General features: G+C 38.7%; 1 protein-coding gene and 1 long non-coding RNA gene across 2 annotated transcripts; both read left to right on the top strand.

Annotated features, from left to right (window-relative positions):
* Nucleotides 1–14,706: 14,706 nt before the first annotated feature.
* Nucleotides 14,707–24,763, top strand: LOC137490011 (uncharacterized). The gene is made up of 6 exons (XM_073951919.1): nucleotides 14,707–14,724; nucleotides 14,937–15,052; nucleotides 15,505–15,612; nucleotides 15,808–15,898; nucleotides 15,995–16,108; nucleotides 22,855–24,763. The coding sequence occupies exons 1-6, from the start codon at nucleotides 14,707–14,709 to the stop codon at nucleotides 23,320–23,322; spliced, it is 915 nt and encodes a 304-aa protein (XP_073808020.1). The 3' UTR covers nucleotides 23,323–24,763.
* Nucleotides 24,764–35,373: 10,610 nt separating this feature from the next.
* On the top strand, nucleotides 35,374–39,755 carry LOC141375520 (uncharacterized). The gene is made up of 2 exons (XR_012383652.1): nucleotides 35,374–35,611; nucleotides 36,673–39,755. It is a non-coding gene; the product is annotated as an uncharacterized lncRNA (long non-coding RNA).
* Nucleotides 39,756–72,089: the final 32,334 nt, after the last annotated feature.

Raw genomic sequence — 72,089 nt, forward strand, 5'->3', positions numbered from 1 at the left:
AAGCAGAAACAAAAAGTATTCAAACAAGTATTTCCATTGTTGCCTTGTCCAACCTCAGTGTGTTTGAGCCACATTTTTGTAGATGTACATCAAGACCTTTTAACCAATTCTTTGAGTTTACATATACATTTAGCATGTCAATGTACTGAAAGTATGTTGTGTTTACATTTTTATTTATTTTTTTGCTGTTTAACAAATGTTTTGGGTATCTGCTTTAGGAGTCAGATTTAATATGCTTGTTCCAAAACTGACAGTTGAACCGGGTCTCAGTCGGATTTGGGCTAGATAAACTTCTAGTTAGAATTGTGGCAATGTATGGTTTGATGTTGCATCTCATTCTTTTTTTTATGACGGTGCTCCTTTCCTGACTATCTGGATTCTTCCAGTCTGTGAGTGTAAGCAATTGGGATTCTGGTTGGGGGTGTAATGGGTAAGCAAATTTGTAATGAAAGAATGCCAGTAAATAGTTTTTTGTTTCTTTTTTTTTTTTTTTTTGTAAGAATATAAGTATAAAAGGAAACTGTGATTTTTAAGCATACCTCAACATATCGCACGTCACTATATTAAGGCGCTTTTGTCAATCCGCTTCAAAAAAACTGTTTTACTTTAGATTGTTGTTCAAAACGAAATTCAGCACCATTTTCTTCAAGTGCTTTTCTCACTTCAGTAGAAACATCATGCCCAGTTTTTATGACAAACTTTAATTTCAGGAAAAAATCTATTAATTTATTACTGAACATTTTCCTCAAAAATGTGTTAAAAATGCTTTATGCGTCACGATCAACTGAACTGTAGGTAATTGGTACAATAGTGTTAGGTTTTTTCACCTACTTCTGTATGTGTAAATATTTGGGCTAAAAACCTCACATGGGATTTTACATGCCTACAAATATATGCCACACCCATGTTCTATACACACTTAAACCCATATCTAACGGCGATATTCTTGTCCACAAAACACTGATGTAAATTTTAAAGATGTGTAATTTACAGTAAAAATCTTTTTGTATTCATTTGAAAATACTTTTGTAAAATCTTAATTTTAGAAACTATGTTTACAGCACTAGATTAATTCTAGATTTGTATCAAGATCATGGACAACACTGTGCACGTTTTTGTTTGACAGTGTTTTTAGGTGAAGACTCGTTTCTGATAGCTGTCAGCATTGTATTTACAGAAAAGATACAAGAATAATTTCAATATATTTGTGAAAAATTAACAAGTTTCATCATGAAAATGTTTTTTTTTTTTTTTAACATGTATGAACGGAATGCTTATTTTAGAGTAACTTGTTTCAAATTATTTACTTGCATTTTTGTTTTAGAATTAAACAGGTATAGCTCATGCGACCACGGCACAATCATGGTGTACTATTACATTTCTGAGGGTACACTCAGAACATCAAAGCTTTGTTTGAGGAATTTTAAAAAAAAATTGTTCACACCAAAACATAGAAAAGAACAGCTGTAAGATATGTCTGTTTCGAACAGTGAGCACACTTCAACATACGCTATACAAAACCTTTAATCAAGAACTAATCTTTTCAACATCTACCATAAAGTGAAAGAGCTGATAAAAGATGTTTTATCTTTACTACCAACTTCTAGAGTGAACGACCACAAAACATTTTTTTTTTTTCCCAATTGAACGCAGCACAAATAAATGTGTTACATTTTTAATGTCTTACCACCTCTAACTAGTATTGTTTGTGATGCGAAAATCCATGTGTGGTTTTTTAAACTGCAAACAAATTTATGCTATGCCTTAGTAAAACATTTTCATTCTAAAATCTCCCATGTTATGTATAAAACATACATATCTAACTAAAATATAGTCATGCACAAAATCACTTATGTAAATTAGAAAAATGTGCAATTTACTATGAAAACCCCCCCCCCCCAAAAAACATTTGTAATTATTTTACAATGTGCTGATTTGTAAATGATGTTTTCTTCTCTTAAGATACAATCTTGATATCCATCAAGATCATGGACAACATTGCACACATGGTTTTGTTGGGCGATATGTTCGTAGGTGAGGACAATGAAACGAAACGAAACACAACTAAATTCTAAATCCAACTAAATTTAGAATGTTTTCATTATCGAAAAAAACTTTCCAATGTGTAACATTATTCTTTAGAGTAACATGTTTCAATAATTTACCAGCAGGGACTACATTTTGTTTTATACGTAAGCAACAGGTGTACACACGACTACGACTATAGTACGACGCTATGATACGATTATTGTGTTTCTAAGGGAATCACTCAGAAAACAAAACATTTGTTTTAGGAATCCGGATACGTCAAACATGCATCTATCATGCTAAACAAGAAAGAAATACATAAATGTATGTGAATATTCACAGAACAAACTGATTATACTTTAAAATGTATTATAAAAAATCATTAACCAGCATTTAATTTTTCAACAACTAGCACAAATTAAAAGAGCCAGGGATGACTCAACTACTTTTCTGCTAACATCTACACTGTAAGAAATGCAGGGTTCCACACAATTCATACATGTTGTCCCAACAAAAATTGATTAAGTTAACTTAACACTCTCAACAAAATTTATGTGCGTTGAACATAAAAAAATTAAGGTTGTCCCAATGAAATCTCAAGAATTGTTTTTGAGTGTAAAGTGAAAGTCCAACAAACAGTTAACAGATTTTAGCATATGAAAGGGGTAGTGCTAAAAAAAAAATAAAAAATGTTTATCTCTTACCATCTTGTTAGCAGTGTTAAAGCACACCATTACAATACAAGCAGATTCAACAACTATGATGTTAGAAGGGCTTGCAAAAGTGTGCAAAAACCGTGTGAAACTCAGGAGGCCGGATCTGAGATTCTAAAACAGGAAAAATAAAGTAATGTTTAGGATGCAAGTACAGGTCCTAAATGGTCTAGTGTTTGACTCCCGGTATGGGAAGCCCACCCCTTATTGCCCTCCTGAACAATAACTTGGTAGGACAAGACACTATTAATCCTAAAATAAAAAAATAAAAAAAAACAAACAAACATTTTTCACCACTAGATTAGTTATCTGCATCAGAGAATAATTCACAGTTGTTATTGTTTGGCTTCATATGTTTTTAACAGTGTTGACATTGTCAACAAAACCATGTTAAAACCAAAAGTGTACAATGAACACCTTTAAGAAATTCAACTTTAGACTTTTTTTTTAAAACATGTATTTCAAATCATTCAGCATCAGGTGTTTAACAAAATTTTCTTTCTTTTTTTTCACCCTCAAATCCATATTCTCCATCTCAAATAAAGCAAAAGCTCTGGTGCACATAAGGTTCTACAACTCGTGTCAAAGTCTTTTTTACCACTGTCAGTGGGATTATGTTATACTACTGATGCAAACACGTTTGGAAAAACTACATGGGTCAATGCTTTTTTAAAGCAAAAATGTTAACAATTATGCATGAGTAAGTAATAAAAAAAAAAAAGTTATTTCACAAAGATGTATTTTTTAATAAAGGTGTGTGCTGTGTATTAGAAAAGAATATAATTAACATGTCTTTTTTGAAAATCCACTCTTCTGAACTGTAATGGTAGGTTGGATTGCAAAACACCATGTTTGGTGAACGGTATTGCAGTCAAACAAGAAGTGTGTGTTCAAAGAAATTTCTACAAATTAAAACCCACCTAGATAAGATTCTTTAAAACTAAAAGTATCATTTTTCTTTTTAGTTTATCTTTTTGGCCCGTCTACTCTATGGTTACAAGACATAGGATGAAAAGTAGTCAACATGAAAAGTAAATCTCACTGTTTCTCATGCATAACATAAACTTTTACACTTAAACCATATCTATATACTACACTTACAGCTACACATTTATGTCTTAGTCAAAAAATGTCATACATTTATTTTTCTATAGTAAAAAAGCAGTCAATTAATTGAAAAAGTATATATTTTCATCCAGACCCAACACATTAAAACATAATAAAGACATCGTTCTGACCTACATGTCTGATCCAGGAAAAGGGTATAACCGCTCGCTGTAGTGCTTTTGTCTACTTGAATAAAATAAAAATCATGTAGTCGATCATTTTAAGGCATGTAGTTAACAGAACAATAACATGTTGTAACATATCTACATTGTTCTACTTTTTATTTTGCATAAATATTGGTTTTACCAAGTTGTCATACAGCAATGTGCTTTAAAGAAGTGTGATTATTATTTTTTTGACATTTCACCATGATTAAAGGACATTTGACTATGCCTAAAAGAGGTAACACATTAGAAAAAGCTATTAGAATTCTCTTAGATGGTCTATGCCATATGCTATAATCTATATACCAAACAATATTGGTTACTGTTTATCACAGTGAGCATACACCATTGTGGATGTATGTATAAAGCATTTCATAGTTGCAGATTTGATCCTTTGCTCTTCTTTTGCACAGCAGTGTTTTAATATTGCTGTAATTTTGGTCACACTGTTCTGACACGGCATACCCCATTTACTTTTTTATCTTTACTTTTTCAGAAAATATCTCAGACGTACGACAGTATTCCTTTAAATGTACTCGTTTTAACTACGTATTCAATTAAATATTTTAGGTAATACATGTCAAAACATAACGCAGCAAATGGATCTTCGAAATATTTAGTACCGTTTAGACATTGACGTATGTAATGGTATCATCAGTTTTATAGGTAGTTGTGCTTTAAAAAATACAATTAATAAATAAATAAAACATAAAAAAGAACAGTAAGCACTTGTTAGTTTTACCTATCTCTGTAATTAATTTTGTTCTTAGATTAGATTTGCTTTTAATTTTGTTTTGAACCATTTATCACAAAAGAATAATGTGTGTTTAAAAGTTTTATTTTAAAACACAAATATTGTAGAATGTACATTTATACATTAAAATAGTGAAGAAAAAATGGATTACATCAGAACATATAATCATTGTTTTGTGTATAGTTTTTATATTCTTTAGACTGTTATATCATTATTAATGGTATGCTGTTAATTTGCGATTATTTTCTTTTTCATCTTTTAGTCATTATTTCAATGTGTATTCAAATATGTGTTTGACATAAAAAATTATGATTATCGTTCTGATGTTATCCATTTTTTCTTCACTATTTTAATGTATAAATGTACATTCTACAATATTTGTATTGAATGATTTTTATTTTATTCAAGTAGACAAAAGCACTACAGCGAGCGGTTATACCCTTTTCCTGGATCAGACATGTAGGTCAGAACGATGTCTTTATTATGTTTTAATGTGTTGGGTCTGGATGAAAATATATACTTTTTCAATTAATTGACTGCTTTTTTACTATAGAAAAATAAATGTATGACATTTTTTGACTAAGACATAAATGTGTAGCTGTAAGTGTAGTATATAGATATGGTTTAAGTGTAAAAGTTTATGTTATGCATGAGAAACAGTGAGATTTACTTTTCATGTTGACTACTTTTCATCCTATGTCTTGTAACCATAGAGTAGACGGGCCAAAAAGATAAACTAAAAAGAAAAATGATACTTTTAGTTTTAAAGAATCTTATCTAGGTGGGTTTTAATTTGTAGAAATTTCTTTGAACACACACTTCTTGTTTGACTGCAATACCGTTCACCAAACATGGTGTTTTGCAATCCAACCTACCATTACAGTTCAGAAGAGTGGATTTTCAAAAAAGACATGTTAATTATATTCTTTTCTAATACACAGCACACACCTTTATTAAAAAATACATCTTTGTGAAATAACTTTTTTTTTTTTATTACTTACTCATGCATAATTGTTAACATTTTTGCTTTAAAAAAGCATTGACCCATGTAGTTTTTCCAAACGTGTTTGCATCAGTAGTATAACATAATCCCACTGACAGTGGTAAAAAAGACTTTGACACGAGTTGTAGAACCTTATGTGCACCAGAGCTTTTGCTTTATTTGAGATGGAGAATATGGATTTGAGGGTGAAAAAAAAGAAAGAAAATTTTGTTAAACACCTGATGCTGAATGATTTGAAATACATGTTTTAAAAAAAAAGTCTAAAGTTGAATTTCTTAAAGGTGTTCATTGTACACTTTTGGTTTTAACATGGTTTTGTTGACAATGTCAACACTGTTAAAAACATATGAAGCCAAACAATAACAACTGTGAATTATTCTCTGATGCAGATAACTAATCTAGTGGTGAAAAATGTTTGTTTGTTTTTTTTTTATTTTTTTATTTTAGGATTAATAGTGTCTTGTCCTACCAAGTTATTGTTCAGGAGGGCAATAAGGGGTGGGCTTCCCATACCGGGAGTCAAACACTAGACCATTTAGGACCTGTACTTGCATCCTAAACATTACTTTATTTTTCCTGTTTTAGAATCTCAGATCCGGCCTCCTGAGTTTCACACGGTTTTTGCACACTTTTGCAAGCCCTTCTAACATCATAGTTGTTGAATCTGCTTGTATTGTAATGGTGTGCTTTAACACTGCTAACAAGATGGTAAGAGATAAACATTTTTTATTTTTTTTTTAGCACTACCCCTTTCATATGCTAAAATCTGTTAACTGTTTGTTGGACTTTCACTTTACACTCAAAAACAATTCTTGAGATTTCATTGGGACAACCTTAATTTTTTTATGTTCAACGCACATAAATTTTGTTGAGAGTGTTAAGTTAACTTAATCAATTTTTGTTGGGACAACATGTATGAATTGTGTGGAACCCTGCATTTCTTACAGTGTAGATGTTAGCAGAAAAGTAGTTGAGTCATCCCTGGCTCTTTTAATTTGTGCTAGTTGTTGAAAAATTAAATGCTGGTTAATGATTTTTTATAATACATTTTAAAGTATAATCAGTTTGTTCTGTGAATATTCACATACATTTATGTATTTCTTTCTTGTTTAGCATGATAGATGCATGTTTGACGTATCCGGATTCCTAAAACAAATGTTTTGTTTTCTGAGTGATTCCCTTAGAAACACAATAATCGTATCATAGCGTCGTACTATAGTCGTAGTCGTGTGTACACCTGTTGCTTACGTATAAAACAAAATGTAGTCCCTGCTGGTAAATTATTGAAACATGTTACTCTAAAGAATAATGTTACACATTGGAAAGTTTTTTTCGATAATGAAAACATTCTAAATTTAGTTGGATTTAGAATTTAGTTGTGTTTCGTTTCGTTTCATTGTCCTCACCTACGAACATATCGCCCAACAAAACCATGTGTGCAATGTTGTCCATGATCTTGATGGATATCAAGATTGTATCTTAAGAGAAGAAAACATCATTTACAAATCAGCACATTGTAAAATAATTACAAATGTTTTTTGGGGGGGGGGGGTTTTCATAGTAAATTGCACATTTTTCTAATTTACATAAGTGATTTTGTGCATGACTATATTTTAGTTAGATATGTATGTTTTATACATAACATGGGAGATTTTAGAATGAAAATGTTTTACTAAGGCATAGCATAAATTTGTTTGCAGTTTAAAAAACCACACATGGATTTTCGCATCACAAACAATACTAGTTAGAGGTGGTAAGACATTAAAAATGTAACACATTTATTTGTGCTGCGTTCAATTGGGAAAAAAAAAAAATGTTTTGTGGTCGTTCACTCTAGAAGTTGGTAGTAAAGATAAAACATCTTTTATCAGCTCTTTCACTTTATGGTAGATGTTGAAAAGATTAGTTCTTGATTAAAGGTTTTGTATAGCGTATGTTGAAGTGTGCTCACTGTTCGAAACAGACATATCTTACAGCTGTTCTTTTCTATGTTTTGGTGTGAACAATTTTTTTTTAAAATTCCTCAAACAAAGCTTTGATGTTCTGAGTGTACCCTCAGAAATGTAATAGTACACCATGATTGTGCCGTGGTCGCATGAGCTATACCTGTTTAATTCTAAAACAAAAATGCAAGTAAATAATTTGAAACAAGTTACTCTAAAATAAGCATTCCGTTCATACATGTTAAAAAAAAAAAAAAACATTTTCATGATGAAACTTGTTAATTTTTCACAAATATATTGAAATTATTCTTGTATCTTTTCTGTAAATACAATGCTGACAGCTATCAGAAACGAGTCTTCACCTAAAAACACTGTCAAACAAAAACGTGCACAGTGTTGTCCATGATCTTGATACAAATCTAGAATTAATCTAGTGCTGTAAACATAGTTTCTAAAATTAAGATTTTACAAAAGTATTTTCAAATGAATACAAAAAGATTTTTACTGTAAATTACACATCTTTAAAATTTACATCAGTGTTTTGTGGACAAGAATATCGCCGTTAGATATGGGTTTAAGTGTGTATAGAACATGGGTGTGGCATATATTTGTAGGCATGTAAAATCCCATGTGAGGTTTTTAGCCCAAATATTTACACATACAGAAGTAGGTGAAAAAACCTAACACTATTGTACCAATTACCTACAGTTCAGTTGATCGTGACGCATAAAGCATTTTTAACACATTTTTGAGGAAAATGTTCAGTAATAAATTAATAGATTTTTTCCTGAAATTAAAGTTTGTCATAAAAACTGGGCATGATGTTTCTACTGAAGTGAGAAAAGCACTTGAAGAAAATGGTGCTGAATTTCGTTTTGAACAACAATCTAAAGTAAAACAGTTTTTTTGAAGCGGATTGACAAAAGCGCCTTAATATAGTGACGTGCGATATGTTGAGGTATGCTTAAAAATCACAGTTTCCTTTTATACTTATATTCTTACAAAAAAAAAAAAAAAAAAAAAAAAGAAACAAAAAACTATTTACTGGCATTCTTTCATTACAAATTTGCTTACCCATTACACCCCCAACCAGAATCCCAATTGCTTACACTCACAGACTGGAAGAATCCAGATAGTCAGGAAAGGAGCACCGTCATAAAAAAAAGAATGAGATGCAACATCAAACCATACATTGCCACAATTCTAACTAGAAGTTTATCTAGCCCAAATCCGACTGAGACCCGGTTCAACTGTCAGTTTTGGAACAAGCATATTAAATCTGACTCCTAAAGCAGATACCCAAAACATTTGTTAAACAGCAAAAAAATAAATAAAAATGTAAACACAACATACTTTCAGTACATTGACATGCTAAATGTATATGTAAACTCAAAGAATTGGTTAAAAGGTCTTGATGTACATCTACAAAAATGTGGCTCAAACACACTGAGGTTGGACAAGGCAACAATGGAAATACTTGTTTGAATACTTTTTGTTTCTGCTTAATGTTTTAGTTTTTACATTAGCCTCTAGATCGTGTTGTACTGATAGTACTGAGATAAACACATGCTGATGTTCTGAGAAGGGCACACAAAACATGACACCTTTTCTTCTCCCCCACAGAAAATGGCCACAGATAGGACAGAGGCTTGAGAATCATGGTTAAACAAAACAAAACAAAAAAAAAAGTCAAACGACTTTTTAGGAAATGAAAAAAAAATGTAAAAACATCGCAAACACACCGGATAGCCAGCTTTGCATGTGTATGGACCAAATTACAAAAAACTATTTACTGCCATTCTTTCATTCTAAATTTGCTTACCCATTACACCCCCAACCTGAAACCCCACTGCTTACACTCACAGATTGAAAGGAGCAGGAATGCCAGAAGAGCTGCATAGGTTGTAAAAATGACAAACCATACACATTGCCGCAAATCTAACTATACTGTAAATCTTTGCCAAAATCAGCCCGACACTTGGTTCAACTGTCAATTTGGGACAAACCGTCATAAATCCTACCACTAAGCAGGGACCCTAAGCCCTGTGACCTGGGGAAAGCAGCCTGTCATTGGTCACCAGTCTTACATTCATGAAACACATTGGACAAACCATGCCATAAATTATTACCATACCGTCCAAAACATACTCATAAATTATTGACATAAGGCAATAAATCATCTTGACACTGTGTGTATTATAAGACTACTAACATACTTTAATAATATTTAAGTATGATGATGATAGTAGTTAATATTATTAATAAGTAGGATGTTGTTTATTCATTTTTATTTTTTTTAAAGTCTACTTTTACAATTTGAGAAATGTTCTAACCAGCAGGCCCATGTCATATAGAGTACAGACATTTAATAAATAACCCACTATAAATGAAAAGAATTAACGTATGCTTTTTGTTTTCACAAGCTTTGGAGACATAACATAAATTCTGCTTTTAAATAATAGGTCACCTATAGCTTTTGCCATGAGGCTGTGTTTAAAATAACATCAATGTCTTAAAAATGCACTGCGAAGAGAGCATGATTGTTAACATTAAGATCGCTAAAACTGAACTGTAAAAAATAGTTTGAAAGCAAACTACACTTAAGAGCGATGACCTTTATGCTTTTTTATTTTTAATAATTCCAACTTTTAATGTTAGAATGTTCTAAATGAATAGGCCAGGGTGATAAGTGGGAATAGAACACAGAGCGCAAGCATTATTGATTATTAAAACTGATATTCAGCGAAAGAGATGGTATGTTTCGTATTTTCAATGAAAATGAAAGGAGGTAGTTATGTTAAAGGCTCCGTTTTGTTATAAATTTGCATACGGTGAAGATAACAGTCATATAAATAAGTAGCTACACGACACCACAACATTTTTGGGGTCTGTTATGTTGTTAATATCAAAATTAAAATAGGCAGTTCCTTATATCATGTTTTCATTTTATTGTTAACATAGTAAAACAATGTAGCCAGGGTATGTGAATGAGGTTATAAAGTACACTGTTTCCTTTAAATATTTACCCGACGTGACCATGGGAGTTTGTTCTCCATATCAAACTTGCGAAGTCTGACAAGGAGAGCAAGAAGACTGAACTTTGTGTAGGCTACTTAATATTGAGGAAAAAGCCCCTATCAGATAGGCGATTGTCTGCAGCCCTGCCTCCATTTTCAGATGTCTCCGTTTTCCCCCATCCACACTGAGACAGAGCAGCAGCATTTTAGAATAAAAACGTATGCGTTTTAAAACTAAAACGTGTTAGTGTAAACGGGGCCCAAGGCAATACCGAAGGCAAAAGGCAGTCCAACCTGGTACTAGTAAGGTGTACCCAATAAAGTGGCCAATGAGTAAGTGTGTGTGTATATATACATATAAGTATATATGTATATATGCATACGAATACAATTTTTAAAGTAGATTTATTTAATTACAAATTTATAAATTTTTATTTGCACAAATTTGTACTATTTAAAGCAGAATTATTTTTAACTGAAAATGTTTAACTTAACTAATATATAGATTTAGCTGACTTTTGACTTTAAAGGTGCAGTAGGTGATTGTCTTCAGAAACGTTTTTCGTTGTGCTGATTAAAAGTCTCTTCACAGTCCAATAGTAATGATTAAAGTAAATGATCTAAATGTGTTTATATGTATTTTTATATTCTGAGTAAGGCATAAGACTAAAAAATGTTTATTAAATTAAATATTGTCAGGCCGACATTTCCCATAATTCTGATAAGTAGCCCAAACTGTCAACAAATGTAGTTTTGGGCTTCTGCGCATCTCTGTTCACGCGCATCCGTCATTATTGTGTGCCCGCCTGCATGATTGCCGTGCATTCACGACACGTGCACACAAGACATTCACTGTCGCGGTAAAATCAAATTCTGAATTTAAACTTTTTAAAATCCTGAATCAATATTGGAGTTACTTTTGAACGCTGAAGGAAGGACGACACGATGGCTGAAGTGTTTCTGTTAGACAGGTAATGTTCTTCCACAAAGATGATATAGAGTGTGTTTAAAATGGATTATATACACAGAGGTGTTGTTCAGCCACTAAAATCTCCCAGTGAAAGATTGATGTAACTATTTTCAGTTTTATAAGGACCTTTTACAGCATCTTGTAATGTAGATTTTTATTTAGTTTTGTTAAGTTCAATTCATGGTGATGACAACCGTAAATGTGTATGCTGCACATAGAAAGAAAGTAGGACTTTTATGTTATGTTAAAAGGTCACTGCCGGTGTGAGCGAGAGTTTTTTGTTGTTGTTAGTGAATGGCCATGGTGGTCATGCAATAAAGGAGACGAGCTCTAAACTGTTGTTTTCATTTAGTAACAAGTTTAACAACAAAACTTCAGTAAATAGCGCTATTAATAAGTAAAATTCCTGCACGCCGCCAGCCAGACACTAACTACATTTCTAACTGGCAAATGTCATGAACTGGTGAGTTGTCTGCTGTCGTGTCGCGGTGCGCACACTTGCGATTTTAAGAGGCGTGACTTTGAATCACAGTCCCTCCCCGCCATCCAAAGATAATGTGCTAAGCATTTTGGCAGATCACCTACTGCACCTTTAAGTAAAAGTTTAGCCAAGTAAAACTTTGATATAATTTATAATTTATGTCAACACATTCAATCCAAATAAGTTAACATAACTCAACATTTTTAGTTGTCATAACTAATTGCCGCAATATTTTTTTACTGTGTAGGTTAGACCCCTCACCCCACCCCCGATTTCATTTTATTACACAAAACTACATTTCTAAACTAATAACTTCTGTTTATTTGTATGTGGATTAATTTTGGATGCTAAGCTCTGGTGAAACTTTTTAAATAAGCAACACCTTAACCAGAAGCTTTCTAAGAAATAATGTGACGTGTTAAGTACCTATTTTTCTTGCTTTATATAAAAAGTAATGTTACATATAAAGCCTATGATTATCTTATTGCCAGGGCCAGACGGAATCTGCGGACGTTTTTTGCTATTTCTGCAGAGAATTTTGGTAAAAATCTGCGGATTTCTGCGGAATTATTTTGGGAGTATCCAGCGGAGTATCATAACTTACACTTTAATATATTAAATAAAAAGTAATAAATTACTGAATAAAAACTGAATAAATTCAGATTTACACATTTGCTCAAGTAAATAAACAGAATTTATAATGGCCTAAAAATCTGCGGAATTCTGCGCGCAGATTCCGTGTGGACCTACTTATAGCTTAGCATTACTCACCACAAACAGATCCAAGTGTGCGTCTTAGAAAGTCACGCTCTTCCTCTAGAGATTTTATCTTTTCCAAAAGAATTTCCACAGTTGGACCTTCTGAAGCTGCCTGGAGTCCTTAACACAGACATTCAAATTTACTGTATGTTCTGCCACTCGTTATATAGGCTCTATCAAAGGTCAGGTTTGAAATAACTGTCTTTTAATTTTGTAGCCATACAGTTATTTGATCTCACCCTTCTCACTTTCATCCAAAGAATAGCTGGCAACTGGGCTTGAGTCTTCTGTGAAACAGAATTAACATAGTTACAGTGAGTGCAGCAAATTGTATGATAACATTACAAATAACTATTAAACTTGATATATACTAAAATATACTTACTAATTACTCACCCTCAAGTGGTTAAAATAACAAAAGATATTTTGAAGAAAGCTAAAACCTTGTAACCATTAAACTTCATAGTAAAAAAAACTAATTGTATGTAAGTGGATGGTTACAGATTTTCTTTAAAGTGTCTTTCTTTGTTTAAAATAGGAAAGAAACTCAAACAGGTTTGGAACCACTTAAAGATGAGTAAATGATGACAATTTTTAGTTTTGGTTGAACTATCCTTTTAATCATCACCTATTTGTTAAAACCTTACACTTATATAGACAAACTACAGTGAGCAGCATTAATGAGTACACCAATTTCTCACTTAGGAAGCAACACTGATTGACAATCAGTTTCACATGCGGTTGTGCAAACAAACAAACAACTTTTTTTTTATTATTTCATATTTTTCCACAACAAATTAATTTGGGTGTACAGTACACATATTTGGACTGTTATATTAAGATATTTTGTTAAACTAGTTCCAGTTTTGGAACTGATAAAGTATAGTATATGCACAAATATATTATTGCACAGCGTCCTATAGATAATATTAATTTAAAGAGAGATTTGTGAGGGTGTACTCATTTATGCCGAGCACAGTAAATAAAATGGATAATTTATAAATGGAAACACAAAAAGTAACGTTAGGCTTAGAATAACATTAGAATTTAGAAATGTCCCAAAATATCATATGTACCTGGTTTGTTTTCACAGTCCACTGACTGCTTGGAGAATGTTACCTCTCTGTCCTCATCTGTGACAACGGCATTTATATCTGTAGATAAGCCAGTAAATGATGAAAGACTATGGCAACAATGAATCTTTTTACAGTCCTATTTGCTGAAATAATACACTAAATACTCCACAATGGTGTTATCAAGACTTTCAGATAAAGAGAAAACAATTTACTTTCAACCTCATAGACACTGCATTAGAAAAACCTTGCATTTAATTGTAATTTGACACAAATATGACACGTTTCTTTTTAGAAATCAAAGTATTAAAAACTTTCAAGGATTTCAGCTTATGACGACCGTTAGCGCGTCATAACAGTCTTGTGAAAAGGGTCAATTTATGTGCTAACGTTACAATCAAGGAAACATTAATGTTACAGTACGATAATAGTGTTGTTGTAAGTTACCTAATGCATGTACTGCAAGAGTGCGAAGTCTTTTTGTCTTCCTCTTCCGAAACATAACTGAAAGTGTTCAGAATTAAAATTCTGTTTCTAGAATCAGTGTTATGAAGTCTTTTTTTTCACTATTTCCGTATACTGTGGAAACAAAGTACATCATTTGACAATAATACATATACGTATATTAAAGACGTAATTATTTATCTGCCATTCCTCCAATGTGTCGTCGCCAGCCGTTGAAATTCGAATAATTATGACCCCCAGGCGCCAGGTAAGTCACGCATGCGCGCAACACGTCTCTGAAAGTATATACGTCATCAAATGCAGACCTCTGATTGGATGTTTCGCTCCCGCATTTCACTCCTGCATTTCAAATATATTTAGAAAAGTAGATGTATGCAGTTTTACGATGCGATTAAAATGAATTTATCTGAGCAAATACACCACCTTTTACATCGCTGTAGAAGAGGATCTCATCATCAGAAAAGTTTAATAAAATGGTTTATCAAGAAGAGACTGCTCCATGGTGCACCAACCTGCCGCGTTTGCAGAAAGGAAATGAAGCTGACCAGTTACAAGAGTAGCGACGGTTATATATGGTAAGTAGAGTACTAAGTTACTGTACATTGTGCCATGTTACTATATATAGTATATATTTATACAAATCTTATAATAGGTCTTTAATTTGTATTTATTGTGGCAATGCTTCATACAAAACACACACATAATATACATACAAATAAATAAAAAAAACACAGATAAAAATCAGATGACAAACTTTTTTTGAGACGTATTACAAGCACATGAATAAATATGCAGTAACGTTAACGTTACAGTATTACAAAGGGATGAATAAAAATAAATAATATATTTTATTTACAGACAAATATATTGGTTGTGTTATTTTTATATTTATCTTAGCCTTTTGGTCATGAACCTTACATATTACAAAATGATTGTATAATATTTAGGAAATATTGCCTTAAAATAGGAAATACATGATTGGCTGTTAGTATGTTTTTATGATTTACTGGTTTTTTTTTTTTTATAGGTTGTGCAGAAGAAAGGGTCATCGCAAAGTTTCATCATCAGTGAGAAAAGGTTCACTTTTTAGCCAAAGCAGAGTACATCTCATTAAGTGGTTGGAATTTATTTACCGGTGAGTGGTAAAAAAATAAAATTAAAATTATATATTATTATAAATAAATTATATATATATATATATATATATATATATATATATATATATATATATATATATATATATATCTGTACAGTGATGTAATATGTCTGTAATAATTGTACAACCTAGAGCAGACAGAGGCAGTACTTGTGATGTGCTCTTTATTCTCAGATTTGCACAAGGACTCCAACTCCTTGTGGATAAGGATAAGATAGCTAGCAGTTCAAGAACACTTTCCCGGATGACAAATGCCATTAGGAAGGTTTGATACTTTAGAATAATGCATTTGGAAACAAAGCAATTAAACATGTCAGTTCATAAATGTCAATAATTAATATTTCTCTTATATGTTGTTCAGATATGCGTAGCTGCACTACAGAGACTGAGAAGAAGAACTGGGCTTAGAATGGGTGGAAAATCAAGATGCAAGTTTATTTCTATTGATGAGTCTAAGTTTGCGCATAAAAGAAAGGTAAATGGAGCATGGACAAATGAGGTTAATTAAAACAGGGAGAGATTTTTTATTTTATTTTAGTTTTTTTTTTTACTTAAGTCAATATACAGTTGAAGTCAGATTTATAGGCAGTGCGATATGGCTGTATATCAGCACTGGTGGGAGGCGTGCTTTAGTGTCCCACCAGTGCTGATATACAGCCTTATCGCACTGCTATGAGTGTGATATTGTGTTTATACAACAGTTCGACGGCACAATTGTCTATATAAAAAAAAGAAAATCAAACACAGAAAGTCTAAAAACCCTTTTGTATTAGGAACTACTTTCTTCCGCCATTCATTCACATCTGCAGCTGACGTCAAAACAGCAGAAGCCATTACTAAGTCACCAACCTCACTTTAGAGCTAGTGTTTGAATGATTCTCATGCGTAATGTATAAAGTGATGACAAAACAGGTGATTTTGCTGACATTTTAAGATTATAAGGCTGAACTTAACATGAAATGCCCTCTGTCTACAGAGATATTTTATTACAGTGTTACAGTCTACAGTATTTTTCTGTTGCAATCGAGATATCACAATAATTAACCCCAAAAAAAGCAGCACAATCACTACCAGACTGCTGTTTTGTTTGCGATAAGGAGGGGGTGTTCGGGGGTGAGGTCTCTGAATAACACTTTTGAAAAAGGGAATAGGAAAGTAACTGTATTAAAATAGACACTGTCCTTATAAATAAACTGCATAGTTGTAATCTATTCAAAAGAGAGAGATCGACTTAGAATATCACTTACCTGTTTAATAATGATTTGATCAGCTGTAGTTATCACTCTATTAATCTTCTAAGCAAGGGCTTATGTGCTCCTGGCGCCATCTTGTGGATAGACAACGTCAACCGTCTTTGGCTAATGATGCCAACGCACTTAGAATCTCTTATATTATAAATTATAAATATTTTGAAATAGGCACTATCCTTATAAATAAACTGCATGGGTGCAATCTAAATAACTACATCCTTGACTAAAAAAACCATAAAAGTACAAAATGTTGTCTAATAGCTGCAATATTTGTCAAACTGTAAAGTGTCCTTGTCGATGTACGTGGGCAGAGAATTTCAGAAGAGTAAGGAGTACAAATGCTGTTATTGCAGAATATCACATGGCTATCAGTCGATCAGATTTAAGAACCAGACAGACCTGTTGTATAAATATATATTAAACAAATTATTTAATTGTTTTATAAGTTAATTAAATACTTGATATTTGGCTTAATCCATTTTAAATGATTAAGTCATCTTAATTCAGGATGTCTGCGAATTCTTAAAAAATATTAAAATCATTTTAGAGAAAATTAAAGCCCTTAAAAAGTATTAATAGGTTTTGATTGTTGAGTTCCAAGGCCATATGTTTTTATTATACATGTATTTTTTATATTATTTTTATTACTTAATATTTAAATTTGCAAAGGGGTAGTATCTCAAATAATTATCTTGTGCTTCGTTTCCTAACCTTTTAAAATATGTTTAATTGATAAGGAGCTGTCACAAGATTTGTTAGATGGGCTTTTAAAAAGTTAGTATTCAGTAAATATACTTCAACATAAAATTTCACCAATGTTACTGGTTAAAATCTAAAGTGGCGACGAGGTCTTAAAATGTATGAAAAGAGTCTTAAAAAGGTCTTACAACGTATTCAAATTATATTAATAAAAACATGATTCCTGTATACCCTACACTGTTAACCCTTACTGTAGATTATGCAGTAAATAACTGTAAAATAGCCAGTGTTTTGCTGTAATAAAAGGAAACAGTATTTTACTGTAAAAGGAGCAGGATTTGTATGAAATTTTGTAGTGCAAAGAATAAATTACAGTAATTTACTTTATGTATCCATTACAGATAGTTACTGTGATAATAAATGGTAAATTACTGCTCAACCATTATTACCCCATGTACTCTGATGCTTTATGTTGCTATATATATATATATATATATATATATATATATATATATATATATATATATATATATATATATATATATATATTGTTCAGTTTTGGTATGTGTATGGTCAGTATTGAGGAGAAAGTGAGACAATGCATTGATGATAAGCTAAATTTCTCTGCAGACATCTTTGTGTTTTCTTTGGTTCCTTTTATGTTTTTAACATTGAGTATCATGTGTCAATGTCACAGAGCTAATTAAAAGGTAAAGATATCGACGAGATGCATTTAAAGGCAAAAATATTCACACAGAGCAACCAAATTATCACAATCATTTTATAACTTTATTTACTTTAATATAATTAATCTAATTTGCCTAGTTTAGCATATAGTTAAGCGTTAAAATGGCACTTTAAGCTGAATATTAGTATTTTGCTAAATAACTAGTAAAAATGTGTTATTTAAAAAATATCTTAAACAGCACGTACATACATTTTTGCAGAGACTCAATTAATTTGTCTGGAAAACTTCAAATGAAGTAGGTAAAAGTGGCATTAACAGTATAGTATAAAGGCTTTCCTAAATAAATGTATTAATCAGGTTATTTTATTTATTTATTTATTTTTATTACTACAGGTTTGGAACAACGTGTGGATCAGATTATTTATTATTATTATTATTTATTTATTTATTTATTTTTTGCTTTGGATGAAGTTTTTTTTTTATTGTTTTTTTCAATGATATGTGCATGATTGTGATAAATGTAGGCAGTTCCTTTGAAAATATGCTATGTACCAGGGATGTCAAACTCCTGAAGGGCCGCAGCCCAGCAGAATTTAGTTCCAGCCCTGCTTCAACACACTACCTTTAGATTTAGTTTGATCAGGGGCCTGTTTCAGTAAGGAGGTTCAAACAACTCAAAGTTTAAACTTGAACTCTGAGTTGATTTACCGAGAGATTAAAAACTCAGAGTTTTCGGTTTCAGAACAGCTGATCTGAGTTGGGTCAATCAACTTCGAGTAGACCAACTTAGAGTTAAGCGCGCACACCGTGACTTTAAAAAGGCATTATCAATGGAGCGCAGACATTACGAGTGACTATGGCAATATCTTATAAAAGAGATTACCATTTCTTTCTCCAGCTGAACTTGATGTTCTCATGCAAAGTTATAGCAAATATGAGCGTATATATTTGAAAAGAAGCAACCATCATTGAAGAAGAGACAGTTAGCGTGGGAAAACAGCTGCTCAAGTTAATGCCTAATTTCACTTTTTAAGTATTTAAATATTTAAGTATAATAAAATAAGTAATGTAATTTGTGACGTTAATATTTTTTTTCTAAACTTTTTTATACATTTATTAGTTTTAAATGATTTAACAGTGCACTTGTGTGTCTGCCTTTTTTATTGATCAAGTGATAGGTTAATATAACATTTAGAAGGTAAGCAGGACTAAAAATAATTTTTAGAAAGAATAATAATCCCATTAATCTAGTTACAGTGCATGTCGAAGGTGAATTTAATTTAATTATTTATTAAAAACGGATAAGCCATTCTAGTACAGTTCTTCTGTGTGTGACTAAAATGTAGGCAATAGCTATGTTTTCATCCAAAAATATTACATAAATTTATGTGCAAAACTGGAATATTGCATAAAAGATTTAAATTCCATCCAACGAGTCAAAGAGAAAAAAATCGTCACTTCCTGATTAAACTGGCACCAAATATCAACAGTAAAAACAGAATTTACTGTGGTAGAAGAAGCTGCGTCAATTAATTCTTTATTTAGCCTAATTAATGTACTTGCGCCTCGATGTCAGAAGAAAATGCTGAAACACAATGAACACGTGGGGGCGTCTGAAGCCATGAGATGCGGAGACTCTTGACACGCACCAGACATTCGGAGGTAACTAATAATATACACTAATACTGAAACAGTTAAGGCATTTTAGAATGACTAAAACAATATTTAAGACATGTTACAGTGTTCTCAGCCTCCATTTACACACATTTTCATTATCATATGATCATGATCTTTTTTTTAATGTACATACTGTAATTTGTTCAGTAAAAGTGTTTCCATCGTAGTTTATGCGCACATTTTCTATCGAATAAAAGTTTATCCTACTCAGTTATGCGCGTTTTTTATGCACATTTTAAAAAGTTATGTGCATCATGACGTTTCTATCAATCGTTTTTATGCACGTATCCAAAATGAGCATTAAAATAGGTGGGTGGAAACGTAAGGCTAAGGCGAGAAATACCGCTTCATCTTTAAAAAAGGGGAGGAGACAGAAAGAAACTCAGAGTTTAGAGAATAAACCTGCTTCTGACCAGGTTAGATTCACAGATTAAGTTACCACAGTAACTGACTCTGAGTTAAAGTTACCTTTCTTTCAGAAACAGGCTTGACTTACCCTGCTTTCTCGAGTTTAACAAACCTGCCATTTTGAAACGGAAAACCCAGAGTTTCTCTCATTTCAGGGTTAAAATACTCTGAGTTTTCAGTTAACCTCCTTTCTGAAACAGGCCCCAGGTGTGTTTAATTAGTATAACTGCACTGTTACTCTGTAGATTGTGTAGTAAATAACTGTAAAAAACAATGATTTAGGCATCACCACACACTCCCACAGGCTGTCCGTCTTATTCTAAACACAAAGGTGTTAGAAAGAGTTTTCAGAAAATGCCGGCCCTTTAAGGGAGCCAGGTGTTTGATTTGTTTACTGCTGAGTGTGCTCTATGCTATGTCCATCAATTCAGATGTAGAGTCTGTTATGTTTTAGGTTTTAAATAAGAATCTACAATGAGTAAGTAAAATGTGTTCAAATGTTTTTGAGGGTTTCTAAAATAAGGCTGTGTTTTAAGTTATACTGTTGTTATCTTGAACTGTGTACTTGAAAGCTACATTGTTAGCTAGTTAGCCTCTCCTCATATAACTTCTTACATAACTTTTAAGTACAGTATATGTATTGATTGGATATTGCACACTGCCATAATGCACAGATGCTAACAGTTGTGTGTATCTTTCTGGCAACTAAGCCAAAATTAAATTCCATCATCTCAGTAAGGTAACATGTGCACATCATCACAGGGAATCACAAAAACATGATACACATATCCATCCACACACAAAAGCTCCCCTGTCCAGTCCCAGGTTGTGAGTTTGTTGCTAAGTATTTTTCCGAGCTGTTTCCACCTAGTTTGTTGTCATGAGATAATTATAATAGTAAAAGATTTTATCCTTTGGTTTTTCAGTGTTGCCAACTTTATTTTTGTTTTCTACAATTATTTTGAACTTTTTATTGAGATTTGACACAGTTTTTAATTATTTAAAACTTTAAAATTTAAAATATTTATTTTGTGTTTTTTGCTGTTCAGTTTTTTTTTTTTTTTTGCATGGTCAGCATTGAGGAGAGAGTAACACATTTCACTGCAGCACTTTGTGTGTGTGTGTTTATTGGATATGTGATTGTGATAAATGTTGGCAGTTGCTTTAAAAGTATTGCTAATACCAGGGGTTCTTAATTCTGTTCCTGGAGATCTACCTTCCTGCAGATTTCAGTTGCTATCCATATCAAACACACCTAAACCAATTAATTAGGACCTGAACACCACGTGATAATTACAGGCAGGTGTGTTTGATATGGGTAGCAACTGAAATCTGCAGGAACGTAGATCTCCAGGAACAGGATTGAGCAGCCCTGCTATATACCATGGGGTCAAACCCCAAGTTCCTGGAGAACTGCAGCGCAGCAGAGTTTAGAACCCACCCTGCTTCAACATTACCTATAGAATTCTAACAAGCCTTAATTAGTTTGATCAGGTGTGTTTAATTAGAGTTACAGCTTAAAGTCCCGGTCACACTGCACTTTTCTCCCTATAGACTTCCATTCATACGCATCTGAGTACTGCAGACCTGGAATGATAGCTCACGAGACAAATTTCACAATTCGCAGCATTGGAAAGTTCAAGCTTGGAGAACGCTGAATGCGAAATCACATCATGTGATTGCTTGAGACCAATCAAAGATCAAAACATGACCTTTCTGGCTTGCTTTTTCAATTTCTAATTATTTTGTTTAATTCCACTACTCGCTTTGTTTAATTCCACTTCGCAGTGTAGAATATTACATGCTTAAACGTTAGTGTGACCGCAGCCTTACTGTGCAGACCTGTAATATGTAAAACAATATTTATATCTGCTGATTTCTTAATTTTTTAAACATTTTCTGTTATTTATTTGTTTGGTGCCAAAACAATAAAATTAATTTGTCTGAAAAAATGTTAACACTACAATAACTATATATGACATACTATTAATGTGTATGCAGTTTAATGCTGTGATTTGTAACACTACAATACAGTAATTAACTCTACACAGTTTCCAGTTAGTTACCACTGCTGCTCTATTACAGTAATTAACTGGCAACACTGTTGCCAGCTACTCACTGTATTGGTTCAGTTACAGTAAATAACTGGCAACACTGTTGCCAGCCACTCACTGTAATGGTTCAGTTACAGTAGAAAACTGGCAACACTGTTGCCAGCCACTCACTGTAATGGTTCAGTTACAGTAGAAAACTGGCAACACTGTTGCCAGCCACTCACTGTAATGGTTCAGTTACAGTAGAAAACTGGCAACACTGTTGCCAGCCACTCACTGTAATGGTTCAGTTACAGTAATTAACTGGCAACACTGTTGCCAGTTACTTACTGTAACCGAATTTTTACAGTGAGTAGCTGGCAACAGTGTTGCCAGTATTCTACTGTAAAAAACCCTGGTAAGGTCTAACAGTGTATAATCTAAAAAAATGTTGTTTTGTTTTTAGTATAACCGTGGTCGTTTTCGTTCTACATGGAGAAGAAACAGCTGGGTGTTTGGAATGCTGGAAATCAAGGGCCAAAGACGTTTGCCAGTTTTAAAGATAGTCAAAAACCGCTCAAGACAGACTCTTGTGCCCATTATCAGAAGGCACGCAAGAAGAGGATCTACCATTTTCAGTGACTGTTGGAGAGCATATGCTCAGGCTCTTCCTAGACATGGGTACAGGCATTTTACTGTGAACCATTCAGAAAACTTTGTTAATCCATACAAAGGTTGCCATACACAGCACATAGAACGTGCATGGCAAAGCATCAAGTCACAGGTTAACAAGCAAAGAGGCAACAAAAGCAAACAGCTCTTGAAAGAGCATTTGAAATGTATTCAGTGGTATCAATGGTTAGGCAAACAAAACAAAGCAGGAGTACTTGCTCAACTGTTTCGTGACATTAGGAAACATTTCAAAATCTGTTAATTTGCAACCATAAAGAGTTGTACTACTAAGAAATTGGGTAAATATATGTAGATCCAGAGTGCTTTATTCTTTCTTATCTATAACAAACGAATGCGAATTTTAATGTCATCTTTGTAAATTTAGCATGTAAATTCTATGTATTAAAATGTATATTTCCTGTTTTTTCAGTTTAGTATCACATTATTTCCTTGGACTACAAGTTCTGCACTGTATTTTAAGAGGGTATTTTTTTTGTGTATTTTTATTGTAAGTACACGGTCGTTCCTGAGTATCAACAATGGTTCCTCACTGTATTTTAAGAGGGCAAATTTAGTGTATTTTCAGTGTAAGTACATGATTGTTCCTGTGTATCAACAATGGTTCCTCAATGTATCTTAAGAGAGCGGATTTAGTGTATTTTCAGTGTAAGTACACAGTAGCTCCTGAGTATCAACAATGGTTCCTCGCTGTACCTTAAAAGGGCAAATTTATTGTATTTTCAGTGTAAGTACACGGTAGTTCCTGTGTATCAACAAGGGTTCCTCACTGTATCTTAAAAGGGCAGATTTAGTGTATTTTCAGTGTAAGTACATGGTTGTTCCTGTGTATCAACAAGGGTTCCTCACTGTATCTTAAAAGGGCAAATTTAGTGTATTTTCAGTGTAAGTACACGGTAGTTCCTGTGTATCAACAATGGTTTCTCACTGTATTTCAAGAGGGCAGATTTATTGCATTTTTCAATGTAAGTACATGGTAGTTCCTGTGTATCAACAATGGTTCCTCACTGTATTTTAAGAGGGCTGATTTAGTGTATTTTCAGTGTAAGTACACGATAGTTCCTGTGTATCAACAATGGTTCCTCACTGTATTTTGAGGGCAGATTTAGTGTATTTTCAGTGTAGTATACACAGTAGTTAAGTACATATTCCTGAGTGTCCAAATGGTCCCACCCTTTACAACAAAATTTACTTAGTTAACAAGAGTTAACTAATACGTTGACATAATTTATTAATCGTAGTTACTGTTGACCATTGAATTTACTAGATTTGTAATATCAAGTTATGTGTATTTTTACATTATTTAATGCTGTACAACATAAGTGAGAACCATTTTGCTAACATAAACAAAGATTATATATGCTATAAAATATATTTTTCATTGCTATTTCCTCTAATTTTTTGCATATTAACTACTGTTTACAAATAAAACGTTTTGCTGAATAGATGGTGCAGTTTATGTGCATTATTTACAACAGGTGAAGTGCACACCACAACATAAATAAATAAACGACTCTTTCCTGACACAAATAAATTAAATGAATGAACTGAATGAACATTTACAACTGTATGTATTTTGCAAACATTGGTTGCATCTTTGAATAATAAGGATATTGCACACCTTGCGGTAACCATAAACAATAATTCTTTGTTGTGTAATAGAAGTAAAAAAAAATATGTTTGCCAAAAAGAAAAAAAAAATAGCAATAGCAAATATGTTGTGTACTTACAAACGTGTACTTAAAAATAATGTACTTACAAATACGTACTTACAAATATGTACTTATAAAATGTGTACTTACAAATTAGCCTATATATGTAAGTACACTTTTGTAACTACATATTAAGCCTGTGTGTACTTTAAATGTAAGTACAATGTAAGAACATGAAGGTACAATGTAAGTACACTGTACCAAATGTGTAATTTGGGCTGTAGGTACATAGTTACTAAGGCCACTTAATGTAAAGTGGGACCGTAATGAGCTTGCTTATTTTTTTCTAGATGTGAAATCAACAGCAGAAAAGAGGGACTGATGCTGACATGGCTCCACAGACTCTGAGATTCCTACCTGTACAGCTAAGACCATGTGATGCTCACACTGGGCTTTTATAAACCAAATCTTGTTGATTTTGCCCTGAATGTGTTTTCTGTACACACTGTTTCATGTGTAAATTCAAGTGCATGCATTAAGTTATATGTAAAGTGTATTTACCTGTCTGACGGTGTAATGGCCTCAAAAGGATTATAAATGTTTTATTTTTTTGTTTTCAATGCCTTTATTTTATTTGTGGTTTATATATAAATCTGAATAAGTTGGAGAGAGCAGCGTACAGGGATGCATGCATGCACCATTGAGGGCGCTGTGAGAAAAGAGACATTGTGTGTTCATAAGAGAAGAAGAGTCAGATAAGTGATTCAGTCTTTAAGTAAACCGTAAATGAATCGTTGTTGTTCAGTCCCGAATCGTCACAGAAAAACAGAGAAAAAAAGACAGGGGCAAATAAATCTACAGAAAATCAAAAGACTGTCCTGTTCATTGTTCAAGGGGGCAACATAAAACTGGTGTTTCTGCTCGGTTTGTGATGAATTTTAAGGAGAGAAATCGCCGCGAGGGACGGAGCTCTGACTGCTGCACTAGAGAGAGCTGTGAGTCGCGAGCCGCGGGTGCAGCAAGAAGAGCCGCGAGCCGTCGAAAGAAAACGGCAAAACAGCCGAAGTAAAATGAGTTAAGTGAGTTATATGAGACTTCCCAGAGTCTAGTCATAATGTTGCCTGTTTGGGAAGCTACACTGGATTAAATTGAAAGTAAATTATTTGAGTTATCTGCCTCACAACTGAGAAGACAGTGTGAAATGCTAAAGCTTGGTGAGGGGGAGCAAGAGAGAAACACGCCCTGCACATTAAGGAGACGTATTGTACAGTATTTGGAAGGAGATGAGATAGTTTTGCTTGAAGATGAGGCATTGTCTATACTGTTAGACACAAAAGAGAAAATTTAGTGCTTGAAAAATGATGGTGTGGAGGAAACATCCAACACTGAACGTAAAACAAGTGACGAGGCCACGTTACGCCGAAAAGTTGTCCTAGAGCCCCACCCTGAGGCTGAAAGTGGAAATACAACAGAAAAACAAGTGAGAATTACTGCAACAGAATCAGAGCATGTTAAAACAAACAGAAAAATCCAAAATCGCCCCGTATCAGGAGAAAATATTCAAATTTTACATCCAGTGTTTAAAAAAGAACTAAAAATTACCGGACAAATTGGTGAGCCTGGCCAAAGGTACAAATTAAATTTTGCCAGCTGGGAGTCATTCAAGCCATTATTCCAGGGGTCAGTTTGCGAAGTTACTCTAAGGAGAGTAGAACTGATCTAACACTGCCTGTGTTAAAACAAATTCTTAGAGCACACTTCATAGAAAAGGATGCGACAGAGCTGTATCATTACCTTACATGTGCAGTGCAAGACACCAAAGAAACACCAATTCAGTTTCTTGTTCGTGTAATGGATCTCAGACAGAGGATTCTGGCTGCATCTGAAAATGTAAAAACTGACAACCATGAACTAATCCAAAATCAGTTCTTGCAGACAGTCCTAACAGGCCTTCATTATGGCAGCATATGTGCAGACTTAAAACCCTACCTTCAAAACCTACTGGTGGAAGATGAATTGCAGCTGTAGTGAATGAATATGTCGTACAGTCTGGAGCTTGAAAGAAACTCTAAATTTTCAAACACACGGCCCAAGACTGTTAAAGTTGCCATCGTCTGTGAGGGGGAACAGAAACATGTTGATCAGGATAAAAGTATAAACTTAAAGAAAGAAAAGACCCCAAAACCCAACATCCTGATGGAAAAATTAGATGCGAGGGAAAAAGTGATCTGTAAAGCAATCCAGAACTTAACTACTCAAGTAGCCAGTCTTGCGCAGATATCACAACCGCAAATGGTCAGAGGTGACAATCAGAGATTTAACCGCAGACAATCTTCACCTGCACAAGCAATCAGAAAACAATGTACCCAATGTGAGTAAACCAACCCTGAAGGGAGGTGTGAACATTGTTATAAGTGTGGCAGTAGTGAGCACTGGGCAGCAGGTTGTAGAAGACGCACAATAAACAATGCAACATCTAGTAAGATTGAGGTCATCTCAGACATAATGGCAGGTTTGTCCGGAACTCACTCACCTGGAGGGCCATGGTCAGCCAAACAAGAGAAAGCAGCCAGTCTAGTGCTCTGGGATACGGGGTCACAAGTGTCAATAGTGAGCTCAGAGTGGAAGGAGAGACACTTACCTGATGCAGTGGTGAGACCAGTTGAAGAGCTGCTTTAAGAAGGTGAATTTAGTCTGACAGCAGCCAACGGGAAAAAACATTCCATATGAGGGCTGGATGGAGGTAGAGTTTTGTATGTCTGCAGACAGTGAGGCTGGAGATAAAAAACAATGTTTGCTTGTGCCAGTTCTCATTACATCTAGTAAAATGGAGAAACCAATACTTGGTTTTAACGAAATTGAAGAAGTGGTCCAAACCAACACTACCCAGCAGGTTCCTTCTAGTTTTCTTGTCAGCACATTGAGCTCATCTCTAGAGCTTAACCCCATCATCCCCGTCATTTAGTAAGACTGGGACGAAAACCCATGGTCCTTCCTAGACATGAGAGGGTGAATGTCAATTGTAGAAGAGGGAACAAGACAGGTGACTTAGGGGCACAAGTAATGTTAGAACCCAATCCAGAAATGCCCTGGCCCACAGGGATAAGGATCAACAAACAGGTCATTCAGGGGCTTCTGGAGGATGGTGACAGTCTCACAGTGATAGTTGAAAACACCACAGATGAGGAGGTGATTCTCCCTGGACGGACAGTCTTGGGGTGGCTCCATGCACTGGATGCTATACACCATATGGAAGTAAAATCACTGCCCTCGGCTGAATCTCTATCGCCACAGACACTAACTGAGAGATGTATTTCCGGAAAGTGAGGAGTGGGACCCTCCTGTAGATCTCAGCCTCTTATCAGGAGACCAACAAGAACGTGTCAAACAGCTGCTAAGAGAAAATGCTGGGATGTTTGCCAAAGATGACTGGGACACTGAATGTATACATACAATGTATATAAGACCTAAAGATGGACATTCATTTGAAAGATGATATCCCAGTCCGGAAAACATACAACGCTATCCCACGACCTCTGTATCATGAGGTAAAGACTCGCATACCGACTTTGCTTAGTCAGGGTTGGATACAAAAATCCACATCTTCCTATTCCTCGCCAGTGGTGTGCGTACGCAAGAAGGACGGTAGCTTACGTCTGTGTGTTATGTGTGGACTACAGGCTGTTGAATGAGAAGACACACCCTGACCGACACCCTATTCCACGAATACAAGAGATTCTAGAAAACCTAGGGGGGAACTCCTGGTTCACTGTACTGGACCAGGGAAAAGCCTACCATCAAGGCTTCATGAGTGAAGACAGCAGAGCATACACAGCCTTCATCACCCCCTGGGGGTTGTACGAGTGGGTGCGGATACCCTTCGGGCTCAGCAATGCACCGGCAGCCTTCCAGAGGTACAGGGAAGGATGTTTATGAGAGTTGAGAGATGATATCTGCATTCCTTACCTTGATGATGTGCTCGTTTTCAGCAAGGACTTTGACCAACATTTGGAAAACTTGAGGGGAGTTCTGGAAAGACAGAAACAATGTGGTATCAAGCTCAGACCAATGTAGTGTACAGTCCACAGATAAAATTACTTGTTGATTTTATCACGGAGTATCTTACGTGGGTTTTACGACTCCTGGCTCCAAGAAGTCTGGATATCCGCGACAGCTTACGTTATCCAGAGAGACTGGAGAGATAGGCCGGGAGCTTCAAAGACATTCCTTTCTTACACACACACACACACATCCCCACACCCACAAGGACACTAGTCCAAAGAGAAATTGACTGAGAAACCAGGGACCAGCACAGAACTAAAATGTTATGTTTGCAAACTTTGTATCTCATTTCTGACCATTCCTACTTGTACAACCCCTCCAGGAATTGAGTTTGACACCCCCGCTTTAGGCCTTTTTAGAGCATAAATATTGTAAGTGTGGGAATTATGTTGATGTATTTTTGATGTGCTTTCATTGTTGATGTACCTGTCCATGTCTGGTACCGATGAGATTCTGCTGACATTTTACAACACATGATGCGTAGAGTATGATCATAATCACCACTGCTTACATTCTTTAATTCCCTGCATTAAATGCCTCTCCGCATGCTTTGGGCGGACACTCAAATTTGCATACGAGCAGCCGAGACAAAGGAAGGTTTCGCGCTCAAACTTTGCCCTGAAATCATTGGTCAAGAATGCTGAACGGGTTTTCAAGTGACCCGCAGGTATAACCAGTCTGCGCCCCCAACATCTAGAGAGAAGTTCGGACAAAGAACTCTCGTCAAAGGTGGCCCTTTTCACATTAAAGACCAGGTATTTTTAGTTATGCGATTAAGCTGTGCCCCTTTTATAAAAAATGAATTGTATGGTTTGCCTCACAAGAAAATGTCACTGAAACACAGATTCCCCTGCCTAGCTGTTATAAGTTGATTAAAACTAGCGCTGTCAAAATTAATGCATTAACGCATGCGATTAATTTGAAATACGAACGCAATTAACGCATTTTTTTATTATTATTTTTTCCTATTGTGGCCAGGGGCAGACACCGGGCAGTTTTCCGCTGTTTCGACTTACTTTTTGGGCCGGGCTGATCATCTTCTTATGATCTGATCGGCCCATAAAACACTCAGCAGACTGTCATGTTTTTTTGCCTCAGTGATTGACGGTGCTGTGTGAGCTGTCACGCTCTGAAAGTACTGTTTCTTTTCCAGACAGACCGGCTGTGTGACATAATCTGCAGCCCATTGGTTCTTTTCTTTATTGATATTGGGCTGACCCAATCACAACCTTCCATGTTGGGCTCTGTGTAACCTAGGTGTGTATTTGTCAAAATAGCCGAGGGTCACGCCTGTTTTTCACGCGTGTGTCCGCCCCGCGGGAGAGCAGACTTTCACGTCTACACTCTGGAGCGGGGCACAGATCAATATATTCCTGTCTATTCTTTCTAGTTACCTATCTGTCCATATAAACATACTTTTTTAACTTTTAATCTGCACCACGGCCGCGGCAACTTCCTCCTGCTGTTTCCTGAACCTGGAAGTGTTTATTTTACAAATTATAAAGAGTGTCTGCTTCTCAATTTCTATGAAGAGTGTCAGTCATGTATTTTAAGATGCACTCGGTCAGAAGACAATCGCATGAGATATCATGACATTGTATTTTTGATCGTCAGCATGATGTAGGCTTATAGTGACAATAATATTTATACAATATATGTTATAATATATGGAAATAATAATTCCTCTAATATATGGTTAATAAAAAACAGAACAGCTGGACGTCTGCGTTCATCCGCTGAGGGCGAACGACCTAGCCCGGAGCCATGACAGCCAAGCCCAGACTCAACTCTGCAGGGTCCTGACACACCTCACCCTTGCACAGGCCAGATCCATAGGAAAGGGTCTCAACGAGCTGGAGCATCGAGCCCAGGATGCCTGCAAGACGACGAGGGAAAAGGACGCCGAACTTCTGGAGCAAATGGACGGACTACAGTGCGCCCCGATGGAGCTACAAGCGGACAACGCACACAAGGAACGATGAGAGGAGAAAGCCAAAGATGAACTGAGTGTAAAGCTACAAGCTGAAACACTATTGTAAAGAGCAGAACTACAGACAGTGAAGCTCGGGTCAAAGACTCTAAAGTCAACGGCTGAGGGCCCGAGCAAAATTCCAACACGGAACACAACCAAGAGACTTTAAGCATGAACTTGACCGAGTTCACCCAGAACTGTCACATTCCTACAACCCATGTGACTACCCAAAAGGGGAAGTGCCGCAGTCAGCCCCAAAAGCCAAGACTGGATAGACCAGCAGAGGGGGGTGAATCCAACTCATACTGCCCCGCCAGCCAGCATTCCAGCAACGCCCGTCAGCAACACAGGCCAGGACTCCCTCCAAAGGGGTCCCCCACGACAGACATCATCTGTCAACCAAAGACTCGAACCAGCTGGCCAGGGAAATGCCATCTTTCACCCCAAACCCTGCTGGAGGCAAAGAGACGCACTCCTAATTCTAAGACATTGACTTTAACACAGACGAGGCCAAGTGCCAATCTCTGTGACAAATTATATCTGCCAAGAATTACTTCGAGCCGGGAGGCAAGAAGTTTCCTGAATCAACAGACCCGTGCCATCAAAGCAGATTACAAGCCGATGCAAAGCTCTTACTAGAGTGTTTTACCTGAACCTGTGTCAAAGTAAGGACTGATGGTCGCCATGGGTCTCAGAACAGCCACGAGACCTCACAAGCATACTGCAGTCGACTACACCAACCCTACTTCAAGACAGGAAATGAGCCACGGACGGAGGAGGAGTTCACCTTCCAGATCATCTCTCTCTCAAAAGCCTGCTAGTCCGCACTCGGGCAATGCCCTGCCCCCACGCCCTGACCACCCAACAGAGGCAGAGTTTAGCTCATAAAATCTGTTTAAAACAAAGACTGATTTGAAAGACTGTCAAACACCTACAAGCTACCCTGTCTCAGAATCTCATCCCGAGCTGACTTTAAAAGGCACGCTACTGTTGCCCAGCCGCAAGATTTGGCTCAGGATGCTCAGAGACACACTGGGACAAGCCACTCTCCACAAGCAGCCCAAAAGGAGCCTAACAGCAACCAAGGAACGACCCACCTGCAGTAGCTAGGAGCTCAAGCAACCAGCATCCAGCTAGTTACATGCCAGAGGAAGCAAAATGTGAAAACCTGACAGCAAACGACAGCACAGTGGCGTCATGAGCAGCAGAACTGCTAAAAAGCTTGAAGGGGCCCTACAAGAAGTCAAGCCAGACTCCTTATGACTAGAGGGGGGGGTCCAAAACCATTTACCCCCCTGAACACCTGTTTTCTGCTTCATCCCCGCAGAGTACTGCGAGTCCAACACAAGCTAAAGACTGTGTATCTAACTGCAGCATCACGCTTCCCCCAAGAAGCAGCCAGTGCCACCATGCTTGCAACCTCAGGTACCAGAAAACACTGGTCTGGTTGTCTGTTTACCTCCTGAGCCACCGCCCACCAACCAGCCACACCTGCGTACAAACAACTGCTCAGGCCCCTACACTCCAACTCTTGGGGAACCTGACCGAAATGGCGTGGCAATGACGCGCTACTTGGCTGTAACCCTGGAGATGAAAGAAAGATAAAAAACGCGCGTCAGCATGGGAGCAGACCTCACATTAATGTCATCTTTCCTTTTTGAGTAACTCAAAGCAAGAGCTCAGAGACTAAAACGAACACTTAAATGCCAAGGCAGGCTGATGGCGTAGATCATACAGCCAAACTGAGGTTCAACTCGCATACATCGCTCCCATTCAAGTAACGACTGTCCCCATGACTGCAGTGCACCCTGTGTACCATTCGCCAATGGGCACATACCTGCTGCTGAATGGTAAAGATCCGCTGGATATGTTTGAACCTCTTTCAAACTTTGAACCCCTTTAAAATCTGGGCCCAAGTGCGAGAACTCTCTCACAGCCATCAGGTCAACCCCAACAGACTGTCAGGTCACCAAGGTCACGGGAAACTGCTGGAACCCGAGAGAACCCAAACTCAACAACATAGACGGGGTCAAGGTCGCTACTCTGCAGCATTCAAACCAGCTAGCAATCCCAACGCTTGCTGCCCCAGGCCTCAAAGGGCTTAATGTTAAATAACCAGACTGTGAATGACTCTGTACTTGCACTGTGAGCAGACAACCCAGCAGCCATCAGCCTTGCACGTTGCGACACTCCGCCTGAACACACCCCCAGACCTGTGTTCAACTAACAAGCATACACACTACTGTCCAAATGCTGAACTCTCACACATGACAACTGCCAACAGCATTTGCACATTGAACTTGAATTGGAACGGCGGATGGTTGACCCATCCCATCCTAACTCTCACGGCCCCGCCGCATGATGTTCACATCAGAGCTAATAGGCTGATACATCTTCAGGCATATATATAGACACCTTTAACGACCGGTTATAGGCACCCACACTTCTCACAGCCAACAACGATGGCTGTCACCCTCAAGAAGCCCCACTCAGGCCAGACCATGCCAGAGGCCTGCTCTGTCATCATCGAACAAGACTCTGTGGTACCAGCCTATACAAACAGGTGCTCTATATGGCTCTCTATACGAAAGGCCGAACTCTAAACCACACATAGGGTTTTTCTTCCAACCAACAACAGAAGGCATAAAACTGGGCCTCAACCTGGAAGCCATACCCTAAATTGAACTGTCCTCATGAACAGTATATGTCTTGTGTAATAGCTGCATGGCAACTGACATAAAAATCCCCAAAGACTACCTACTGGGACGATTGGTCAGCTACGAGTTCCATGACTTTGAACTCTTGGGCCAATTAGTGGCCTCACCCTACATGCAACGACACCAGAGGGGAGCTTAAAAAACACAGACTACACTGTTCCATTCCAGCTCGCCCCACTCACGTCTGTCTTACCAGTAACACAGAGAAACCATCCTCTCATGATCAGATACCCAGATGGATCGGGCGGGACACTTCCATGGGCTCACAAGGAGCAACAATTTTTATTTTTAGTGTGTGTTTTACTCTCCTTCGCTTTCTCTTCCCCTTGAACTCATATGCCAGTACACCAAATGGGTAGAGTGTCTCTCAGCACCGACGACACACAAGGAGCAACAATTTTTATTTTTAGTGTGTGTTTTACTCTCCTTCGCTTTCTCTTCCCCTTGAACTCATATACCAGTACACCAAATGGGTAGAGTGTCTCTCAGCACCGACGACACAGCCCAGACCCTGGCATATGTTCTGATGATGTAAACAACTTGGACAGAGGCACCCCCCCTGCACTACCAACATCACACAGGAAGAGCAAAGACTCCTGGTTGTATACGCTCAGCTGCATAGCAGCCATCCCTCAAACCTACGTATCACAACCAGAGTAACAAACACTTGGCCACAAGCCAGGAAAGGGGGTAGAGACCCTGCAACCGGTGTCACAGTGGAATGCCCAGCCAAGCACAGTCATCACAGACACCACCTACTCTCTCCCCTGTTCCCTCTCTCTCTTCCTTTTCTACACAGGATACAGCCACGATCCTGTACCTCAGTCTCACCAGAAGACCACTGCAACCTCACAACTATACTCCTCTATCACTCATCTCTGGAAAACTGTGGGACAACTACCACTCCGTGCCTCCCGACAGCCGGGAAGCACATATTAACAAGGGCTTCGCCATTCAATAAGATGCAAGCACCAGTGGACAAGTGCACCCCTGACCTCCCCCTCAAAGCTTTCCTGCGTGAAACCAGGAAGGGGGGAAAGAGCATGAAGAAACCAGGTCAACACTGCTTGAGTCTAAGCCACGACTCGTCGACTCAGCAACGGAGGTCGAAGGAAACTCACCTCCAACCCATCCTCTACGTCAAGTTAGATCTCAACCAACGAGGTTTTCTTCGAACTTCCTTCGTTGCGAAAGGGGGGATATTTGTAGCGTACAGTCCAAAGATAAAATTACTTATTGATTTTAGTATTTGATATTTACTATTTTATTTGAGTATTTCGCATGGGTTTTACGACTCCTGGCTCCAAGAAGTCTGGATTTTCGTGACCGCTTAAGTTGACCAGGGGGGCTGGAGAGATAAGCAGGGAACTTCAAAGACATTCCTGCCCAAATACACACACACACACACACCCACAAGGCTGTCCCGACAGAAAGAAAATGAACTCATCAAATCCTGAACCAGCACAAAACTAAGGTGTTTGTTTTGTAAACTTTGTATCTCATTTCTGACCTTTCTTACCTGTGTAACCTTTCTTATAACCTGTATGCCTGTTCCTTTTAGGCCTTTTTAAAGCATAAATAATATGAGGATGTGAAAAATCATGTTGATGTACTTTTAAACCCCCCATGTTTGGTACCGATGGGTTTCTGCTGACATTTTACAACACATGATGCATAGAGCAAGACCATAACTCGCATTGCTTTATTCTTTAATCCCCTGCATTTAATGCCTGTCCGCATGCTTTGGGGGGACACTCAAATTTGCATACGAGCAGCCTCGAGACAAAGGAAGGTTCGCGCGCAAACTTTTGTACTGAAATCATTGGTCAGAATGCTGAACGGGATGTCATGTGACCCGCAGGTATAACCAGACTTCTCCCCAAACATCCCCCAGAGAATGTCAGAACAAAGAACCCATCAAACGTGGTCCTTCGGGCCACGCGGGTCTTCTAAGCCGCATGGACTTTTTCCCGACACGCTTTCTTTATTTTCCGGCAAAGTAAACTCAGTTTAAAGTTTGTGATCGCGTTCCTCTGAACTGGATCACAAACTCAAGGCATCAGGAAGGATATCAAAGGAATTTCATCAAGACGGAAGCATAAAGAGAGAGATCCCAGACATTAAGTCCAGGTACTTTTAGTTATGCGATTAAGCTGTGCCCCTTTTATCAAAAAGGTGTTTTTTATAATCTTGGTGGTCCTTAATGGTGGGTGTGGAACTGAAAGTTTTGTCACTCTTTTACCTGAAATCTATATTTCCGCGCTTTGCTATCTCTTTCTGTTTGTACATGTTTTATAGTCCCGTATAGACCCGATATCTCCACGTGGTTTACCTTTGTTCTGTGTTTAATGTATGTTTGTGCGTTATAATCAAATGAATTGTATTGTTTGCCTCACGAGAAAATGTCACTGAAATACAGATTCCCCCTGCCTAGCTATTATAAGTTGTTTAAAACTTTTGAATGATTAATCTACTTCACAAGAAGTAGCAATTAAATTCCCTTTTTCTAAATGAATAGGTCATTACCGTGTCCGCTCGGAAGAGCGGCGGCTCTGCTTGTGTTTGTTTGGTCAAGTTAACAATAAATTGATCCGGAATATTAATGATTAATAATAATTCATTATTGTTGATAATTAATAATCATAATCTGGGAATCCGCTTGGTCGCGCGAGCAAGATTATATACAGTCATGTGTTTGTTTGATCAAATTGACTGAAGCTTAAGCCGGAATATTAATAATTAAGAATAAACCGTTATTGTTGATTATTAATATTCATAAAATGAGCTAATTTCTGTTACAATATCCTTGGTGTCATAGACCACTTTTCAGTTTGCCCAGGCATATGCCACCAAAAACAAATCCGGTAAACAACAGCCCGCAAAATCTTTGATGACTTTGTAGTAAGTTTTGGTTTTCCGGCAAAAATCCACTATGACCAGGGGAGGGAGTTTGAGAACAGTTTGTTTGAAAAACTGCAGAGTTACTGTGGGATCAGACATTCACGAACAACTCCCTACCAAACTCAAGCAAACCCAGCAGAAGGGTTCAACAGGACATTGTTGGGGATGTTAAGAACACTAGCTGAGAAAGAGAAGTCGAATTGGGCAGAACATCTCAACAAAGTTGTCCATGCTTACAATTGTTCTGTGCATGAGTCAACCGGATTTTCCCCATTTGTTCTTCTTTTCAGTCGAGAACCAGTTCTCCCAATTTATCTGATTTTCCCCACAAAGCAAAGCAAGACTGCTCAGACTCACGCTGACTATGCTGAAAGATGGAGAATTTCTATGCATGAAGCATATGAAATTGCAATGAGGAACATGAAAAAAGCTTCTGTGTTCTATGTTCTGTTTCTGTGTTGGAGCCTGGTGATCACGTTCTAGTCAGGAACCTGTCAAAAAGAGGTGGCCCAGGAAAACTGCGAGCTTACTGGGAAAAGCAAGCGTATGTGGTGAAGGAAAAGAAAGGAGTGGATGGCCCTGTGTATGTAGTAGAGCATCTGGATAGAATTGGAAAGGAAAGAGTGTTGCACAGGAACCTTCTTCTCCCCTGCCCTTACCTGATTAATAAACACAGAGTAGCTAGCGACCTGATGGACAGAAAAGGACCTCAGAGAAATAGGTCAAAACGGAAAGCACAGCTACAACAAAATGCTAACCAGGAGGACACCAGCAGCTCAAGTGGTGAGGAGTATGACTTATGGACTCTAAATCAGAGAACATGCACTTACCTCGATCCATAAGCAGTAGAATTCCATCCTAGAATGAGAGAGAAACCAAAGTCCTGTAAAGGAAGTAGACGCTAATAGAGACATGAGTGAACCAACAAATATACCTGCTTTGGAGAGGCATCTTGATGAGTCTGATGTGGAAGAGTCTGAAAATCTTGAGAGAGCATGAGAAGAGGAATCTGTTGGAGGTAATGAGCAGGAAGATGGTGAACCAGCTGTGGAACAGCAGAGAACTTCTGCAAGAACCAGGTATCCAAGGAACATTAACACATATGACACCTTGGGCGAACCATCACTCCGACCAGCGAAGCTGAGTAATCTTAGTGCAAACCTGGATGCAGAAGCTGGTTGTGCACTTCAACAGAAGCTGGTTGTGCACTTCAACAGAGCACCGATCACCTGAACCTGTATCCTTAACTCAGATAAAATTAGTTACCTTTTAAAAAAGTTCTGTTTTTGGTAATCAGTTAAGTTGTTGTTCATTCATAAAGATAGAAGAGAAAGCTAATCCTAGAGTCATAAAATAGTACGTTAGTAATGCTCAGTAGCTGTATTTATAGTTGAAAAATTGCAGAAAATATGAAAAGATTAGTGCACTTAAGTGGCAGAAAAAAAATGTAGTCATACATTGTTGATGTGTGTATGGACATGTCCGTTTGTCATTACAGGATGTTCTGGGGGGCCCACCAGCGAACCTAAAGACAAGACAAATCAAAATACATTCTATCTAAAAAGTTTTTAGATGATTGTAGTAATGTCATCATAGAACATAGATATTGGTTAAATTGTGAAGCTGTGAGAAAACATGTACATTGTACTATTATGGGAAGATGTGTTTAACATTACCCCAAAGACAGAAGAATATGTTTATAATTAATATCTATTTTTTAGTGGGGGAGGATGTAATGGCCTCAAAAGGATAATAAATGTTTTATTTTATTTTTAATGCCTTTATTTTATTTGTGGTTTATATATAAATCTGAATAAGTTGGAGAGAGCAGCATACAGGGATGCATGCATGCACCGTTGAGGGCGCTGTGAGAAAAGAGACATTGTGTGTTCATAAGAGAAGAAGAGTCAGATAAGTGATTCAGTCTGTAAGTAAACCGTAAATGAATCGTTGTTGTTCAGTCCCGAATCGTCACAGAAAAACAGAGAAAAAAAGACAGGGGCCAATAAATCTACAGAAAATTAAAAGACTGTCCTATTCATTGTTCAAGGGGGCAACAATGGCTCATTACGTAGCTCATTATGCAGGTCTTTGTCTTCTCAGGTGTGAATCACCGCATTAGTACTGATAGTTCACGCCTTCTTGCATAGTCCATTTACACTCAAAAAGTGAAATTTTAATTCAATATATTGTTTTCTGTGAGCAATTAAACAAGATGACTCTCACATTATTTTGAATGAAAACACTAGGCTTAAGATCCAGTTCTCAAAAGTCTTGTGTACAAGACTTTCTTGGCCTTGTTTCAGCGACTTTACATTTTTAGTTTTTTCATTAACCATGCATCAACGTTTCTTTATCAAAAAAACAAACACATACAAACATGCTGCTTAGGTATTATTATACCCCAGCTTGTGCTGTTTACAGTATTATCACACTTTAGCCATTATTATGTTTTTAAGATACTAAAAACAACACAAATGTCAGTGCATGCCAAAACTTCTCCAAGGCCCCAAAACACCCTTAGACCCCTGGGGGTTAAAATACTCTTCAGTCTAAACTAAAAATGTTTCAGCTCATCCTGATTAAATCATTTAGCTATATCCTTTATAACAATTACAGTCCATTTCTCAATGCATGTGTTTTTAATATATTGTAATGTGCTATAGTTAAATAATCAAACTGTATTTTTATATTATTATTATTTTTTTTCATAAGTAGTGTGCCTTCCCCAGAACTGTTGGAAGGGCATCTGCTGTGTAAAACATGTGCTGGATAAGCTGGCGGTTCATTCCTCTGTGGGACCCCGGATTAAAAAAGGGACTAAGCCAAAAAGAAAATTAATGAATGACTATAGTAGTGTGCCTCTTGGCCAGGTAACCTTGTTAATGAGATCTTGATTTCAATGTTTTTTTAGCTGGTTAAATAAAGAAACATATTTTGTTTGTCCTTTTATTTAAAACCAGTTCAAAACAAGCTCTAAAACATTTTGTGTGATTATTTGAATACATCAAACTTTTTATTTTGCCTGAGTGGTAATCCTAGCTTAAAATTAGCTATGGCAGATTAAAGCCTTTCTCATGGTTTTTCTGTTAATTCTGACATTCCCGATGAAGCAGACACCCTAGTTAGAATGATTAAGTGTGGCTGTGGAGGCCAGCCCTATCTGTTTTTTTCAGTGAGTCCTAATTACATGAGAAACATAAAGAGTTTGTTTGCTTTATTTGCATTTTCATGTTGAAAAACTTCAAAGAAACCGCCTCTCATATACCTATCGTCAATGACAGTTATTTTACCTTGGGAGGTAAGCAAAACGCTAAGTTTATTTATTTATTTCAGTCTGATGATAAAATACTTTACATTTAAAAAAATAAAACTTTGGTTAAACATGATTTAATTATAACAGTAGTTTGACATGATTACATCACATTACCTTAACAACATTGAATGATGTTTAACCAGCTTGAAATATTTATGTTCATTTTACATGAACAGATGGCATTGATTAAACATGATTTACACACTTATTTTTAACATGAAATAATATTTTTTACTGTAACAATAAAACATGCCATCCTAAGCGTAATCATTGATGTTAGGCCTATAGGTTTAAATAACTTTTAATGAATTCTACTTAGTCAAGTTATTACTATATGTAATAAAAGATTTAATCACAATTTTTCCCATACTTTAACGATGACCACAGATGCAGCAAATATATAATAAATCCTTTTTAATAGGTGACATCTTACAGCAGGTGACACTTTCAACAACACTTCAAACACTTTAAGACTGATATTTTTACCTAATTGATATAAAATACTCGGGATGTAACGGAATCAAAATTTCATGGTACTGTAATACCTCAGTATGAATGGCACAGTAACAGTATTTATTGAATTGTTTACAAAAAAAACTAACAAAGAGACTCGAAAAAAAGTGTCAGATGCGTTAATTAAACAGTTTATCTGAACACTAAACGTATCAATGGCATACAAATTAACTTAAATTTTTAAACTTTTATAACAAAAAAAATTACCACGTAAAAAAATCTGAGAAGTTTGCTGTGTTCTGCTGTCCCCTTGAATCAAAGAATCTCCATCATGTTAGTCATATTCCCCGACCTGTATTTCACCACAGTCTGGCAGTACCGGCATACCGCTTTTTCTTTGTCTATCACCTTTTTTCTTTTCTCGTTTCTTTTTGCTTTCACACATCCAATTTAAAACCTGCTTTAGGTTCGACCATTTCCAGCTTTTTTTCCTTCGCCTCTGCTAGCAGTACCATTTAAGCATTATTGGATCTGTAGCGACAGATCGCAAAGGATAATGCAAACCCGGGAAAATTTAAACCTGGGGCTCCTCCCACAAACACAGTTGCAAAGAAAATAAGGAAGACAAGCACTGTATCAGATGCCGGTTGAATCAAGTCACGCTTTGCTCGATATTATTGACCTCAGTGGTTGAGGTTTATTTTTGTAAAAATACCTCAGCCTTATAGCCCAGCTATGTGCTGTTTGGGTGCTTCTGGAATCTATACACTTACAAGGTTGCATTTGTCGGCCGTTTGTTAAAGGAAGGATCAGAAAAGACTATTGATGTAAGGGACAATGCCAGTACATGGATGAATGGATCATGGATCAGTTTCTTCCTCTGTTTCACAAGTGTAAATAAGTGCATTACCATGGTTGCCTCATTGCTTTCTCTAGCTTGCAAATTATGTATTTAATTGTGTTTAGTTACTTGTAATCGCTTGTAATTCTTTATAATTTCATATGGGGTCACGATGCATGCTGCTTTGTATATGGATTTAAATGCATTTTGAGCTCGCGTTCCACTGCCGTTTTTCGTTGCTATGGCCACCATCAGCTGTTCTTACACACGTGCAGTAGTCAAGTTTAAAATAGTTCAGCTTTTGCCATTGTGTGGATTTATATTAAATGTGTGTCACTGTTTTACTTATGGTTAAGAATAGAGCAATATTCTGCCAACATCTGTCCCTGAAAATCCGGGAGACCGGGGAGGTTAGGGTTGGGGGTGAGATGTTTGATTAACATTGTTGAGAACCGGGTACCATTTACTGTGGTGTTAGTAATGACTATGAAGCTTGTTTCGGACGGCCGCTGTGATCGGATCCTAAAATAATTTTTTTACTTAAATTCAAAACATTCAAAGCAGTGCAGCATGAAAATATTTAATTTAACAATGCAAAATGAAAACCAGGTTCACATTCCTAAATGTACAACAAATGGAGGGTAACCCAAAAATGACTCAAACAATTAACAAAGTATGTCTGCTTTTAATGCATTTCACAAAAATTAAATTTCTGGACTTTGTAATTCCAAAGTAAAAAGTGTTATGTTTGTGTCCATCAAGCTGTCTTTCAATATTTTTATTCCAAAATTTGCCTGCCTAATTTTTGTAAAGGTAAAGCAAATACAAAGGTGTGTTATGTGGAACATCTTTGAAAACTATTTAAAGAGCCCATATTATACATGAAATAGGGTCATATCTTGGTTGTAAGGGTCTCCAACAACAGTCTAATATGCATGCAAAGTCAAAAAACACTTTCATGGTCTTATAATCTGCATTTATTTTTACCTAATTATCCCAGCGACTCCTGTATGAATCGTCCAGTGATTCATTTGTTCCCAAACCCCTCCTTAGCGCGAAGCTAATCTGCGCTGATTGGACCGATGACAGTCTGTCACGATTGGTCGACTGCCTTCAGTCAGAGAATGAAATGCCCAATAGCTAATCAGCAATATAAAAGTAATCACAGTTCATACGCGCTCCATAGTGTAGGCGTGGATTTTAGCTGCCACACACACAAACACACACACACCTCTGGACGACAACGCTCCCGCTTCCGCCCGCACCCGCCAGGTTTTAGCCTGAACCCGACCGCTCCCGCTTATATTTAGAATTTCTTGTCCCGGTGCCCGAACCGCCCTGTTTTCTGCCCGCCGCGCCCGATCCCGCTAAAGAGCAGGGGAGAACATAACCGAAAATCACCCAGCTAAACAGTCCAGAGACAGCCAGACAGAGCTCTCTCTCTCTCTCTTACGCGCGCACTAACACATACACACAAGCGCCAAGCAGACACACAGGCAGGCAAAGCTCTGTCTCATTCGCATAGCAATATCCACGATATTGCTAGAAAGCCCGCTCCCGTCCCAAATTAAACCTGTTACCGACCGCTCCCGCGATTGATTCTAAAATTTATTTTAAATATAGCCGCGGGAATGCAGACCTCTACCACGGAGCTCCGTAAACAAACAGCACGCGTCGCGTTTTTAACGTGACTTTGCACGCGATAAGAGAATATAGCCAGTTAACCTGATACAGTACACGCGGTTACAAGTAACAAATCACTACTAAATACATTTGCAAGCTAGAGTCAACGAGGCAACTTTAATCGCACGTACTTACATTTGAGAAATGGAGGAAGAAACTCATCCTGACGTCCATTAGTAAGTTACTCTTTACTGATCCTTCTTTAACAAACGCAGATGAAGTATTCTTTGTAGCCTGTAGTTTCCAGAAGTTTCCAACTGCTTGGTTATAATGCTGAGGTTTCATCTCTGGGTAGAGAATCGATAATGTCCATCTGCAGTGTGACTTCAATCGACCGGCATGTTTGTGTGCGTGTTTATGGGTGTGTGTGTGTGTGTGTGTCTGGGTTTCTGCGTCAGAGGGCGGGGCCTCAGGTTTGAAATCTCCCGGGTTTGCGCGTGCACGTGAATAACTTGGTTTCGTTCGTACGTCATGGCGAAACACCTAATGAATCGGTATCAAGGCGACTCGTTTGAAGCACTATGAGTCGACTCTTTTATAGATGAATCAACCGTTTTAAACACTGTATTCTTACAGATTTAAGCCTTAGTTGGATACTTCACTTCACTTAGAGCTGTGTTACACACTACATGGAGGGGAATTTTCAAAAACCCATAATATGGGCTCTTTAAAATACATTTTATTCAAAAGTCTTTCCTTTAAGAACTATCAGAAGCCATTAAAACCATCAGTTAAAAATTAATTGTTTGAAAGGACATGTTTGACCAAAAAAAATAAAAAATCAACTTTAACCCATGTTCAACCCATGTCATTGAAAACCCTGATGGTTTTTCTTAACCTTCTGATTTAATTGGTGAGTTTAGGACAAATGTAATTTTTAGAAAACTATTCCACTTTACATAAGCCCTTATGTACAAAAAGAAAACCAAGTCCCTAATTAATAAAAGCATTAAAATGCGTGAACATGAACTTGCTTTAACTATTTGACACAAAAACATTTAGTAATACGGTGTAAAAAGCTTGGCCTTGAGCGCTTGAATTTTGGTGGAGAGTTTGTGTCCATTAAGCTCAATTAACACTTTTTGTAGAAGTTCAAAGGTGTATCAAAGCTCATTCACATAGCTTAGATTTAGGGCATATATAAGCCCAATCATCAATGCTACACTATTAGTAACATTACCAAGCCCTTCTAGTGCTGTCACTCTGTCAAGAACTACTCTAGCGGGGTTTTGAGGACACACTCCCTCTTAACATTAATGCAGGCAAACTAAGGAAAATAAAGAAACACATTCTATACATTCTAACTAATAAGTCACACAAGTCATAATTGAGAAACAAATCATTAATTTATCTAGAAAAACTATATTCTCAGTTTCCTTATTCTTTATCCCTGAGCTCCACCTTTCATGTGTTAATCCAGCTTTGCGAAGAATTTTTAAATTAAGCCAACAGTTGTTATCTGTGCAAATTCAAGACAAACCTAAAACACGAAGATAAAAACACCACAACCTTATTGTATGCCGAAATGTTTTCTAATTTACTTACATTGTAAAATTACTTTATTTGACTTACTGGCATTTTAATGTATATATAATGTTATGTAAAGTCCCACGGAGACCTTAGGGTGAATTACCTAATTTTCTTGGAACAAAGCTGGCCATCTACTTATAAAGTCAACAATTAGTGAAAATTCTTTAATAAGTCCATTAATCTTTTCAAAGTTTGCTCGTTGTTCTTCTTAACCTCATAAAAAAGGGAGACTCTTATTTGCTCTATGCTGTCAGGAGTTTCGCCAGGAAAAAATGAGGGACAAAAGTTAACTTCAGCTTTGCTTGGCTTCTTGACCCCAAATACTGGATTGCTTACACCAATAGGTTTGTGCTTCATGGCATTCGCAGTCACTTCACTACAGCCAATTAAAGATCCCTGTTCCTTAAGACAAAGATGTCAATTTTTATAAGGGCTTTAGCCACTTCACTGAATTCAGCATCAGAAAGGTACACTTTGTATTTTACTATTTCTTACTATGTTCACAATGTCTGATTTCAGCTTTGGGTCTGGATTTAGTAGAAAGCCATTTTTGAGTGTTCTGAATTGCTTTGTTCCAGCTTAATTTCAGCATCATAGGAAAAACGGGGCAAAACAAAACATAGTGGCCAATAAGACCTTGTATACCAAGTCGACTCTTGGGGGTCAACGGATGAAGAATGTGATACTTCAGAGTATGATCTTGAAGACAGAATGTCTGTGTCACATGAGGGAGATGAAGATACTGCTAAAGAGTCACTGATTTTAATGACCTTAAGGATGTGTGTCAGTGAATTTGCCATCCTTTTTCAGTGTGATACAATTTGGTACATGTCTGTTGTTATTTGTCTTTTCTCCATTTGTGTACCATCAGTTATGCACATCTGAGGTTGGAGAGTTGGACAGGTAAGAATGTCACGCGACATACAGTGTGCACACGTAGCTTTGAATATCACTTTTGTTATACACACTAGGTTGTTATACACACTTGTTTTTCTCATGTATATTAGAGTAGGTTAGGTACTGCGTTAGACGCAAACATTTCTTTTCAATAACTGATTTTTTTTTTTTTTGGGGGGGGGGGGGGGGTTTAGTAAGGGCCAGTAGAATAGTTTGTTTTGTTTTGTAAGAGTCTAAATTATCATATGCATTTGTTTATATGGCAAAACATGTCTTTTTTAACCAAAGGTAGATACTGATTAGATCAGGGCCTGGTGTGTGGACTTGGGGGTTTTACAATGTGGTCACATGTTGATTGGTAAGTTTGAATGTTTCAGTATTTGGGCTTTGGTCACACGGTCAAGAAAGAGACAAAATAGGTGGTAAACTCTGCTCTGTCTCTTTTCCTGCTCTGTTCTTTTCCTTGTCTGCTTCTCTCCTGCTCTACAGTTTATCTTTGAGGCCTCTTTGAGGCCTACTTGCTCTCTTTGTCTCTCCCCTCCAAGTCTCTCCTTCTACCTCTGGCATTTTTATTTTTACATTTACGCTGGGTACAATTTATATCATTTATTTTTTTCATTTCATGTTTCATCATTTTATACAGTTATTTGTAACTAATTGAGTTGTAACCATAGATAGTTATTGTCATTACATAATTTCATTTTCAAGTATTTGTGAATTACTTTTGATTTAACATCAACCTTTAATTGCTCCATATTGCAATACAATACAATCACATAATATCAACACTCTTCCACATTTTAAGCTATTAACCCTTGTGTGGTGTTCGTATTTTGGTTACTAGGCCAGTGTTCATGGGTCTGGTGGACCCGCTAGAGTTTTGGCTTTCCAAATTAACACTATCTAACTGTTTTATCTTAAATTACTCAACAAATATTCACTTAATCCAAATGACAAGCCATATGCACAGCAAACATGGTTAATTTTTCCCCTTTACCTTTGTTAGATCATATTGATGAATTAATGCACTTCTCGTTTTTTTATTTTTATATTAATGTTATGAAAAAAATAAAACCCACAGATTTGTTTTTTCGTATTGTTCCCACCATGGTCATGGACATCATCATCGGAAGCTCCTCTTTCTTCCACAATCAATTGCAAGGCCCTCGCAGCAGATATTCTTTTGGTAATCTTGATCAGTTGTGATAAGGAACCACACTGGGAAAGTCTTATTTATGGTTCTATGCCCCTAACTCGCAGATGGGACAGGGTATGAGAAAATGAAGCTTGGTTCCCGCAAGAGAGAGGGTAAAATGTGCAGGAATGTAAGAGCAGACAGTGCTGATAGTTAAATTTTCAACAATGTTGCAACTTTTTGCGGGAGTGGGAGGGGAAGAAAACAGCAGCACCAGAAAGGAGGAGGGCAGAGTGTAGAAACACTGGACCTACACTTTCAAGACTTTTATTAGACCTGGGTCTAGAGAACCTGAACACCTTGTATGTAATGTTAATGTGTGGGGGGAGGTAAATTATGCGGTCATTAAATTTTTTTTTAAAATGTACGTTCTTCACAGAAAATAAGCCAAAGAATTTCAGGTTGAAAAAATAATTCATTGTTTAATTTTTCTTTAAAAAAAAAACTGAAAACAGGTCTCAGAGACTCAAACACCATACAAGGGTTAATACTGCCCTTATTTAGGTTTTTGGTATAAGATTGCGAAGAATGGTTTGACTAGTAATGTACAGTTTTTAACCATCATGCTGATAATTTTTTAGTCATTCAGCATAACTGCAGTTCGAACCGTTGGGGTTAAAACCCATTCTTACAGTTTTATTTATTTCTATTGTCCATCTATTTGTTCAAAAACTTTGATTCCCATTCATTGTCTGTAATTTTTTTTATATATTCTTGTAAATATTTATTGTTCTTTCTATATACATATTTTTGCACTTATTATTATCACTATCTTTGTAAATAAACTCACTTCATTGCATTTAGTTATTCGTGGTATTTTGTCCCTTGTTGATATTGTGTGTTTGCTTATGTGTGTTACATAAAATTAATGTTACTCTCCATCCCCTTGACTGTTACTCTCCATCCCCTTGACTCACCATTTTTAAAATTGTAACATTAAATGGGTACTGTAATATTGTTCGTTGTTGTGTGGGAAAAAGAAGACAGGGTCGGCGATATCAGGTAAGTAATATACTTTTATTTTTTAAATGAACAACACGTGTAGCAGTTGAGGTGTGTGTGTGCTCTCTCCTCTCCCCGGCTGCTCTTTCTCTTCTCCTTAAGAAGGGTGTCTCTCTGGCTCAATCACTAGAATAAACAGGTGTTATTTATTATTTCTGATTGGCCTGCTGATTAGCCGCTGGGCTCTGAGCATGCTCTCCCCCCTCATTGGGTGTTTGATCATGCTTACCTCTCCACATACCCCCACCGCCCACCTCAGGCCGGGGAGCCTATAATAAAACGCCTATAATATCCTGCCAGCCCCAAAAACTGTCTCACCTCCTTTTTGGTCTTAGGTCTCGGACAGGTTGCAATAGCTGCAGTCTTATCAATTTGGGGCTGCACCTGCCCGTGACCTAAGTTGAAGCCCAGATACCTTACCTCCACTCGCCCAATTGCGCACTTCCGTGGGTTGGCCGTGAGCCCAGCCTGTCTCAGTGCTGACAATACGGCCCTCAGATGTTGCATATGCCGCTGCCAGTCATTACTGTAAATGATTATGTCATCTACATAAGCAGCGGCATATGCTGCGTGAGGGCCGAGTATTTTATCCATCAGGCGCTGAAACGTCGCCGGTGCCCCGAACAGCCCGAACACAAGTGTCACAAATTGGTGTAATCCGAATGGCGTAGTGAAGGCTGTTTTTTCGCGGGATATTGGAGATAAGGGGATCTGCCAATATCCCTTCGTTAAATCCAATGTCGAGTAATAGCGAGCAGCACCTAACCGGTCGAGCAACTCGTCAATACGCGGCATTGGATAGGCGTTGAATTTCGACACAGCATTGACTCTTCTATAATCCACACAGAATCGGACCGAGCCGTCCGTCTTGGGTACCAACACAATCGGGCTGGCCCAGTCACTGTGGGATTCTTCTACTACACCCATTTTCAACATATTACTTAATTCTTCCTGAATCACTTTTTTCTTGTGTTCAGGCAGGCGATACAGCCGGGTCCTAACAACCACGCCCGGTTCGGTCTCGATGTGGTGCTGAATCAAATTAGTTCGACCGGGCAGGGGTGAGAACACGTCAGAATACTCACGTTGAAGGTGCCGGATATCGATGAGCTGGCTAGCCGTGAGATGATCGCCCCCTGTGACCAGAGCGCCCGGCCGCTGTCGGCCAGTGCTCTCTGGCCCCAGGTCATTCTCATTTGTAACCAGTGTTGCCAGCATCACCTCTTCCGGCTCCCTCCACTGCTTTAGCAGATTATTGTGATAAATTTGACGTGAACCAGCCCTATCCAAAAGCACTACCTCATAATCGAGATCGCTGACTCGCAGTGTGACCACAAATGGCCCTTGCCACTTGGCGAGTAATTTGGAGCTGGAAGTGGGTAGTAGTACAAGGACTTTATCTCCCTGTGAAAATTTACGTAGTTTAGTGCCCTTATCATAACGCCGGCGTTGGTCATCCTGGGCCTTAAGCAAATTCTCTGTAGAGAGCCGCCCCAGGGTGTGGAGTTTTGCTCGTAGGTCCAGGATATATTGAATTTCATTTTTACTCTGTGAAGGTTCGTCCTCCCAAGCCTCTCTAACAACATCTAAAACCCCACGGGGCTGTCTGCCGTAGAGAAGCTCAAAAGGGGAAAACCCCGTGGAGGCTTGGGGAACCTCCCGCACAGCGAATAATAAGGGCTCTAACCACTTATCCCAATTTTTCGCATCCTCGTGAACGAATTTACGGATCATTGATTTAAGCGTGAGATTAAACCTTTCCACCAGCCCATCTGTTTGTGGGTGATAGACGCTGGTGCGAATAGATTTAACGCCCAATAATCCGTAAAGTTCGCGCAATGTGCGTGACATGAACGCAGTGCCTTGATCAGTGAGAATCTCCTTAGGGAGTCCCACTCGGGAGATTATACGAAACAGAGCCTCCGCAACACTCTTTGCTGAGATGTTACGGAGCGCTACTGCTTCCGGGTATCGGGTTGCATAATCCACTAGAACTAATGCAAACCGATGCCCGCGTGCGGATCGCTTTAATGGCCCAATGAGATCCATACCAATTCTCTCAAAGGGGATCTCCATAATTGGTAATGGGCGCAAACGCGCTTTTGGGGTGGCCGGTGGGTTCACCAGCTGACATTCACGGCATGTAGCGCACCAACTGCTGACATCACCGTGAATGCCCGGCCAAAAGAATCGGGTCATGAGGCGATTTAGTGTGGCCGCCTGACCTAAATGTCCGGCCATAGGATTAGAATGAACTGCCTGGAAAAGCATTTCCCGACGGCTTTTTGGTACTAATAATTGGGTTGTATCCTCTTTTGTCTGAGCGTCTTGGGTCACTCGATACACCCTGTCATTAATTATCGCAAAATACGGATAGGAGAGGGGCCGATCAGGCTGAAGGTTTTGCCCATCTATAACCTGCACTCTTTCGAGTGCATGTTTTAGCATGTCATCACGCAACTGCTCCAGGGGAAAGTCTTTACACCAGGAAATTCCCAGCCCTTCCCCTGAATCAGTATGCGGTGCCGCGGGGATGCGGATCAACGCACTCACCTCCTTTGCAGAGCAACTCTTTAGTGCGCTATCCTCGTGCCCAGTGCCAATGCATCGGCCCAGACCTTCCCACTATACCCCCAGGGCCAGCAGGACCAACCGATTGAACCGGAGAGAGACCTGACGCTGTCTTAGAAGCAGCCAGGGGTCGAAACTCCACCCCTCCGTCCTGATAGGCGCACCCCCTCAACGGGACCTGCTACTGATCCGCCTCTGTGCACTGCTGTCTGGGTGCTGGTGTGGGCGGTCTCCGCACTCTGGGCCTGGGAACAGGACAGGGGAGAGAGAGACAGAGAAAGAGGGGGAGAAGAGAGAGGTTATCTCGCCGACCCTGGACTTCGCCACCAGGTGATCCTCCGCCAGCTGGATGGCCGTCTCCAGATCCTCGGGCCGGTGGCACTGGACCCACTCCGATGTTCGGGAGGGGAGGCGGGCGATGAACTGCTCCAGCACCACGGCATCCATTATCTGAGCGACAGTCCGACCATCCTGTAGTAGCCATCTGCGGCAGGCATCACGGAGCTGCTGGGCGAACACAAAGGGCCGCTGGAGAATGGCTCGCTTCAGGTTGTTAAACTCCAGGAGATTTTGGGTCGGTAATTGCTGTGCGGCGAGTTGGGATTCGCCCGACAACAGCGGGATGACTCTTACCGACCACTCGGCCCGTGGCCAGCCACACGCCAGATGTCGGAGCGGGCCGGATCTCCTGGGTCAGCAGACTCCGGATTCGCTCGCGGTCCTCCCACTGGGGCTCCATGAGGACTTGGAATCGTTGTTCTTGGATGTTCTTCATTTCCACCAGCGCATGATGTTGTTGTTGATGGAGGACCGTGAGGGCCTGGATGGCTTCCTTAAATGGCAGTCTTGACGGAGTGGTCTTTCTGGCAGCAAAGTTTCTTCTTCTTCCCGGGTTTCGGCACCACTGTAATATCGTTCGTTGTTGTGTGGGAAGAAGACTGGGTTGGCGATATCAGGTAAATAATATACTTTTATTTTTTTCAATGCACAACACGTGTTGCAGTTAAGGTGTGTGTGTGCTCTCTCCTCTCTCCTGCTGCTCCTTCTCTTCTCCTTAAGGAGGGTGTCTCTCCGGCTCAATCACTAGAATAGAAAGGGTGTTATTTATTATTTCTGATTGGCCTGCTGATTAGCCGCCAGGCTCTGAGCATGCTCTCCCCCCTCATTGGGTGTTCGATTATGCTTACCACTCCACACTCACATTTTGCGTTTGTTCCACGTAAAGGCGCAAATCGCAAACGGGACAAAGCAGTGAGTGGGTTGACCTGCCTCCTCCGAAGTCAGCGCTTGCAGGTTCACCACCTGATCTCTAAATCAGGGCTTAAAGTATTCCGGCACCAGGGGCCGTGAGAGAAAAAAAAATATTTTATAGCTTGTGCATGTGGTTTAATTGGGGATGCTCAAAATAACTGATTAACCGTTAACCGAAAGGGTGCATTTGTAACCGATTAATGGTATCAGTTAAATGATCAAAAATACCTATATATTTTAAAAGTTTGGCTGCATAAGGGGCATCTGTTGATTGGTTTACTGACGGCCGCCAGTGTTTTACGCTCTGCTTATGCGCCCTGCACGCCTCAAGTTTCGCCGTTGCGCGCTGTGATCTCAAGCGGAAAAAGCATGTTACCTCAATCACATTGTTTTTTTCATTCTTCAGTCTAATAAAAAAGCACTGTAGGGTTTCTGTTGAGGTGACAGCGGAGTTTGGGTTGTCAAGGCGACTATGGCTATATGGCGACTATTGGAACGGAAAGGCGTGCTCTTTGTGATCAGCCCCAAAATGTACAACAAATATTTGTTAGCTCTCAGGATGGTAACACATGCAAACACACGTGTCTACAAACGTATTTTGCCAAAGAAGCAAAATGAAAAAAGGATGTTTCTGGTCAGTTTCACATAGATGGGTTGACATTAACCAGCGCTGATACTGATCACCTCTGTGCTGTCTGGAGCCGCTTCATAAACTTAAAAAACACCTCGTTGGAAAACCTATATTACTTTGCCAATCTGGAAACATTTTGGATTCGTGGCGAACGAGAAAGGCAAACCAATAATTAGGTTGATGCTATTTTTAGGGATTGTTTAGAAAATAAGTTTTAAATGAACAAATGCGTCGAATCTCCAGGAAGAGAAAGAGCCAGCTCTGGTGTCATCCTCTGAACGCAAACGCCCAGCTAGTAAGCCAGGTATGGCAGAGGTCTTTTCAAAAATGGCCAAATACAAAAAAGAAACTGATAAATAGTAGACGTTGATGAGAAATAAAGCAGCATATAGTTGAGAACGCGCTGCTCCGCAATAAGAAGTCAGCTTTCCGAGAAATGTGGGCGGTGGAGCTTGCCACGATTGCGAAAAAGTATCTGTATTTGCGCTATAGACACACCCTCTGAACGTGTGGGCCTATTCAGTGCTACTGGAAACTCAGCTAAAAGCGCACCACTCAGAGAATAGAGTCCACTTCAGGGCGTAGGCATGCCTCTAGCCTGAGTGATGGTGGTAAGTACCACGGGCAGTAAGTCACCTAAATCTTTTGCGCTCCGTCTATAGACCACACGTGGAGGTTCCAGAGATCTGGGCGTGGGTGCCAGATGGTGCCCCGTACCTGAGAGAGGAGGTCCTCCCTTAGAGAAATGCCACCGTCACTATGGTGTCCACCCTGACCAGCACGTGTTTCTGCTCCAGAACCGGTAAAAAGCAGCGGAGAGCCAGATACACTGCCAACAGCTCCAAGCAGTTGATATGCCAATGCAGGTGGGGTCCGGACCACAAACCTGCGGCTGCATGCTCGTTGCTCACGGCCCCTCCAGCCCTTGCTCGAGGCATCTGTCGTTATGACAACATGTCTGGATACTAGCCTTAAGGACACTCCGGCTCGTAGAAAAGCCAGATCCGTCCAGGGGCTGAGGGTTGAGGGTGCGGAGATATAGCGAAGTGATGCTCACCCGGTGCGTGCCCGCGCGCCATGCCCGTCTGGGGACTCGAACGCAAAGCCAACGTTGAAGTGGTCTCAAATGAAGCAAACCGAGCGACGTAACCGCGGTTGCAGATGCAATATGCCCCAGGAGCCTCTAAAAGCATTTCAGTGGGACCACTATCTTCCTGTGGAGCTCGTTTACACAGGAAAGCATCAGCCTGGCGCACTCCTTGGAGAGGCACACAACCATAGCGACCGAATCCAGCTCCAGTCCGAGATAAAAGATCCTCTGCACAGGGCAAAGTTTGCTCTTCTCTCGGTTGACCTAAAACCCCAACTGGTCTAGATGCCGAAGCACTTTGTCTCTGTTCATAATCAGCTAATGGCGAACAAGGCTAGAATGAGCCAGTCGTCGAGATAGTTGAGTATGCGGATACCCGCGAGGCGCAGAGGTGCTAGGGCACCCTCCGCGAGCTTGGTGAAAACCCGCAGAGACAGAGAGAGCCCAAAGGGGAGGACTTTGTATTGCCATGCTCGTCCTTTGAATGCGAACAGGTGGCATGGAAGAATGGATACGTGAAAATGTGTGTCCTTTAGGTCTATGGCTGCAAACCAATCCTGTGGACGGACGCTCGGAAGGAAGCGTTTCTAAATGAGCATTCTGAAAGGCATTTTGTGTAAATGACAGTTCAGTCTGCGCAGATTAGGATTGGCCTTAACCCCCCACTCTTTTTGGGCACGATGAAATACAGGCTTTAAAACCCAGACCTCATCTCGGCTGGAGGGACCTGCTGGATTGCATCCTTCGCCAGAAGGACAGCAATTTCCTCTCGCAAGACAGGGGCACTCTCGGGATAACGCTCGTGAAGAGGACACGTGTGAACTTGGGAGGGCGAATAGCAAACTGAATCGGATAGCTGAGTCTGACAGTACGTATGAGCCACCGCAACACGCTAAGGGGCACTAACCAGGCCAGCAGAGCGCACGTTAATGGCACCATCAGAGCGATCGCTGACGTGCCAGCGGAGGGGCAGCTCGGGATGGTAGTGCTAATCCTAGGAAGCAGTGCGGCCCGAGGAAGAGCTGAAAATAAGAGAATCTCTCTTACCTTCCTCCCTGGATCCTGCGGTGAGGCCGGAGTGAGAGAAAGAAGTTCATTCTGCTGCACTCTAAGGGCCTGAGGCGAAGGGTCCCGGCGATGTGAGCTGGAAGGCGAATCGGCCCAGACTGGCAGTGGTCAGGTTTGCGCATCCGGAGAGAAACTGCTCTTATGGACATTTGGTTGCCGCTGGCCAGGAGGCCAACAGCCATGAGTTTAGAGTCGTTGTGGACTGATGTAATAATCCTCGGCCCCCTACCGAGGAAAGAGCAGGTCCCCTCTTCTCTGAATGGCCCATCCCAGGAACGCTTCGCGGTCTGTTTACCGGACTTAGTGGCGCCCTGAGGCGGTGGTGTCGCAGACCAGCGGGTGAGGAGCTGCCACAGCAGAAGGGGCAGCTGGAGGAGCAGTTTTCCGAGCCCGCTGATAGATGACTTCACCCATCGCCTTGGACTGCTCTTTCACTGCGGAGAATTCCTGGGTGAACTCCCCAACGGTGTCACCGAACAGGCCAGCCTGGTATATGGGAGCGTTAAGAAAGTGAGCTTTGTCAGGCTTTGTTTCCACTGAGTGGTACGGATCGGTTTGGTACGCTTTTATGGCCGTTTCCTTTGTCAAAAGGCGTACCAAACCAAACAGTACCGTACCACTTTTTTCGGCACCCTTTCGAAAGGGTCCCAAGCACAAGAACGGGTACCAAAAAGCAGAGCTAGACACTCAGCTGATCACTATTGGTTTACAGAGACACGTCATTCACTTAAGCAACAAGCCAGAATGTAAACAAAGGACCCGCCATATTTGAAATACACAGCGAGAGATTACATCTGAATTATATATATATATATAATAACTAGCCATGGTCGATCCAGGCTCAAACAAACCTTGTCGTCGTCATGATGAACAGCCACAAACCAATGGAGTAGAGCAGAATCTACCCTGTGCCTCGTAGTTTTTTTACGAGCCAGTTTCTTGCTTGCGCTTGCCGCGCGTCTATATCTGGATTAACAAACTTTTTGAGCTGATAATAATAACGTGCACTTGATTATTGACGTGCTTTGGAAACCCGATCCTGTGAGAAGCTGACAAACGTGAGAATGACACATTCAAAAAGAAAAGGACAAACGCGAGTGGAGTGCGGAAAAAAAGGGGAAGCCAGGTAGAACGTTATTTCTTCAGCCAACGTGAACAAACGGCCTTGTTTTAATCTTTATCATCACCTTTTGGACTAATATAAACTAGGAATGATGGAAAGACTCTCTAACAGAGGCTGCATGTGCTGCTGAATATTACAGACTCAGATGAGAGGTTTTCACTCTGTAGGCTATACTTTGTGTTGTTTTGAACCTAATTAAGGACGAAATGTCTGCTGTGTGTACTTTTTCTGTAGTTGGTAACATATTGGGGACTGTAAGGGGCTGTTTGTGTTCATATGTTCATTTGTTTATTTATTTAATATAATTACAGACGTTACAGTCGGCTATTTCGCATTTCATCGATCTACAGTTATTATCAAGTTATGGTCATAGAAAAGTTAGTAATAAACATTTATACAGAAGTATTTATGTATGTAAAGCGTCTGTTTTGTGAGAAGTGCTTTTCATATGATATGCGAACGATCCATACAGCTTTATTGTGGACATTTTCTCGAGCGAAAATGACGTCGACTAAAACTTTGTCATACACCAAAGCCTGAAAACACAAGCCTGATAAAGGTGACCCATACCGACCCGAACCGTACTGTACTGTACCAGTCAGTGGAAACAAGCCATAATGTGGCCATTGTCTTCCCCAGGGCATGAGCAACTGATTTGGTGGTCATGAGAGCATAATCGGTTGCGGTGCGGAGCTCATGCAGCAAGCCCGGGGGAGATCCGCCCTCCTGCATCTCGGCTAGCTTTTTTGCTTTCTAGCATTGATAGGTGGCCATAGCGTGCAGAGCGGAGGCGGCCTGGCCCGCAGAAGTGTAGGCTCTGGCCATGAGAGACATAGACAACCTGAATGTTTTTGAAGGGTGTTTGAGCGAATCTCTCTGAGTGGTGCGGCCCCACGGACAAAGATTGACTGCGATCAGAGGTGGGTAGTAATGAATTACATTTACTTCTTTACATTTACTTGAGTAAATTTTTGGGGTAACTAGTACTTTTAGAGTATATTTAAAAACGAGTACTCTTACTTGAATAAATTATTAGTAAAAAATATGTACTTTTACTTCACTACAATAGGTAGCGTTCCTCCATTACTTTCAAATCATAATAAATATGTAATTTGTCTAATAATTGTGTAATCAGTTTATATGACTTTGCAAGTCTCGCGAGACGTTAAGGCTGCTTCGCGAGAGGCTGCTGTGTGTAATTTGTGCTTTCATTTAGTGCGCCTATTTGATCATGGCTGAAGCTGAGGAACACATGTGCGAGTTGACGGGGACAGATCATCCATGGCCACAAGTTGACACCATGTTTTCACTTCAAGATGTTACAAAAAACAGTTTTATATGCGATGTATCCTGTGTGGACCTAAAAAAAATGGACATTGCAGCATACAAGAATTCTAGCTCCAACCTGAAGAAACATGTAGCGGTAAGTGTCAAATTTTGCTATTCGAACAGTAATGGCAACTGTATAATGATAACTATGGGCACCTTGACCTTTGATTATACCACATTTCACACATGAATTAACGTTAGTGATAGGAAGTTTAGATCATTTTACTGACTCGGATCTTTGACTCTCGTCTTTTTTCAAATCATTTCCTTTAATTTGCCAAATATTATTAAAATATTATGAGTTGCTTCCAAACAATACACAATTAGCCCAAAGTTTGGTCACACTACAAACAAGTCATAAATAAAATGCTATAAGAGGATAATCTTTTTTTTTTTTGACATTTTTGTCTCACAGCTTAGCTCTTTATGTCTTCAAATTTGAGTGGTTCGTTCTCGTAAGACTGACAGTCACATATAATCCTAACTAATGTATACAGTTTGAGCTGAAAGAAGCCATGATAAGTTCACCTTTCGAGTCTTTAGGTTTTTGAGTCGTTTGTTCATCACGTGACACCATGTAAACCGATGACGCAAAACACTTGAAAAATGAACGAAACCACCTGCACAAATGTGCGCTTGTGCGGATGAATGAAATGAGTTAAAAGTTATATTAGTATATATATAGTTATATATATATATATATATATATATATATATATATATATATATATATATAAAGTGTTTAAAACACAAAAACACTTGTTCAAAGTGCCTGTGAATACATAATTACTATTTAATTGGTGATTCAAGTCATAATGTGTAATAAAATGTAAACCCAATTGCAATGAAGTAACCCAATTTATTATTTCACCTGAGGATTCACCCAAACAAGCTGAAGGTTTATGAAGAACTAATCAAGTCAAGAAAACGAGGATCAGGCTCCGCCACAGTTGATGAACTGCATTCTAAAAAGAATCCAAAGATCATGAATGCCTTTTCCAGCCCTGCACCAACCTTTTTCTATTGTAGAATTACCGACATTTAGGAAAATGATAGAAACCCTACAACCTCAGTGCACCGTCATGACTAGAAAAACGCTGTGTCTCAAAGTGCAAGATGCATTTGCAAATATGAAGAGTGCACTTATCCAGAAATAGACCAATGATGAGTATGTTGCCACAACTGCAGACTGCTGGGGCCTCATGTACGAAGACTTGCGTGGAAATCATACTAAAACATTCCGTACGCACAAAGCTGTAAATGTCAGATGTACAAAAGAATATGCGTGAGATTCAACGTACGCAGTGTTTCATACATCTGAATTTTTTTCTGCGTACGCCGAATCTCACGCATATTCTTTTGTACATCTGAATGAATGTGAAACTGAGCGCAACATGCACGAGCACAAAACCCCTCCCTGCCTCCTCCCCCGTTTGAATATGCAAATGACTCTACTTTGGCAAAACCCAACAGAAAAGCAAAGGCAAAAGCAAGCAAAAAGAGAAACTTTCAACAGAATGTGAATTGTAGGTGCTCCTTTCGGAGGTAGACCGGAGAAAAGCGGTGTTATTTGCAAGTTTGTTCCCCGGAATTAACAACAAAAGAAAAAAATTGAGTGGGAGAGTTTAGCTGATGCAGTTAACACAGTTGGGTCTGAACATCGCACTGAGTGAATTAGAAAAAAAAATAGTGTGATTTATAGGTGTAAAATGTTGCAATACCCTTAATAGTCTCAGTAGCGCAGCTCGTAAGACGCATGTCAACATGTTTTGACACGTTCGAGCATGAACTCGGTTCGAATCCAGCGTCTTATGAACTTATCAGATTTTGCTAATTATTTATCACGAGAAAGACAAGTAGGAATCATTAATAAGTTTGTGCATCATATTTTATTTGCACATTTATTGAATGGAAATGTTTCTGATTCACGTATGCAAATTCATCTTCACATAGTGTCTTTATAGCAATGTGCGTGCAGTAGATAGCTCAGATTACATTGGGAAAACAGGCGACCGCTGCAAATTGCGCTTTAATGTTTAACTGGTCAACTGTATGGTATAACAACCTTATATACCTGCTAGATGAACCCGTCTCATACAGCTGCCATTGCAAGGCTCAGACACTTTGTAGAGAGCAATTTAACACAACTGCCTCTAGGAGTCGCCAATGGAAATAAAACAGACACGCACAAAAAATGTGCGTACGCCAGCCATAAAGCTGGCGTGGAGCTGCGCACATTCTCATGTTTCGTTCAGTGTTAGTAAATCCAAACGTGATCGATTCTGAGCGTGAAACCTGGTGTACGCAAAGTTTTTGTGCGTACGCAGCGTTGATACATGAGGCCCCTGGTCTGCAAGGCAGCGCAGTTACTTAGGGGTCACCTGCCACTGGATAGACAGTGCATCTTTGGAAAGATGTTCAGCAGCCTTGGCTTGCAGACAGATGACTGGATCACACATATTTGATGTAATTGCTGCTGCTTTGGAGGAAATACATGTAGAGTACAAAATCAGAGAAAAGATTACAAGAACCACAGATAGTGGCTCAAACTTTCTGAAGGCCTTCGGAATATATGGGGAGGAGAAAGAAGATGATGCTCAGGATGCACAGGAGGAGGGAGATTTCATTCTTGAGAATGAATCTGTTGAAAGTGAATCAGAGTTTGAGTATCAAGACCTTTCTAGTATTTTAGATGAGGACTGTGGCCTGGAATATCAACTTCCTAGACACCAAAAATGTGCTTGTCATCTGCTTAATCTTGTTGCTACTGTTGATACTGCAGCGGCAGAAGCTGGAAGTGAAACATATAAGAAACTGTCACGATCATCCTTTGCAAAATGCACTGCACTATGGAACAAAACCAGCAGGTCAGCGTTGGCTTTTGAAACTGTGGAACGTGAGTGCAAACTGCAGTTTCTGCGACAAAGATGGAGAAAATAAATAGTGTTGGGGTACTCGAACTTGGACTCGGACTCGAGTCCGCACTCGAGTCCAGTTTTGATTGGACTCTGACTTTTCACGGACTTGGGGAAACTTTTACTCGGACTTGGACATTTTGGACTCGGAAAATATCACGAGTCCAGTCGAGTCCACATCATTCATAACACAAATAAAGATATTAAAAATTAATAAATAACAGCATGAAACTATAACAAGAATTTAGCAATCTCTCTGGCTGCATGCCAGCATTTATTTACGCCACCGCACTGCACCTGCAGGTAGCAGTATCACGTCTTCACCCTAAACGTGTAACCAGAAATAGCCATAAATCACACAATGCGTGGCTAGGTCTAGGACTGTCTTCAAAATCAGCAATAATTTGTCTTCTACCGACATGTTAAAAGAAAACAAAAAAGGTAAGAGCTTATTTACATGAATTGTATATTTATGTCGTAGGGATGAGGTAATACATACTGGTGATATTGTTTTGTTGTTTATATTGGTGTCAATATATCCGCAAATAACTGTCAGATTCAAAGTTTCACGTTTGGCTCTGAGCCAGAGAAATGTGCGTTCAGCGCTTGATTTAGGCCAGGGCTTCTCCAATCTGGACTCCGTAATATTCAAAGTTTTCCTGTGTGACTCTTTTAATGACATCCCCGCAATCATCCCGTTTCATTTTCCAATACTTCCCCCTTATGCTTAATCTTTCTATGAAAAGTGAAAGCACCGTCATCACATCGATCTCAAATGCGATAGAACTGCAAGAGCTGTTCAAGAGAATTGTGCTTTCGCTTTATTTTGGCTTGAAAGCACGTTAAATTGAATATAAAAACATCTGCATTCTCTTTCTTTTCCGTAAAGATGTGCGTCGATTGTCACAACTTATCAGTGTAGCCTGCCTGCTGACTGACTGACGCGTTCCATATAATAAACTCATCCCAGATCCCAGATCAGCTTCTGATTTTTGAGGGTAGGGTTAGGAGAGTATAAAGAGAGTGTAAAATTACAGGAATTAAATGATGGAATTGCAAAAATGTTTTAATGTTGCTTGGAGTTGCGTATTATATTAAGTCAATATAAGCACAAATGGATTTAATGAAGAGTTATATTTAAATCCAGTCAACATTCAGAATGGATAATCACTGAACTAATCTTTTAATCTTTTTAAAGATAGAATGAGGTTTGACTGTGTAAAAATTAATATTCAAGTAATATTTTGATGACAGACATCGGAGAGATTAGCGGTGCCTCTGTGACCACAATTTGTGTCTTCTGTGATTGTGAGCAGCAGTATATATCTGCCCTACATGTTGAAAATGCAAGAGAGAATCTGATAATGACTAATTTCTGGTTCTATTTTTATGTAGTCAATGACAGAGTGCAAGAATATGTGTATAGCATAATTAATAATCTCAAAGTTTCATTTTAAAATTATTCAGAATTATACATAGTTGTATGCTGATGTCATCACTGTCTTTTGAACTGAGGACCAGCAAGACCTACCCTCAAAAGCCACCCCACCCTCCATTTATATATATATATATATATATATATATATATATATATATATATATATATATATATATATATATATATATATATGTATATATATATATATATATATATTTTTTTTTTTTTTATATATAAAAGTATTATTAATATTATACAATTAATATTGTAAATAAATAACAGAAATTTGTCCTAAATTAATTGGAACACAAAGACACAACTGGAGTGATGTATAATATAATTTAAAAAGTCTTTTGCAAGAATCTTAATTTAATTTAACAATTCCATAAGATATTAAAAAAATATGCTTTATAAGATAATCTCTGGGCTGCACGGTGGCACAGTGGGTAGTGCTGTCGCCTTAAAGCAAGAAGGTCGCTGATTCGAGCTACGGCTGGGTCAGTTAATGTTTCTGTGTGGAGTTTGCATGTTCTAACCGTGTTGGCGTGGGTTTCCTCCGGGAGTTGTGGTTTCCCCCACAGTCCAAAAACTATAGGTGAATGGATGAACTAAATTGGCCATAGCGTATGAGTGTGTATGGATGTTTTCCAGTATTGGGTTTTAGCTGGAAAGGCATCCGCTGTGTAAAACATATGCTGGATAAGTTGGCGGTTCATTCCGCTGTGGGAACCCCTGATTAATAAAGGGACTAAGTCGAAAAAAAAATTAATGAATGAATGAGAATTATCTGTTGTCTTTTTAGACCTGAATTGTGAACTGTTGTAGGCCTAATCTTACCTGCCTGACTCTTCATCCTTCTTTCTGCTTCATTGCATGTTTAGTTAAAATAAGATCATCATCATATTGTTTTAATTTTTGTTTTGTCCACTTGCAAAACATACGCAGGTTTCACAATGCATAAGTGCTGCATATTTTTCCGCCTTGTCTCAGAGTTGCAAAAACTTCTTTCAAAGTATTTGCAATGTATACTTGCTTTATTAAAATAAAAGAATGTCCAAGACAAAGCTAATAAGTGTCTTATGAGTATATGTACACTAGCAGTGGAATCTACTGGAATTCACCTGAAATCTTGCCTAGGGCTCCAAATTGGTTAGGGCCGGGCCTAATCATGATCATGCTGGATAATCGCGCGCGCATGCCTGCTTTTACACACTGCAGCTAAGCAATAATTTTAATGGAAGAAGATGTCGGCCTCACTGAAAAGAATTGATGAAGAGAATAGACAGTTCAAAGTTGAATGAACAGATAAGTATGTGTTTATTTTGCCCTAAGCCAGCTTGAATCAGTAACCTTCTTGCTGTGAGGCCATTGTGCTACCAACTGCGTCACCATGCTGCATCTTATGGATGTTTATTAAAAACAAGTTATGTAGTATCAATTGTTTCATACATTTGACCTTAATAAAAAAATCAGATTTGGACCTTTTAAAGTAGACACTGAGAACCCCTGTTTATCACTAACAGGTGGACCCAGATCATCAGCCTAGAAATCTGCACTGGACTTTTTTTCAGTCTGATTCCCATTGGGTTTTATTTTGCACCCAATCGCCCCCGCTATTTATTCACTCTTTGTTTATTTAGAACAAATTTCTTCTGATTGTTAATTCCCTGTTAAGACAGCATCGAAGCCGAATGGTCTCTCTTTCCTAAACCTTTATGTTCTGTGCAGATCTGCGTCAGTCGGCATGATCATGGTTTCATTTTCCACACTGGGCTTGATAACAGAATTCTCTGGAATTAATGTTAATAAAAATGCATTGCTGCCTTGGTAATGCAAGCGTAATTTAAGCAGAAGAAATTTGAGAAAGTGGCATGATAATGTCAAACATGTGAGTCTTGTAAAATTATATAAGTTCTACATATATCCTCCTATTTTCATGTTAATTTGAATTTTAATTGTAAAAGAAAATTTTATGTGATTTATTATCATTATTTTATTTTTATTATTATCATTTTATTATTTTACATTTTTTTTACATAGGTGGCACCATGGCTCAAAGCTTAGCACTATTGCCTCACAGCAAGAAGGTCACTGGTCACAGGGAAATTGAATTTACTAAAATGGCCGTGGTGTGCGAGTGTGAATGAAAGTGAATGGGTTGCGGCTGGAAGGGCATCTGCTGCATAAAACATATGCTGGACTAGTTGGCAGTTCATTCTGCTGTGGCGACCCCTTATAAATAAGGGACTAAGCCAAAAGAAAATTAATAAATGAGTTTTATGAATGTCTGGACTCGGCCGGACTCGACTCGGACACGGATGTTAAGGACTCGGACTCAAGTCTGACTCGACCCCTTTTGGACTCGGACTTGGACTCGTACTCGACTGGTTAGGGACTTGGTCTCGACTTGGACTCGACAAAGGTGGACTCGACCCCAACTCTAAAAATAATACTTTACAAACTGCATTGTACATAAATCAGATGAACATTTTCACATTAAGCCAAAATATTACTGTAATTTATTTAAAAACTGAATAAATGTAGATTTACACTCTTTTACTTAAGTAAATAAACAGAATTAATGATGGGTTTAAAATCTGCGGAATTCTGTGGAAATTCTGCAGATTTCTGCGCACGCAGATTTTGTGTGGGCCTAGTGATTAGTCACAGTTGAATAAAATATTAGGTCTGGAAATATGTTAAATATAGATTATGCTGGTAAAGTGTGTACATCTGTTTTGACATAGGACTAGAATATATAAAAGGTCAAATGGAGATCAGCATGGATAAAGGTGTCCCCTGCTGCAGTAGCCCTTCAGATGAAGATGACTTTTTTTGCATCAATGAAGTCCAAGCACTCTGAGAAAGGAGACCTTGAAAGGTACCTTTCATGTACATTAACTGGAGGTATGGATATGTTACACACCTTTCCTCAAGTCAAGTGTTTGTCTCTGAAATTGAACACAGCAATCCCAGCATCTGCAGCCTGTGCGAGACTTTTTAGTCATGCAGGACTCCTTCTCACAGCTAAAAGATCAAGACTGCATTGCAAAAATCTTGAGAGCGGGTTACTGCTGAAGTTTAACAGTAAATTTTTGTAAAACTGATTGTTCAAGAAAGAACATGACTAAATAAACATTCATGTGAAGTGCAAGCACACAAACAAGTTAATACACAAACATAGTAAAAGACACACACAAACACCTTTTTTGTTCTCTTATTATCTTTAAATGCTGATGCTTACATATTTGTGTTGAAAGACTGAAAAAAAAAAAAAAAACCTAGGTCTGTTTGAGATTTTATTGCAAATGACAGATTATGTGATGCTAATGTGCCTGTCATTAAGCTAAGACGGGCTACTTTACTTCTACCTTTTTGATTTAAGCAGATCGTAAAGGAGAATTTTGTTGAATTTTGTTTGAAGTCTAAGGCTTTTAGTTATCAATCAGACTAAAACTTTTTGGTTTGCTATTTTTACTTTTACTTGAGTAAATATTTCCTTAAGTACTTGTACTTTTACTCAAGTAAAGATTTTGGATACTCTACCCAACTCTGACTGCGATAGCACGCTCCTCCCGGGGAATCGCCTCATATCCCCTGGCTGCTCCGCCATTGAGGGAGGTAAGAGCGGGAGTGCACGAAGACCAGGCAGAAAAAGGTGCCCTCCATGCCTGTGTGAGCTCTCTGTGTACCTCCGGGAAGAAGGGGATGAAGGGTCTAGAAGGCTTCGCTTTTGCCCCCATGAAGCACCCGTCTAAGCGATCTGGCCGCGGTTCTGGGGGACAAGCCATTTCCAGTCCCACGGCCGAAGCAGCCTGGAATAACATGGCTAACATGTCCGACTACAGTTCCGAAACCTCCCTGACAACCCCGAAGGGTGGCAGGGGGTCCGGATCTTCATCTGAGCATGTCAACCCGCCCTCCGATGCAGTGATGGACATCACATCCCCATTGTCATCTATTGAAATTGTGGCAAACCCAGAGTCAACCCAGACGCACTCGAAGCAGAGACAAAGCACACTGACGAGGAGCAAGGGGTCCGCAGGCCCGAAGGCGATGGAATAGCCCCCACTGTAACCCTCAGGCCTGCCTGAGTGTTAACCACTTTTGCGGGGAGCAGCAGGGCTGACTTGCATTAATAAAAGAGCTTACCGCGACCTCAGTTGTGCAACAGTCAAACCATCGCAGTGCAGGCAAGAACTGTCCGCGAGCACCGCATCGACATGTTGAACCCCCAAGCATGCTACGCAATACTCGTATCTGTCATCCAGGGCGAGGAAAGCACTACATCCAGAAATGCCTGGTCCAAACGACATCTTTAATGCTGTGTTAACACCAGATGCGGAACTCGCGGATAAATCACGATATTTGCGTGTAAATAGCCACGTGAACATTTGAGTTTACTCGGTTCATTCGCGCGTCAAATCTGCTTCATTCGCGTGTCAAATTAACTTCAGAATAGACGCGGATTCTAGATTCATAGCTAAATGGCTAACATGGATTTTATGAAGAAAATAACAGTGTTTATGTGCTTTATGAAGACTGATAAACAGAGTCGATACGTTTAGGGTCGTGTCTGAGTCCACTACATGCTTTCAGAGGTGCATCCAGCTCTGTGAGCTAATAAACTCCTCCAGAAACTGAACCTGGATGACGGAGGCTTTCAGCGGTGCTTCTGACTGAGCCAAGCCCAGTTTGATGAACTGTTGTCGGTGAAGGCTGGAGGATTTCCCCCAGAACACCGACAACAGGGGATACGTCACAATCACGCCCCCACAAGAGCATGCTCCTGATTGGTTAACGCGGCGCGAATGTCCGCTGAAGTTCAGATTTTCGAACTAGAGTGATTCGCGCGAAACGCTTGTTAAGCTCGTCAAACGCGCAAAATGCACTGCGCCACTCGCGCAAAATGCACTGCGCCACTCGCGCAATTTGCGTAATTCGCGCTGCGCCATTCGCTCGTATCTCGCCGCAGGATGTCTATTCGCGCGTTTGCATTGGAGTGCTCTCTTAGGGAATTCTGCTCTTTGTAGAAACTGCTGTTTTAGATCACCAGCGAAACGCCAAGAGGACGGGAAACAAAGCTCAACCGCCACTAAAACATCTTCTCCCACACTGGTGAAGGAAATGCTTTCTTCAACACTGGAAGTCAGCTCAGCAGAAAGGTTCTTCAGTCTCAGATAGGGTCTAAAGCAACAATTCTGATGAGCTAACTCACACAGCCGATTGATACAGCCCTAATTGGCTCATCCGTTTCAGCTGTGGAGCTAAGCTCCGCCAATTCAATTGGCCTTTTATTGGCCCATTTTCATATCTTTAGAAGTGATTGGTCATCTAAAGCACTCCTAAAGTCTGTTTATACAGACACACGTAGGAGTTCCCTTATGAAGGGGAACCCGATTGCATCTCCATGACATTGGGGTACAAGTGATACAAGTGTTTCTGTAGCAAAGTACTGCAAATATGCAGATATTATAACAATCTATCAATAAATACACCTTGCTCTGCACAGCTGTGGTTTGCTGATTAAGTGAAAAACGAGTGGAGAAGTGGAATTCTGCTGCCGTTTTCATATAAAATTTTAAGGGGACTGAAGCGATCATTTAGTGTTTAGTTTATGAGCAAATCGCAAAACTTTTAGTGGGGCTGAATAGAATTATAGGGGGGGGGCTAAAGCGCCACCCAGGCTGTTTTATAATTTTACCTGAATGTTACAGCAAGACATTCAGTTGACTTGTCTTCTTTTTTTTACAGCTGCTGCAATCTTCAGGGGCCGGGGAAAGGTGCAATTTAAACAAAAAAGCACAAATTGCAACAAGTTATGATACGAGTTAAAAAACCATTTGGTACACAGTTAAAGGGGATGCAAATACACATAAATTAGGGAAGTCTAATCAGCAAAACAAGTGAGTATACCGAGGGTATACGCAATTATTGATCCTCAGAATTCAAACCTAAACAGGTTGTGTAAAAAAGTAGGCATACAGGGTAAGTGCATATAGCACTGACTACACCACTGAGCAGTACCCTTCACAAAATGACCAACTGTAGGAACAAAAATCCCAACTTCTAAATGTGTCAGGTCCACAAGACGAGGCTAAAAGATTTTATTGAAGCCATCTTCTTTAATGTCATTACATTTAGACAACACAGCCAAGTAAATGGACGACCTTGCTGCATTGTTGTTCAACAAAACAGAAGTGACTTTTTTAAAACTCCTTGCGCCGATACAGTGTGCTTAGGTGTGGATCACGCGGTCCTATAGCTCTGTGCAGTGGATGAGACTCACACAGCTTTAGCAATTTTTTTTTTAATAATTGCATTGTTACAGACAAGACTGTGTTCCTGAAACAGTTATTTGAGCCTGTCTCATGTTGAGGTTTGATTTGAATTGTTAGCATGTAGATCTTTCTAACATAAATATTCTGTGAAAAAAATACATTAGTATAAACCGACATAAGAAAGCTGTTGGCTAATTTTGTTTCTAAACACCATTGCAAATAGGTGGAAACATACCTGTTTATTGTTAAATTCAGTTAATAGCTTGGCAACTGCATTCAGTCATTAATCTGGCATTCTGTCATAAAAAAATTAGTGTCAACAAGGCATGTCACGACAACCTTATTGTGGCAATAATTATAGTACAATTGTAGTACAGTGGGTTAAATCTTTGCTATTTATTTTAGTTGATGGGGTGGTCATCTGTTACAGGCTTAAAATTATGCAATCTGCCATAACATTACACTCAACCTATATATTAAAAATGTTAGCTAATATTGTTTCTAATAAAATTGATTCAAATAAATAGATGAGTTAAGTTAACAGTTACTTGTCCATTTGCTGTTTAGTACAGTTTATGATGCAGCCATCTCCTTTAGACTTAAAGGGCCATGACACCCCCCACTTTCGGTTAAAGTCTACTTCAGAATTTTTTCAAAAGATGTATGATTAATGGCCGTGGAGCTCCGCGAGCATCGGGCAGGAGTGGGCGTAGCCAGCAGGGAAGAATGTGAGCGAACAACTGTTGTTGTCAGTTAGCTCACAAAATGAGACAAACCGCGAGGAGACGCACGAGTTCAAAATTTATAAAGTTAAAATGCAAAGAAATGAACAGTGATTTAATGCCCTGCTACATTTGTTATTCGTAATTTTATATACACATAACCACAATTTATATCATTATAGAGATAAGTGTGTTCATGTAAACCCTATAAATGAGGACTTCTCCCTTAATCCCCGTATCCAGCAGACTCAGTGCAGCAGGTCTCCTGACCTGTCTATTTTAACCATTAGCCCTGCTGGTAATCTAGAGGATTTAGGCAAACACAGCAGCACAGTGATGTGTCTGAATGTGAACGAACTCCTGATAAAAGACAGCGTCCGCCATTCTCTAATTCTCTTGCTGCTCTCCCGACAAAAATGCTAGCAGCACACACACAGCTTTGCTGTATGATCGGCCCTGACAAGATCGCGGGGAAAAAAATGCAACAAACCCCGTGGATCATGGAAACAAATGCATATAAGCCTTCATGAACGGCTAAATACTGTGTGCCGTGGGTCGGTGTCTCACAGCTCGGGCTTGACTCTGGCAAGTCTCATAAATAATTAAGCAGCCGGCTCTTCTCATAGGATAAGAAAACTCCGCTATGAATAATAATGATCCGCTATGAGAATGCAGTACTGCGCTACGTCGCCGATTTTGATCCCGCCCCAAAAATCATTTTAAACCCGGAAGTTGAAATTAGCTGACAAAAGCTCAAAATTATCCAGTTTTCCCCACAATTAAAGCTGACAGGTGCTAACATTGTCTTAACTGATGCTCAACACACACAAATCTGTTAATATAAAAAAAGTTCTCCAGTGTGTCCTGAACCCTTAAGTGTGCATTCTGTCATAATAACACATTTGCATCAACCGACATCCTGAAAAGGTGTGATATTTTTGTTTCTAATGGCATGGATTTAAAAGAATGAACTTGTACCTGTTTGTTTTGTGCTTCTATTTAGCTAATGATGTGGCCGTGAAGATCAATTTTAGACATGCGCAGCATTAATGCATTTTATGAATGTTGCCGCCCAGATATGCAAAATGCGTAAAAAAACAGCAGATTTTTGCTTCCTTTAGGTTGTCATTGTGCTTCCTTTAGGTTGTTTATTTTCAGGATGTTTGACAGGATGTTTTGACATTTAGTCCAACTGACTTTATAAAAATAAATTTTTATAAACATTATTTGTATCAGTCTGATTATCTAGGCTGCGTCCGAAACAGCATCCTTCCATACTATATAGTACGCTCAAATCAGTATGCGAGCCCAGTAGTATGTTTGAATTCATAGAATTTGAAAATCAGTATGCGAGAAGTACTCGGATGACCTACTACCTACCTATTAGTTGGTGGCTTTGGACACAGCCCTAGTTTCTTCTTCTTCTTCTATGGATTTACTGGCGGGTCGCATACAAACTTGGGTGCTGTGAGGTAAACGTACAACCCCCTGTGCCACTTGAAAAATTTGATGTGCTTTATTTTTCAAAACTTAGAAAGTAGAGATTAGATAAAAAAATATGAAGGTAAATGTCATAATAAAAAAAATTCATTTATGTTGCACTAAATGGAAACAAGGGCGAGGCATTGGCACAGTAGGTAGTGCTGTTGCCTCACAGCAAAAACGTCGCTGGTTCGAGCCTCAGCTGGGTCAGTTGGCGTTTCTCTGTGGAGTTTGCATGTTCTCCCTGCGTTAGCGTGGGTGTCCTCCGGGTGCTCAGGTTTCCCCCACAGTCCAAAGACATATGGTACAGGTGAATTGGCTTGGCTAAATTGTCCTTAGTGTATGAGTGTGTGTGTATGTATCCCAGAGATGGGTAGCGGCTGGAAGAGCATCCGCTGCATAAAAACGTGCTGAATAAGTTGGCAGTTCCTTCCGCTGTGACAACCTAAGATTAAAAAGGGACTAGGCCAAAAAAGAAAATTAATGATCACCCGAAATTACATGAAACTCCGGAGGAAATGGGGATTGCGCGGTGACGCAATGACATTATTTAAATTATGTGCTGTAACATGTAAAACAGGCTCATGAAAGTAACAATCAAAAAGCAACTCATATAAACACCTTAGTCTTATATTCTCTTAATTAGATTCAAGCAAATAATGTGATTACTGATGTCCATGTAAACGTAGTCACTGTCTCCTTTTCTTCCCTAACACATAATTCAGTAGTTGTTGCTTCAGTTCGGATGTGATGCCAATTCAGACAACATTTTGATTTTACCTCAGCTTCAACATTAATTCCATTACTGGGAAATTATGTTCCCCCCTTCCCTTATGAATCCTGTATTTAAGCAATGGCATGCAAAAGATTCTCGTAATCTTTTTTTTTTTTTTTTTTGACATTGAACTGCGACTTTATTTTTAAGTTACCCATCTCTGCCTAAGCTACAGGTATGGTAAGAGTTACTGCAACTAATCCCTCAACACAAATTACAAATTTCTAAAATATATGGGTGCATTTTAAGCTTGGATAATTGTTCTCTAACAATTAAATTGGCACTGTTTTGAGGAAGAATGGTGGCTTGGTGCACCACAGAGAATATATTTTAGTACAATTTGTGCTCACCTTAGCCTGATACAATTTAAAGTAATTCATAGAATGTATTTCTTAAAAACCAGGCTATCTGACATTTTCCCAATATTGAAGACAGATGTCATGCGAGTCATTTTTAATGTGCCCTATGTTACAGAATTACTGGACTAATTATTTTACAAATATGTCTACAATGTTGTAGGTAAATATAGGCCTATCCCCTGATGTAGCCATTTTTAGGGTTCCAAAGATTTGGTCCCAGTTTAGTTTAAACTACTTGAGCTGTTAGCCTTTACCTCATTATTAGCTAGGCACCATAGAAATCAAATAAGCCTCCAACTACATCCCAATGGCTTGTGGATCGCATGTTTTTTTTCTAAAATTGGAAAAGGTTAGATGCTCTGGGAAAAAATTCAGACATCCCAAGTCTCCCAGAAGTTGCGGGAGTATCCCGCAAATGCATAGAGACTGCCGGATGCCTGCAAATGAATGATAATCTCCTGGTAAACGCGCATCTCCCGCCCGGTCCTTAAATACCTTGCACACCCCTCTCTTTGTTAAAAAAAATGTAGTAATAAAAATAAAATAATAATAATAAATATAATATCCTCTTTTTAATAAAAATAATAATAACAAAAAATATGATATCCTCTTTTTGATCTTGCAAACTACAACAATTAGTCATCCTCCTGAATGATTAAGTACTTTAAAATTGGGGATGAAGAAATTAAATGCCCTGCCAAAACTGGCCACAGACATTTTCTGATCTGTCTGAGCCACGATTATATCTTGTGGTTACTTCTGGTTTGATGTGTTTCAGATTTTAAACATTTTTTATGTAATTTGTTTTAGTATATCTTGTAGAAATATTCAACTATGTTCCATAATTCATGTTTATTTTATAATCATTTGATTTGATCTTAAACACAAGTTCTCGTGTTATATATATATATATATATATATATATATATATATATATATATATATATATATATATATATATATATGTCACTACATTATTCACTATTATTTATTTTTCCCTCTAATCATGCATCTGAAAGTTTCCACTTTGTTCAAGGTATTATAGACAAATGGGCTTTTAATGTGTTATAGAGTCCCATTCTACATTCCGTTGCTTCAAGCTGGTTCTCAGTTTGCTCTTCTTTAAACACATTTTCCTTCCTTATACAGCACTTTATTGTGGCGTGTTCCTTTTTGAAATCACATTAAATGGACACTAACCAGAAATCCATTTTAACCTGATCTTTAGTGAAGCATTTCTAGCAGACTCCATTACCTGTCAAAGCCATGTACATCGGCCTACTTGTCAGGCCAAATTAGTAAGATGATGCATTGTCAATATATGCTCTAAAGAACCCTTGTCTCAAAAGGAGTCAGACCCAGTTGCAGTGGCTTTATTGCTAGTGAATCAAATAAGGTGTAGTTCAATCACATACTAAAACACCTAACACTGATGCATAGCAACATGACACTTTTAAACAAGCATATGCTTTCAGGATTTAATGCATTTGCCATTGCTCTTTTTTTATTGCTATTTAGGAGCTACTGGCAGGGTTTTACTTTTTATATTTTTAGGTTAAATCTTGTTTATGCAGTTTGCTGCTTTTCCCTGGGCATCATGTAGCCTTAGAGAGAAATAGTTCAGCCCCAGAGACTCATGGGGAAACCTTGAACACAGCGCTGCTTTAGAATTATTGAAACTGTGTCCTATCTCTCTGTGGCTCATTTGTCAAGAGACCTAATTTACACTGGCCCTTAAGACTAATTGCAAGAAAA

Source organism: Danio rerio, chromosome 1 (assembly GCF_049306965.1).
Source record: "Danio rerio strain Tuebingen ecotype United States chromosome 1, GRCz12tu, whole genome shotgun sequence".
Lineage (NCBI taxonomy): Eukaryota > Metazoa > Chordata > Actinopteri > Cypriniformes > Danionidae > Danio > Danio rerio.

Excerpts from the sequence above, each read along its gene's own strand:
- LOC137490011 (XM_073951919.1), top strand. Across the intron at positions 15,053-15,504 it reads AGTAGCGACGGTTATATATG|GTTGTGCAGAAGAAAGGGTC; the intron begins GTAAGTAGAGTA and ends TTTTTTTTATAG. Across the intron at positions 15,613-15,807 it reads TGGTTGGAATTTATTTACCG|ATTTGCACAAGGACTCCAAC; the intron begins GTGAGTGGTAAA and ends CTTTATTCTCAG.